Source organism: Zingiber officinale, chromosome 7A (genome assembly GCF_018446385.1).
Source record: "Zingiber officinale cultivar Zhangliang chromosome 7A, Zo_v1.1, whole genome shotgun sequence".
Classification (NCBI taxonomy): Eukaryota; Viridiplantae; Streptophyta; class Magnoliopsida; order Zingiberales; family Zingiberaceae; genus Zingiber; species Zingiber officinale.
The window spans coordinates 39,218,816-39,290,904 of record NC_055998.1 but is presented as its reverse complement, the minus strand read 5'-3'; the positions used below and the strand labels follow the sequence as shown (position 1 = coordinate 39,290,904).

The window sequence follows — 72,089 nt, the reverse complement described above, 5'->3', positions numbered from 1 at the left end:
GATTGATTGTTTGGATTTCTTATGGACTTTGTAAAGATAAACTCTCACTCGATCATCCGAGGGACCCACGTGACAGGTGCAAGCCCGTGTAAGGACGTTTGAGAGATAATCTTGAAGAGGAAATGGGAATATTCAAGAGAGTAGGATGGATCTTGTGATTAGTTTCTTGTATCTTGATAGATTAATAAGTTGTGGGCTTCTATGTTGATATCCGAGAAAGGCATAGTAATAGGTGCGCTTCTGTGTAAGGACAATGTAGGTTCATGTCTAATTAATCCTATTTAGATACATTTCTCAGTCCTTAGCCGGTTGTCTATTGCAAGAGAGAACCGGCAACTTTCTACATGTTTGGCAATTGAGGGATAAGAATTGGTGAGCCATTTACATTCAAGAAATCTTACAAAGAAACCGAAACTCCTAGAATCTCCCTTTATCATAACCCAAAACACTAAACTCTTGTTTGTTGATCTTTAAGATTAGATTTGTTTACCTTTACTTTGCTTTTGAAACGATTGGATAGTTGTTTAGCTAATTCGCATTGAGACATTTCTAGTGCTTATTCCAGTCCCTGTGGATACGATAATCTTTTATATTACTTGCGACATTTCCGTACACTTGCGGAGCGTAACAAGTTTTTAGCGCCGTTGCCGGGGACTGCGCTATAACATTAGGAATTATCAATTGAGTTAGACTAAACATAACTTTTCTTTCTTTCTTTTGATTTGCATAGTTATAACTAATTGTTAGAATTATGTTTTCAAAAATTTTTCCTTTCTTGAATAACATTCTTGACAATTCTTTTTGTTGCAATTCTAATTCTAACTTTGCATTCTTGATTTCTAGTACTCTAATCTAACTTTTCTCTGTTTTCTCTTTTGATCTTGTTTCTTTCTTCTTTTCTTTTGTAAACATATCTTGCAAATTTTTAGCAGATGAATTATTCTAGACATTTTTCTTTTTCCTTTTATCTTTTCTTTCTTGTTTTCATTATGCACTTTCTTTCTTGCAATTTAAATTCTGCATTCGTTTTCTTGCTTTTCATATTGCATTTTATTTCTTGTTTTTGATCCTTGATAATTTTCTTTTTCTTCTTGAATATCCATGAGCACTAACATGTCAAGCAGGCCCATGAGAAATTTTTCTACACCCTTTTCCGCAAGATTTTTATCTCCCATTGTGCAACCTCAAATTGAAGCAGAAAGTTTCCAACTAGACCCAGAGATAATTTTCATGATACAAGGTCACAAATTTGGAGGAGAAGTATCAGAAAGTCCTTATCTGCATCTTGAAACATTTTTAGAGATTTGTGATTTGGTGAAATGTGAAGGAGTATCTGCAGATGCAGTTCGATTGATGACATTTCCTTTCAGTATCAAGGATAAAGCAAGGACTTGGCTATATTCTCTCTGTCCTCAAAGCATCACAAGTTGGGAACAATTGGAGAAGCAATTTCTGAATCACTTTTTCCCTCCAAGTAGAACGGTGTATATGAGGAATTGCATAACAAATTTTGCTCAGGCATATGGAGAATCATTATTTGAAGCATGGGATAGATTCAAGAGTCTTCAAAGACAGTGCCCTCATCATGGTTTTGAAAAATGGTTGATTTTACACATATTCTATGGGAGAATTTCTCTCTCAGACAAGACTTTATTGGATTCATCAGCTGGAGGTTCTTTTATGGACAAAAGTGTAGATGAAGCTTATTCATTAATTGATCAAGTGACATTAAACCTCCATGAATGGTCGAACAAAAGTTGGATGGAATTTCCCTCAGATATTCAAAAAGTGAAAGCCATAAATGTAAGAGAGCCTGTCAAACAAAATGAAATTCAACCACCTAAAAATGTTGAAATTCACAAGTCACAGAGTGAGGAGTTCAAACATTTGGGGGCAAAGCTTGATAGAATTGTTTCAAAATGGTTTAAAGAAGATCCCCCTCCTACACAGTCAAGATCCAATGAAAAGTGTGATGATGTGGGGTTGAGAAGTGGCAAAAATCATGAAGAACTTCTGAAGAATGACATGTTTAGAATTGAGGAGAAGAATAATAGAAGATCACAAGAACTCAATTCCATTTATCTAGGAAGTTCCCAAAGGCCAGAAGTACCTTTCCCTCAACGATTAATCACACCAACATTAGATAAGCAAGTTGGACCTCCTCCAAAAGCTCAAAGGGAATTTGGGAAAAAGGGAGTTCAGTCTTTCCCGGGACCTTCACTAAGGGTTCCTTTTCCACAAAGGTTAGTGGGGGTAAATGAAAATAAAGACTTCGGCAAATCCTGTGACACTAATATGGTTGAGTGTAGATTTTTAAATATATATAAAGATGAAGATTTTTCAGATGAGGATTTTATTGATAATGTAGTGGTAAATAAGTTTTCAGATCTACCTCAAAATTTTATAAGGTGTTATAATGACATTGAATTTTCAGATGATGAATGTGATGTGGTAGATCAACTTAAAACTGCAAGTGAAGTTATTGATCCTCTTGTTATTGATTCTCCTATTGAGGACATAGATGTTGGTTTATTTTTTGATGTATGTGTTGATGATGATGATATGGAAGAATGTGTAGGGAGCTGTGTTGTGGAAGCAGCATCTCAAGGATCACTACCTTTGTCAAGACAACCCTTAGAGGATCTAAGAATTGATCATGTTGTGGAACAATGTGTAGGGACTTATACAGAGCTAGTAGAGTCTCAAGAATCACCATCATTGATATCATCAACACCTAAGCTAGAGCCAGAACCATCATTTGATTCAGAGGAAGTAACATTTACATGTTTAGAAATTTTAGGTATTTCTCAGCAAAGTAAGGTTAGTATTTCTTGTGATCTTTTGGAAAACTTTATGGAGGTACCTATAATTGACTTTGTTGGATGTGATTCAGTTTTTATTACTTATTCATCTTATCTTGATATGGTTCTAGCTCTATACTATATAATATGCTTGTGGGAGATTTGTTTTTCTTTTGGATGTGCAAATTTCACATGGGCCAATAATTGGAAGCTCAATCTGAACCGTCTTCGACCACCTGAAAAAATTTCCAAGAAGACGAAGATGGAGAGAGTTATACTTTACTTTGTAGCTCCTTTGATGAAAGCTCCCTCCATAATAAGAGCCCTTGGTAGGAGGGTTCTAAAATATCTTACCCCTCCGAGAGCAAGATTTAGATGAATCTAATGAGGTGGTCGAGCTAATGACCTTAAACAAGCGTTTCTTGGGAGGCAACCCAAGTTCAATCTTGTTTTCATTTTACTTTTAGTTTCTTTTTATTTTGTTGATAATAAATCATACCCTCTACTTAATTCTTCTTGTCTATCTTATTTTTTGTAGATTTTAAAGTTGTGGAGGATTGTGAACATTGGATAGAGGAGTATCTAAAAAAAAAACATGAATGTCAACCATTTGGAGCTCATCACTTGGTAACTTCTCTTAAAATCTCCTCCACATTGTTTTTAGTTTTCATTGGGACAATGAAAAATTTAAGTCTGGGGGGATGCATTAGATGCATTTGATTTGCTTTGTTTGTTTTTGTTTTTGCTTATGTCTTGCATTTTGGGTTTTGATTTTTTGTGGCATACATCTTGAGAACATCAAAACTTCACTTATATGCTTTCTTGGATTCAAGTGAAATGTTAGCACGATTATTGTCTTGATTCATGATGTTCGAATGATGCTAGTAGTAAACTTTATGTAGTTCTTTTTTCTATCTTGGGAAGCATTAATAAGCTAAGAATCTTATGGTGATGAGTTTTAGTTTTGGTTCAACCTTAAGGATTTTATCTTCACTACACTTGTGCTTGATGCTTGAATAGTTGATGTCATTGAAATAGTCATGATTCATCTTGTTTGCTTAGTACTTGGTTTCCATGGTGATTTCTCAACTTTCATTTTGGTTACTGGATGAGGCTCAAATCATTAAAGCTCATTTGGAAAAATCAAAATATCCCAACATGTGTGCTAAAAGTACATTTGTGAATAAGTTTTGCACAATGCAAACACTTAAAAAAAAAAAAAAAAGAGGGATATAAAAAACAGTTGTCATGAGTGGAATCTAGCAAGTCACCCCTTTGAGACCAAGTTAGGTTATTGGGGAAATGACTGCTTAGCTTCCCTTGAGATTGAGCACACCTTTGAGACCTTGGGTTAGTTGAGAAATATGAACCAAGTGAATGGTGAGTAAGTGCCTATCACTGATTACTTGTCTTTCACTGGAAACATTAGGAATTCAAATTTGATGACGACTTGACTAGGACATGGATTGAAACTTGAAGGGTGTTGAGTTACTTTTACACTGTGCACAAGATTCTTATGCTTGAACCATACTTTACTTGTTTCCATGATCACGCTTGTTAATAAAACTTTTTGATAGAATTAGGAAAGTGCACTAGGTTTTATGAATATGTTGTAGAATATATGAATTTAGACTGCAGCATTTTGCTTGAGGACAAGCAAAGGTTTAAGTCTGGGGGTGTGATGTGCGTAGATTATATACTCTTTTATGCATACTTTGACGCACATCTACTTGTATTTCATTGGCATAATCTATGTTTATTGCACCCTATTTCATTAGAATATCATACTTTCATTATATTCTGTTCGGAGATCTACTCTTTGCTTATTTTGATTGACAGGACGTGATTTGGAGTAAAAACAGAGTTTAAATGAAGTCTAGAGCTTCCAGAGTGACATGGGCATGCAAAACTATGTTTTCTTCATGTTCTAGCCGTGTAGAACTCACATGGGCGTGTTAAGGCCGTGTAGGGGTCATGTTGGGGCCGTGTGAACCTCACACGGCCGTGTGAAGGCCGTGTGAGGTTTTCTGCACTGCAGACTGAAACTAAAACGGCCATAACTTTGTGCTCGGTTGGAGATTTGGGCTGTTCTTTATACCGGGTTGTAGATAACTTCAAGATCTGCAACTTAGATGAAGAATTCAACCATAGAAAACCCCATCTTAATGGTGTAAAAGACGCTGAAATGAAGCATTGCAATTTAGAGCTATGACAAGGGTCAGGCAAGGGGGTGTGCAAGGGCCATGCAAGGGGGTGTGACCTGTACACGGCCGTGTGAGGTTTCCAGAGGCCAAGCAGGACATGGCCGTGTAGATCTACACGGCCATGTGAGGTTTCCAGAGGCCAAGCAGGTGGTGGCCGTGTGGATCTACACGGCCGTGTGAGGTTTCCAGAGGCCAAGCAGGTGGTGGCCGTGTGCACCACACGGCCGTGCAGCATCGGCAGAGAAGGAACTGGACATGGCCGTGTGGATCTCACACGGCCGTGTCGAGGGGCCGTGTGGCGCCCGATTCCCTCCTCTATTTAAACCTTCCTTCATGAATTGAAAGGGGAGCTCTCCCCCTTTGGGAGAAGGCAAGATTTGGTGGCTTCCTCCCATTCTTGGGACGATTTCTGGGCGATTCTAAGGGAGATCTCGACGATTTCGACTCCGGAGCGAGGATTGGATCCGAAGACGAGGCTTCTTCGTAGATAAGTTTTCTCTTTCCCCCTCTTCTTGATTTCTTGGACTGGGGATTTAAGAAATGCTTGTAATCTCTATTTCTTCGGGTTTCCTTCCTTGATTCATGGAGTAGATCTTGTATTCTAGGATTAAGGGAGTATTTGTATGGTGGATTGATGTAATCTCTTATGGATTTGCCATTTTCTTGTTTCAATGACATTATCTTGCTTGTATCAATTAGATCTTGAATGATTAATGGTGATTTGTGCTTAATTCTCATTCTTGATTGATTGTTTGGATTTCTTGTGGACTTTGTAAAGATAAACTCTCACTCGATCATCCGAGGGACCCACGTGACAGGTGCAAGCCCGTGTAAGGACGTTTGAGAGATAATCTTGAAGAGGAAATGTGAATATTCAAGAGAGTAGGATGGATCTTGTGATTAGTTTCTTGTATCTTGATAGATTAATAAGTTGTGGGCTTCTATGTTGATATCCGAGGAAGGCATAGTAATAGGTGCGCTTCTGTGTAAGGACAATGTAGGTTCATGTCTAATTAATCCTATTTAGATACATTTCTCAGTCCTTAGCCGGTTGTCTATTGCAAGAGAGAACCGGCAACTTTCTACATGTTTGGCAATTGAGGGATAAGAATTGGTGAGCCATTTACATTCAAGAAATCTTACAAAGAAATCGAAACTCCTAGAATCTCCCTTTATCATAACCCAAAACACTAAACTCTTGTTTGTTGATCTTTAAGATTAGATTTGTTTACCTTTACTTTGCTTTTGAAACGATTGGATAGTTGTTTAGCTAATTCGCATTGAGACATTTCTAGTGCTTATTCCAGTCCCTGTGGATACGATAATCTTTTATATTACTTGCGACATTTCCGTACACTTGCGGAGCGTAATAGATCCTCCTCCCTTCAATAAGGAGATGAAGTTCCCTTTAAATAGAGGTGAAGCTCGGGGTGGTCGTGCCTCTGTGTAACGACCCGCCTCCTACTGACTAGGCTATGAGGCCGAACCGTCACATTATGCTGTGCTAAACTATAAGGTGCGGAAAACTGTACTGATTTAAAATCTTACTCTGCTAATGACTATTACAGTCTGTAAGATTAGGTTCAAAGACCTTTTCATTTAGGCACATATACTAAAGAAGGAAATTTGACTTTCTATTTGGTCAGAAACTGACACCTGGCCACTTCTAGCGGAATTCAGACATCCCAATCGATCGGCTGATCGATTGGAGTTGTCTGATCGATTCAACGTGCTACTGTGCACGGGGTCAATTCTGAATCGATCGGCTGATCGATCCAGGATGACCGATCGATCCAATGATCGATTCAGAAGCTCTCTGTTCGCGGGAGCAAATTTCCCTATCGATCGGCTGATCGATCCATGGCCGATCGATCTGCTGATCGATTCATCAGCTTTCTGTTCGCGACAGATCGCTTCCCAATCGATCGACTTATCGACTGAGGATTTCTCAATCGATCAGCTGATCAATCCCATAGTGTTCTGTACGCGGGGACTTCCTCCAATCGATCGGCTGATTGATCGAGGACTGCTCAATTGATCAACTGATCGATTGGGTTGCTGATTTCTGCAGAAATCTCACCCGAACTCGTACAGGACCTTTCAGAAATAAGCTAAGAGCATAGTATCACTACGAGACATATCATTACACATGGTTAACCATCTAAGATCATGAAAACCAACAATCTCAACATAACTTAGTGCATACCTTCATAAATCAAGACACTTAACATCTTAAATGTAGAAAAGTAACAACATAAATCAAATGCTAAGTTTTAAGGTGGGTTAGTTCCCAAAAATCTTCATTCCAAGTTCCTCTTTCACACACATCTTTGATGCATTGCCCTCCAACCTCCGCTAATCCATCTTTCCTTTGCCTTTATCTGCAGTATAAGAAAAAATGCATCTGTAAGCTTGGGAGCTTAGTAAGAAACCATCTACCTCACAAAACATGCATTTACAGAAATCATGCTTTTAAAAAGATGCTATGCTGATATGCAAGCTGAGAATCATACTAGAAATGCTAAAACATGGTGAGTGAGCATATAAATCACGGCAATCAAGAACTGAACATAAAGCCATCCACTATATCAATAGGAAATTGCACTGAAGCTAAGCTGAATTCACTTATCTATTTTGTGAAATTTGAAAACTATTTTCGTAAGTAGATAAAAATAATAAACATGCTATTGATGGGCCCGACAACTGTACTTGCTATGCACGCATCCCTAACTAGGCCCAAGGTAACAAGTCCCGAATCTAGTAGGGTTACTAGGTTATCTAAACCTAAGGACGACTATGGGAGCCCAACCCAAGGACAACTGAGGTCTAGTACAGTTCCACTGATCAAAGTAAAATACTATTTATAACTGATTTATCTTGTCTTGCTTTTACTAGGTTATCTAAACCTAGAACTAGGTTATCTGAATCTAGAGGTGACTGTGGGAGCCCACCCATTGGACCGTAGTCCCATATCACTGAAGCATGGATATATATATGCTAATTAAAATGCATCTAAGGCATTTAACTGAGCTGTTAAAACGCTTACTACAGCGTTTAACTATTCTAGGCATTTTATCGAGCACTTGGTGTGCTCTAATTCTGCATATGACTAGACTAAGGACGTAAAAGCGAACTAAGGCATAAAAACCATCCAATTAGCTACTTATACTGCAGGTGAGGGGTTACTTACATCCTGCGCTAGATTTTCTTACAATCCGATCACTAGGTTTCCGGAGAAGATGATCGTTTCGACGATCTTCTTGCGTCTATGCTATCTTCTCGCGGAGGGGAGCGTCCTTGTGCCGGAGTCATCGCCGGAATATGCTCCTATGATCCTAGGGATGGATCCCTAGGTTTCTTGGTCTTGGGCGCCGGGAGAGTGAGCAGGAGAGGGGGCGGCGTGTGAGGGTTTTAGGAAGAGGAGAAGTTGTCGTTAAAAATAATAACTCCTCTCTTAATTTTCTATTTATATTAAGTTGTTAAGACCACCCAACCAACTTTAAATATAATTGTTCTCCTTTCCTTTCAGCACACCCCTGCTGGGGCCCCTTGGTTACCGGAGTCATCTATAAGGCGTAGAGTCTAATAGGTCTTGGGTTCAAACTCCCGCTAGGCTATTTTATGATTTCATTTATTTTTGCTACCTCGGCTATTCTAAAAATTCCTTAAAAATATTCTAAAATTACAGAAAAATAATAGAATATTTCTAAAATCAATTTGAGAATTTTTGGACGTTACAATTCCCCAAACCTTATAAAAAGTTCATCCTCGAACTTAGAATAACTCTGGGTACTTCTGCCTCATACTAGCTTCTATCTCCCAAGTTAGTCTCTTCTGTTGTGTGATTTCACCAAATGACTTTTACTAATGGTACCTCCTTTTTCCGCAATTTCTTAACCGCTCGGTCTATTATCTGAATAGGCCGACTGTCATAGCTGAGGTCTTCGCGGACTTGTACTGACTGGGGCTCAATCACCTAAGTGGCATCTGGGATATGCTTCTTCAGCATAGAGACATGAAATACGTTATGGATAGCTGACATTTCCTGAGGTAGATCTAGCTCATATGCTACCTTGCCAACTCTTCTAGTGATAAGGTATGGTCCCACATATCGGGGACTTAATTTGCCCTTCTTCCCAAAATGCATTACTCCCTTCATGGGAGCCAATCGGAGAAATACTGTATCCCCAACTGAAAACTCTAAGGGTCGATGCCGTGTATCTGCATAGCTTTTCTGGCGGCTCTGAGCTGTCTCTATCCTTTGGCGGATCTGCTGTATAGCTGCTGTGGTATCTGCTACTAGATCTGTCTGAGGTCCTAGTTCTTTCTATTCACCACTCTCATACTAGCAGATTGGAGATCTACACCTCCGCCCGTAGAGAGCCTCGTAAGGTGCCATACCGATAGTGGCCTGATAACTATTGTTGTATGCAAATTCTGCTAAACACAGATATTTGTACCAACTTCCCTTGAAGTCTAGGGCACATGCTCGAAGCCTATCTTCGAGTACCTGGTTTACTCGTTCTGTTTGACCATCTGTCTGAGGATGGAAGGTTGTGCCAAACTTTAACCGAGTGCCCAACGCTGACTGTACACACTCCCAGAAGTGTGATGTGATATAATAGTCCATGGGACTCCATGCAGTCTGACAATTTCCTTGAGATATAACTGTGCTAGCTGCTCCATGGAGTAGGATATCCTGATAGCTAAGAAGTGGGTTGATTTATTCAATCTGTCGACTATTACCCAGATGGCATCAAAACCATTTGTGGTCCTGGGTAGTCCCACTATGAAGTCCATGGAAATATCCTCCCATTTCCATTCTGGAATCTGAATAGGCTGCAGAACTCCTCCTGGTCTCTGGTGTTCTGCCTTGACCCTCAGACAGGTCAGACAGGTACTGACATATCTAGTGATGTCCCTCTTCATCCCAGGCCACCAAAAACGTCTCTTCAGGTCTTGATACATCTTGGTGGAACCAGGGTGCATCGCATAGGGAGTCCTGTGAGCCTCATCTAAGATTTTCCTCCGTAGTTCCTCCTGATCCGGAACGCATAGTCTGTCACCAAAATATAGTACCCCACTATCAGATACTCTAAACTCTCCACCTTCTGAATCTGCTAACCCTTGCTTGATCTTCTGAATTTCAGGATCCTGCTCCTGAGCTGTCTGGATGTCACCAAGCAGGGTAGATGCTAAGGTCATAGTAGAGAGTTGTCCAACTATAAGTTCGAGTCTGAAATCTGCAATCTCCTTTTGTAGGGGCGGTGACATGGCTGATAGGGATAATAAGGTAGCACTGGACTTCCTGCTAAGTGCGTCTGCCACCTTATTGGCTTTTCCTGGATGGTAGAGGATGTCTATATCGTAGTCTTTGACCAGCTCGAGCCATCTGTGTTGTCGCATATTCAGATCCTTCTGAGTGAAGAAGTACTTCAGACTCTGATGATCTGTATACACTCTGCACTGAGCTCCATACAAGTAATGTCTCCAAATTTTGAGGGCGAAGACAACTACTGCAAGCTCAAGGTCATGAGTAGGGTAGTTCCTCTCATAGTCCTTGAGTTGTCTGGAGGCGTAGGCGATCACCTTGCCATTTTGCATCAGTACTGCTCCTAGTCCCAATTTAGAGGCATCGTTATAAATATCAAAGCTGTCTGTGTTTTCTGGCAGAGTTAAAATGGGTGCACTGGTCAATCTTCTTTTGAGCTCCATGAAACCATTCTCACAGTCCTCTGTCCACTGAAATTTTCTGTTCTTCCTGGTAAGAGCTGTCAGTGGGGAGGCTATCCTGGAGAAATCCTCTACAAATTTCCTGTAATAGCCTGCTAGTCCCAAAAAGCTTCTGATTTCACTAGCATTCTTAGGTCTTTTCTAGTTACTCACAGCCTCTATTTTACTGGGGTCTACCATAATACCATCCTTGGAGATGATGTGACCCAGAAAGGATACCTGATCGAGCCAAAATTCACATTTCGTGAACTTGGCGTACAGCTGGTTCTACTGAAGGGTCTGTAGTACTATCTTCAGGTGCTCTACGTGTTCCTCCTGAGTTTTGGAATAAATAAGAATATCATCGATAAACACGATAACAAACTTATCTAAGTATTCTCTGAATACTCTGTTCATGAGGTCCATGAAGGTAGTTGGAACATTTGTCACGCCAAAGGGCATGACTACGAACTCATAATGTCTGTATCTAGTCCTGAAAGTCGTCTTGGGTATATCACCTTCTTTAACTTTCACCTGGTGATATCACGATCTGAGATCTATTTTTGAGAACACTGCTGCACCCTTTAGCTGATCGAACAGGTCATCTGTCCTGGGAAGAGGATACCTGTTCTTAATCGTGACTTGGTTTAGTGCCTGGTAGTCTATACACAGGCGCATGCTCCCGTCCTTCTTCTTCACGAACAATACAGGCGCTCCCCATGGTGAGTGACTAGAGCGTATGAAACCCTTGTCGAGCAGCTCCTGTAGTTGCTCCTGAAGTTCCTTCAGTTCTTCTAGAGTCATGCGGTAGGGTGCTTTGGAGATGGGGTTTGTGCCGGGAATGAGTTCTATCTCAAATTCAATCTCCCTGTCTGGTGCTAGGCCTGGTAACTCCTCAAGGAAGACTGCTAGGTAGTCACGTACGACTCGGACCTCCTCTAGCTTTTGATCCTTGTCCTGACTGGTATTGCCTACACGCGCTAAGAACCCTGTGCATCCTAAATCCAATAGTTTATGTGTTTTCAAAGCTGAGAGAAACTTCTTGGCCTTTCTCTTTGGTTCTCCGATGTACCCAAACTGCACTCCTGCTTTAGGTTGGAATACAATTTTCTATTTTCGGCACTCTATGGAGGCGCCGTACTTCATCAGGAAGTCCATTCCCAAGATGACGTTGTAGTCGGCCATATCTAATACTATCAGATCACTAAAAAGCTCTCTGTCTGCAATAATGACTGGCACTGCTCTGAGCCAGTGCATGGATGCCATAATTTCTCTTGAAGGTAGCGTCGTAAAAAACTAACCACTGAATGCCTCTGGGGGTATTGCCAACTTTTCGGCAAATGCCCTGGATATATAAGAATGGGTTGCCCCAGTATCGAATAAGACAGTTGTACTTTGCTGTAAAATACTAATCTAACCTGTAATAACTGTCGAGGCATTCGCTACTTCCTCTCTGGTGAGTGAGTAGATCCTCACGTTCGTCGTGGCTAATGGGGCTTCTAGTCTTCCTTGACTGATGTGTGGTCCATCATTGCAGCCTACATCTGATGTAATTGGGCTGGTTTGTCTCCGTACTGTATCAGTTGTGGTGGAGGGAGACTGGTCTTGTTCGGGCATTGCTTAGCCATATGGCCCTCTTGGCCACATTCAAAGCATCCTCGTGTGCCCTTGCGACAAACTCCTGGGTGGAATTTTCCACAAGTAGAACACTTGGGATAGCTAGGCTGTTTACTAGCTGGTCCTCCTTTTGGGTAACTCCCTGGTTTGCGTTTGTTACTGGAGTTCCTTTTCCAGTTAGAGCTGTGGCCCTGGTGCTTCTGAGTACCTGAGCCTCCTTGACCTTTGGACTCTGAGAGGACTTGCTTCTGCTGCTTGATACTGTTCTGGTAATGCTCGGTGGTCAGAGTACTACTTACCAGTTCTTCAGTGCTTTGCGGCCTATGAATGCTGCTGGCCACGTTCATTGCCATTTCCGGCCTTAGCATCTTAAGCATTAACCGGACTCGTTCTTTTTCAGTGCTGACTAGTTCAGGGCATAGACGAGCCAGCCTGTTGAATTTCTTCATGGCTTCCTCCACTGAAAGGTTACCCTGGCGAAATTCAGTGAACTCGTCGTAGTGACGGTTTGTGACCCGCATGTGAAAGAACTCTTCAAAGAATTCTCTCTCCAAGTTAGCCCATGTCATCTGGTTCACTGGGTGCTTCGCTTTAATTCTCTCCCACCACATACGTGCGTCTTCTGTCAGGCAGAATGAGGCGCATTTTACCTTTTCAAACTCTGGCTAGTCCAGAAGCTCCATTGTACTCTCCAGTGTTTTGAACCAGGCTTGAGCATCCCATGGTTCACTAGTGTCTGAGAAATTCTCTGGCTTAATTTTCTGCCACTGGATTAGATAGGCTTCCCTCCTTGCCCCTGCTGCTGGGGCTACTGGTGCTGCAGGTTGAACGGGTGGAACCTCTATCACTACTGGGGTTGCTAGGTTAGGTTCTGGAGTAACAGTGGGAGTGTTCTACTGGTTAGCCCTTAAGGTGGTTATCTCCTGTTGCTGTTCAGCTAGTTGTTTCTGTAACTGAGCCACTACTGCTGCAAGGTCTGGAGGAGGCACTGAACTACCTGCCTCATGCACGGGCTCAGTAGTTGGTGTCTTTTTAGTTGGCCGCCCTCGTACCATTTTCTAAAGAAATAGAGGACATACATAACTAATACAATCATGTTTATATAATTACTACTATCAAGTTAGATGCTATCATATATAAACATGCTACTGTTATCCATAAACATGAAAGCAAGAACATAATACAGTGAGAGGTATTCTTACTTGGAAGCTGCAGATTCAATGCTGATGTGTGTGTGAAGGAAGTATGAATCCTGCTCTGGTACCACTCTGTAACGACCCGCCTCCTACTGACTAGGCTACGAGGCCGAACCGTCACATTATGTTGTGCTAAACTATAAGGTGCGGAAAACTGTACTGATTTAAAATCTTACTCTGCTAATGACTATTACATTCTGTAAGATTAGGTTCAAAGACCTTTTCATTTAGGCACATATGCTAAAGAAGGGAATTTGACTTTCTATTTGGTCAGAAACTGACACCTGGCCACTTCTAGCTGAATTCAGACATCCCAATCGATCGACTGATCGATTGGAGTTGTCTGATCGATCCACTGATCGATTCAACATGCTAATGCGCACGGGGTCAATTCTAAATCGATCGGCTGATCGATCCAGGATGACCGATCGATCCAATGATCGATTCAGAAGCTCTCTGTTTGCGGGAGCAAATTTCCCGATCGATCGGCTGATCGATCCATGGCCGATCGATCAGCTGATCGATTCATCAGCTTTCTGTTCGCGACAGATCGCTTCCCAATCGATCGGCTGATCGACTGAGGATTTCTCAATCGATCAGCTGATCGATCCCATAGTGTTCTGTACGCGGGGACTTCCTCCAATCGATCGGCAGATCGATCGAGGACTGCTCAATCGATCAACTGATCGATTGGGTTGCTGATTTCAACAGAAATCTCACCTGAACTCGTATAGGACCTTTCAGAAATAAGCTAAGAGCATAGTATCACTACGAGGCATATCATTACACATGGTTAGCCATCTAAGATCATGAAAACCAACAATCTCAACATAACTTAGTGCATACTTTCATAAATCAAGACACTTAACATCCTAGATGTAGAAAAGTAACAACATAAATCAAATGCTAAGTTTTAAGGTGGGTTAGTTCCCAAAAATCTTAATTCCAAGTTCCTCTTTCACACACATCTTTGATGCATTGCCCTCCAGCCTCCGTTAATCCATCTTTCCTTTGCCTTTATCTGCAGTATAAGGAAAAATGCATCTATAAGCTTGGGAGCTTAGTAAGAAACCATCTACCTCACAAAACATGCATTTACAGAAATCATGCTTTTAAAAAGATGGTATGCTGATATGCAAGCTGAGAATCATATTAGAAATGCTAAAACATGGTGAGTGAGCATATAAATCACGGCAATCAAGAACTGAACATAAAGCCATCCACTATATCAATAGGAAACTGCACTGAAGCTAAGCTGAATTCACTTATCTGTTTTGTGAAATTTGAAAACTATTTTCGTAAGTAGATAAAAATAATAAACATGCTGCTGATGGGCCCGACAACTGTACTTGCTATGCGCGCATCCCTAACTAGGCCCGAGGTAGCAAGTCCCAAATCTAGTAGGGTTACTAGGTTATCTAAACCTAGGGACGACTATGGGAGCCCAATCCAAGGACAACTTAGGTCCAGTATAGTGCCACTGATCAAAGTAAAATACTATTTATAACTAATTTATCTTGTCTTGCTTTTACTAGGTTATCTAAACCTAGAACTAGGTTATCTGAATCTAGAGGCGACTGTGAGAGCCCACCCATTGGATCATAGTCCCATATCATTGAAGCAAGGCTATATATATGCTAATTAAAATACATCTAAGGCATTTAACTGAGCTGTTAAAACGCTTACTGTAGCGTTTAACTATTCTAGGCAATTTATCGAGCACTTGGTGTGCTCTAATTCTGTATATGACTAGACTAAGGACGTAAAAGCGAACTAAGGCATAAAAACCATCCAATTAGCTACTTATACTACAGGTGAGGGGTTACTTACATCTTGCGCTAGATTTTCTTACAATCCGATCGCTAGGTTTCCGAAGAAGATGATCATTTCGACGATCTTCTTGCGTCTATGCTTTCTTCTCGCGGAGGGGAGCGTCCTTGTGTCGGGGTCGTCGTCGAAATATGCTCCTACGATCCTAGGGATGGAACCCTTGGTTTCTTGGTCTTGGGCCCCGGGAGAGTGAGCAGGAGAGGGGGCGGCGTGTGAGGGTTTTAGGAAGAGGAGAAGTTGTCGTTAAAAATAATAACTCCTCTCTTAATTTTCTATTTATATTAAGTTGTTAATACCACCCAACCAATTTTAAATATAATTGTTCTCCTTTCCTTTCAGCACACCCCTGCTGGGGCCCCTTGGTTACCGGAGTCATCTATAAGACGTAGAGTCTAATAGGTCTTGGGTTCAAACCCCCGCTAGGCTATTTTACGATTTCATTTATTTTTGCTACCTCGGCTATTCTAAAAATTCCATAAAAATATTCTAAAATTCCAGAAAAATAATAGAATATTTCTAAAATCAATTTGAGAATTTTCGGGCGTTACACTCTGGGCACGGCCTAACCAATGCTAGGGCTTCTTGCTGTGCCATTTAGCATGGCTAGATCTAATTTTGCTCTAGTTTTGGTGGGTTGGTCGTGCCTTTTATCATGACCTTTCTATGTTCTAGATTCTTGGACGTGCCTGGAGGCACGGCCAAAGCCAGCTTGGCTCTATCCACACGATTAGGTCATGCCATTTGGTATGGACAAAATAGAGTAACTTTGCTTTTCTTCTCATGGACCGTGCCATTTAGCACGACCAGATCTTCAAAACTACACTTTCAAGTGTATGATCATGTCTGGAGGCATGATCAAGTCCAACTTGGCTCTAGAAGATGACACAAGCAGCTTTTGGCCATGCTCTGAGACACGACTGGGTCCATTTCAGCTCTGATTCTTTCCTTGACCATGCTTCAAGGCATAGCCAAGTCTAATTTGCCTCTAAATTGACTTAGGCACTCTAATCCTTGCTTCAATTGATCTTCATTTACGTCTTTAGCATCCTTTTATGCTCTAAACTACTCTTGAAAGTGAAAATAAACACCGAGCATATTTCTAGAAGTAAAACAATAATTATGCTAAAATATGATAGAAAATGGTGCAAAATATATAGATCATCAACATGAAATATACGTAGATGTGTGTCAAATAGTATGAAATAGCATATATAATCTACGCGCATCATTACACTAGTTATACATGGATATTTTTCTTGAAACATAAGGATCAAATTTTAGATACCTTGATTTCTTTTTGTAAAAGGGTAGAAAATGAAAAGAATCACAAGATTAAACAAAATAAGAAGTGATCATGGAGGTGAATTTGAAAATGATATGTTCACAAGTTTTTGCATGGAAAAAGGTTAAAAACATGAATTTTTCACCCTTAGGAATCCTCATCAAAATGGAACTTTTGAAAGGAAAAATAAGATTTTGCAAGAGGCCACTAGGATCATGTTAAATGAATATTCACTTCATAGCTACCTATGGGCCGAAGCAATTAATATGGCTTGCTATGTACAAAATCGAACATTAATGCATAGGTTTCTAGGAAAAATACCTCATGAGTTTTAGTTTGGTAAACCACCTACAATTAAATATCTTAGAGTGTTTAGATGTAAGGTTTACATTCTAAACACCAAAGATCAATTAGGAAAATTCTTTGCTAAGGCGGATGATGACATTCTTGTAGGTTACTCAAGTCATAGCAAAGCATATCAAATTTACAATAAAAGATCTAAATTAGTTTAAGAATCATTAAATGTTGTGTTTGAAGAAAATCCTCCATCAAATCCTACTAGAACAAATGATAAAGAATTATAATTTGATTTAGAAAAATTAATATTAAATGAAAAAAAATGATCAAGGGGGAGAAAACCAATAGAGTGATGGTGAGAAAATTGAAACTTTACTACTTGAACCCGAAATTACAACAAATCAAGAATCAAGACTTACTAAAATTCATGTAAATCATCCCTTAGATCAAGTAGTAGGAGATATCACACAAGGAGTGAGAACTAGATCTTATTCTTAGAAATGAAGGAAGACAAGTAGCCCTAATCTCTCAAATTGAACAAAAAACCATTGATGATGCCTTGCTTGATCTGGATTCGATTTTGGCAATGAAAGATGAATTATCTTAATTTGAGAGAAGTCAAGTTTGGGATTTAGTTCCTGGACCTAAAGAAAAATCAATTATTGATACAAAATGGGTCTTTAGGAACAAACTTGATGATAAGGGAGTAGTTGTAAGTAGCTCAGCTAGATTGGTTGCTAGAGGCTTCAATCGAGTAGAATGGTTGGATTATAATGAAACTTGCGCACCCATAGCTAGATTGGAGTCTATTAGGATGATGTTAGCATTTGTCGCTTATAAGGGATTTAAATTGTATCAAATGGATGTAAAATTAGTATTTTTAAATGATTTTATAAATGAAGAGGTATATGTTGAGCAACCACCGGGGTTTGAAAATTTAGAATCTCCATATCATGTGTGTAAGCTTATAAAAACCTTATATGGGCTAAAACAGGCTCCACGTGCTTGGTATAAATAGTTGTAAACATTTTTAGTATCAAAAGAATTTCATAGAGGAAAGATTGATCCTATCTTATTCTTGAAAAATAGTGGTAATAATATCTTTGTGGCCCAAGTCTATGCAGATGAGATTATTTGTGGTTCCACAAATAAAGATTTCTTAAATGAGTTTATCAATCACATGGAGAATGAGTTTAAAATGAGTTTGGTCGATGAGTTAACATTTTTCCTAGGTTTACAAATTAAACAAACAAAAGAGAATTTTACATTCATTAATCTAAATATGCCAAAGAATTATTTAAGAAATTTGGAATAGAAAATGCCAAAGATATATCTACTCCCATGTCCACTAACACAAAATTAGATAACGATCTTGAAGGAAAAGATGTTGACTCTAAGATGTATCGTAGTGATATAGGGAGTCTTCTTTATCTCACGGTGAGTAGACCCGACATACTATTTATCGTGGGTATGTGTACAAGGTATCAATCGTGTGCTAAGGAGTCACATTTGAGTGTCGTTAAGCGAATTCTTTGATATTTCATGAGAACTCAAAATGTAGGCATTTGGTATCCTCGAACGAAAACTTTTGATCTAGTAGGATATACCGATTCTGATTATGCTAGATGTAAATTGGATCACAAAAGTACTAGTGGTGGATGTCAATTTCTAGGGTCTTCTCTAGTAAGTTGGTCAAGTAGGAAACAACATTGTGTAGCTCTCTCCACAACCAAAGAGGAATATATTTCTATGGAAAAGTGTGTATCATAATTATTGTAGATGACCTATACTCTAGAAGACTATAAACTCACTTATAAAAAAGTCCAAGTTCTTTGTGCTAATGTGAGTATGATAAATTTGACAAAAAAATCCTGTTCATTATTCAAGAACAAAACACATAGAGGTCAAACATCATTTTATTGGTGATCATGTGACTCGAGGTGATATCATTCTAAAGTATATTAAGTCGTTAGCTTCAACCCATGAATGTGTGGCATCTCCAGATCATGCTCTAATCATAACTCCTCAAATCGAGTGTCCATGGTCTCCTCAAACTGAAGAAGCTAAGCCCGGATCTCATCCTCGGACTTAAACATGTCAGATCCAACCTCTACCTCAGCATTAGCTCCGATAGCCTTGACCACCTGCCGCTTCGACCGCTGCCCGTCCCAATGAAGATGATTACCCTTGGGCACAATATGAGACAAGGGGAAGGAGTGCACAAAGATCCTCGAATACTTTCGTGACATCAAAAGCTGACGACCATGTGTCAGCTTGAGTCACATGATGAAGAATTACTATTTGAGTTAGAGAAATTAACATTAAATAGAAGTAATGATCAAGCAAGAGAAAACCAAGAGAGTGATATTGAGAGAATTGAAACTTTAACACTTGAACCCAAAATTACAATAAATCAAGAATCAAGACCTACTAGGATTCATGTAAATCGTCCCTTAGATCAAGTAGTAGGAGATATCATACAAGCTTCAGAACTTTATATTAATTAAGAAATAAATAATTCACCCCCTCAAGCTCAACTGGTCCTAACAAGTTTTAAAATTACTTAATCACATATCCAATTTCATTTTTACCCCTCTAAATCAATTACTATATTACAACAATCAATTCAGGCATTGTTCTTTAGTCTAGAATGTCCTGAATCAATTGTTACACTATATATAGAAATCGATTAAAAAATCTGATTCGTGTTTAAAAAATTATTACTTTCAATATAACATATGAAAATAATGTTTGAGGACATAGATATAATCAGGATAACAAGAACTTGATTTTATATCATTTTAAGATTGTTGGGAGATTGTTGGTGTAATTGTTCCCCCGGCCAAGATTGACCAGTTTGACTAAGCTCGAGTGGATTTGAGATTGAGTTTCAATATTTGGACAATATATTATGGTCAACATGTTTTGACAACATATTGTTGGATAATATGTGAAAAAGGTCAAGTAGGAGGATCGGTACTAGACTGGTAAAGTCCTAACTAGGGGTTAGGCAATGGCAAAGTCCTAACTAGGGGTTAGGCAATGGTAAAGTCCTAACTCGAGGGTTAGGCAAAGGGAAAGTCCAAGTGGGTCAAGGAGGACTATACGTTGACAAAGAATGTCCAATTAGGTCAAGGAGGACTGCACGTTGAAAAAGGAAAGTCCTAACTATGGTTAGGCAAAGGAAAGTCGAAGTGGATCAAGGAGTACCTCACGTTGGAAAGGAAAGTCCTAACTATGGTTAGGCAAGCAAAGTCCAAGTGGATAAAGGAGGATCGCAGGTTGGCAAAGGAAAATCCAAACTGTGATTAGGCAAGAGGAAAATCCAAGTGGGTCAAGGAGGATCGCACTTGGTGATTGGAAGTCCAACAGAAAGTTGGAAAAGTCTAAGTAGGTCAAAAGGTTAACCAAATATTTGGTGGAGAAGTCCAAACAAGTCACAGTTGACTAGAGGTTGGGCAAGGGAACCCTAGACTCAATTGAGTAAGTTAGGGTTGAAGCAATCGATTGGATAATTGATTGGCACAAGTGTCAATTGTTGGTGCAAGGAGCATCAGACGATCGAACCTATATTTTGATAATGTCAAAGGGGTTCAAAGTTAAGTTGCCTTATTGTCTAACAAGTGAAACTAAATGTATAGGAAAGTCCTAAGTGATCTTGGGCAAGGAAAGTTTGAGCTAAGATTAGGTAGGTGGAAAGTCCTAACTAAGATTAGGCAATGAAATCCTGGTCCAGGGGACTGGGCAAAGTCTTAGCAGGTCGAGGACTTTGGTCAAAATCCTAGAGTCAAGGACTCTAGGTGAAAATCCTAGGGGTCGCAGACACCGGGTAGAAAACTGGACGCGTCATGGATTGGACGTTCAACATGAAGTCCTGAAGTCTTAGATGCTGTGTAAAAGTCTAGATAGTGTGGAGGACCAGTCTGGCTAAAGATAATTTCTCCTGAGAGAAGTAGGTGATGATGTGTTCCCTATTGAGGGAACATTAGACATTGATTTGACCTAGGATTTTTGAAAAATCTGAAAGACAGAATTGGGTAGTCCAGAGACTGTTAAACATTTTATTAATCATATTTTATTATGTTAACTCTATTTTATAAGGTATCTATACTAACCTATTTTGTAGGAGCTGAAACACAAAAGTTTATCTCGAATAAACAATGCTCAAGGAGCCTCCCATGGTGTTGGAGGTGCCTCAAGCACCTTGGCAGAAGGCTCACGCGGAGAGGCCCTGAGGCACCTTCCATTGGCCTGAAGGTACCTTGGAGACTGGATGGAAAGCGCCTTCCATGAGCTTGAAGGTTCCTTCGGATGGATGAACTTTATAGAATGCGGAGGTTATTGAGTTCACAGATTTGGGGATAGAAATCCGAGCTGGAGGTGCCTTGAATGGTGTTGAAAGTGCCTTTAGAAATCCATAAATGGCAGGTTTAAGCAGAGGGTTGAACACAACTTGAATTCACGTCTACTCTCTTATGTGCTGCTCCAAAGATGATCTGACAAAGCCGTAACGTTGCTCCGACAACCAGAAGCTTGCAATTTCAACACCGTCATTGTTGGTATATTGTAATTAAATTATTGCACTTGTATTTTTGCTATTTGTTAAGATTTTCTAAAATTATATTGATTACCCAATGAAAGTGATGAACAATCATGGGCCTTGGAGTATGAATCGTCAAAAGCTCTGAACCAAGTAAAACTTTGATTTGTTAGCATTATTTCTTCTCATTCCTTTTTTTATTCCGCTGCATATTTTACTCCGATTGATTTTAAACAAACGTGAAAGTCACGAGTGCTATTCAGCCCCCCCTCTAGCGTAAAAGATCCTACAATTGGTATCAGAGTGGGGCCACAATGAATTGGTACAACTATTTTTTTCATTTTCAAATTTTTACCATAAGTCAAAAAGAATTGGTCTAATAACCTCTCTTGATAAATTTGTTGATTTTTTGAATATTTTCTCGAAATTGGTGCAACACTAGTTGAGCCGCTTTTTTCATCTTTTCTCTTGTATACCGCACTACTAATCCAAGACTAAGTCTTCATACTGTTGGTGCAATTTACACTAATGATCTAACTCAGGTTTTGATGAATGATAAATGGATTAAAGTTAGAGGGTTTATTATCTAATTGCTTAACTAAGTGTGTAGGAGTTGACAGGTCTAGAGGACCTGACACCAAGCTTAAATTCAAGTAGGTCCGTGGGGCCTGATAGTTAGTATTAAGTTCAGATAGGTCCGCAGGACTAGATATCTGGCGGGAAGTCTGGTTGGATCCACGGGACCTGACAATCGGCTGAAGTCTATTTGGATCTGCGGGACCTGACAACTGGCGTGAAGACCTGGTGGATCAAAAATAAAGTTAAGCAACTGCAATTGGTAAGTGGAGGTAAGCAACTGGAGGAGAGATCCAGTAAAGATGTGTTCCTGGTTGAGGGAACTATAGACATTAGTTTAGCTTAGGTCTATTTAGGAAACATAAACTGAGACATTGACTAGATCCTGACCTTGAGAAGACAACATCTAATTACTACTATTATTCTGCTGTATTGTACTAATTTTATTTTACAAGATAAACTTATTTTTTGTTGCCTAGAATAACCCTTTTTTGCAGAGAAGAAGTGCTAAAAAAAGGGTGTTTGAGTGCCCGGAGCTAGTCCGGGCTCCTGAACTAGCTCACCCATATGGTCCAAGCACTTGGGCGGTCCAAGCACTTGGGCAGTATGGGCACCCAGAATTGGTCCAAGTGTCTAGACCAGAAATATTATCCAGGAGCTGAGTTGGAGCCATTGACTAGTTGAGCCCACGTCAATGGTCCAGACGCCTGGAGGGAGTGCAGGCGCCCGGAGGTGGATAAAGCTTCACAGATCAAGTTTCGATGAGAGGTTATCACGTCAGCATGGTCCAGCCATCCAGAGAGCTTCCAAGCATTCAGAATGGGCCAATATAAGAGCTTTCAACCAGAAGTTTCAGAACAAGACTTGCTACAACTTTCTTACTCACGCTCTATGCAGAAAAGGTCTCTAGGATACCTAAAAGTTGCATTGACAACTTATGTTCAAGTTTTCTAAGTTGTATTATCAGCATAATTTAATTCCTACAGTTGTACTTAAATTTTGTAATTGCTTCATGATTATAGTGATTGTTCAACAAAAGCACTCAACGAGTGTAGGCCTTGGAGTAGGAGTCGTCACAGGCTCTGAACTAAATAAAATCATCTATGTGTTAGCATTGTTTTTTGTTTTCTTTATTCTGCTGCGTGTTGGTGCAGTGAGCACCAGATAATCAAACCGGAGTTTTGATTATGGAAAATGTTTCAAAGTTAAGTTGTAGTGTTATCTAACAAGGTTGATGGAGCTTGCAGGAAAGTCCTAAGTGATACTTAGGCAAAAGTCCTAGCTGCAGTTAGGCAAGGTGAAAACCCTAGGGGGTGGTAACCCTAAGTCCTAGGGGGTGGTAACAATAGTTGGAGGAAAATCCTAAGGGGGGGGGGGGTAACCTTAGGTCCTAGGGGGTGGTAACCCTAAGTGGAGAAAAACCCTAGGGGGTGGTAACCCTAGGTCCTAGGGGGTGGTAACCCTAGGCGGAAAGTCTAGTCGGTCTGGAGGACCGGACTGGCACCAGGTAATCTCTCCTTAGGGGAGTAGGTGAGGACGCGCTCCCCGTAGAGGGAACAGTAGGCGTCGAGTCGACCTAGGGGTTTCGGTTAGAAATCCGAAGTCAGACCTGGACAGTCCGATGACTGTCAATCACTTAATTTACTATATTTTATATGTGCTAACTTTGTCTTACAGGGTATGTGTGTGTTTGGTGAAATAACATGCTTTGCAGGGACAAATGAGCAAAGCAAGTCTCGGATGAACAGTGTCTGAGGCGCCTCCATGGAGCTTGGAGGCGCCTCGGGTGCAGAATGTGAGCTGGTCGCGAAGCAGTGCTGGAGGCACCTCGGATGGAGCTGGAGGCGCCTTGGACCAAGGCTTAGAGGCGCCTGGGAGTGGCTTGAAGGCGCCTTCAAGCTGATAAGGTGCGACGAGTTCAGCAGTGATCCACGCGGATGACTCGGAGGCCTGGAGACGCCTTGGATAGTCTTGGAGGCGCCTCTAACAGGCTTTAAAAGGAGGCTTCGAGTAGCAGGTTGTAATAATCAAGTCAAAAGCTATATTCCTTCGTGTGCTGCTCAAGAAACGACTCGGCGAAACTATGACAAGTCCCCGACGACCCGAAGCTACGAAGATTTCTACTTTAGTCTTGTCGGTATAATTTTTCTAAGTACTTTTTATTGTAATTTCATATTGTACTGAATATTCGCGATTATAGTTGTTGCCCACCGAAAGTGGTCAACGATCGCAGGCCTTCGAGTAGGAGTCGAGATAGGCTCCGAACGAAGTAACCTCCCGTGTTCTTGTGTGTTTGCTTTAGCTTTATTTCCGCTGCTTTATAACTCGATAGTTTTACAAATTCGAAAAGCGTGAAAGCCACGAGCGCTATTCACCCCCTCTAGCGCTTCTCGATCCAACACTGCGTAACTCGTTTTAACTCTCAATCACATGCAGAATTGGATAACACTGAGATACTTAGGAGTTCTAGACTCATCTAACCAAGCTTCACGAGGAGCCGATAGAACTAGAGGATCAAGTTAAAAGTCAATCTAGACTCGAGTCTAACTCAATGGAGAAGCCTACTGAATTAGGGGTTGCGCTTTAGGTAAGTCCAATTTATCAAAATACCCCTTATCAGTAGTGATTTACATAATATGCATGATAAATTAGATATTATTTCTTGTAGTAAATTAGATAATGTTTTGCATGACAAATTAGATTTAAAAATTTTAAATGAAACAAAAAATTTAATTAATAATTCAGAAAATAAAACTATTAATTCTGAAAATTTAATTTTTTCAGAAAACTATGAAAATTTAGATCTAATTAATTCAAAAAATTCAAATTTAAATAAAGTAATTAATAATAATGTAATCAATTCAAACCTTAAGATAAATTTGAAACCTAAAAATGACAAAGTCAATATAGATCTAGATTAATATATTTTTTAATAAAGTATCTTGTAATTAAGATCTAGAAATTTCTACCCAAAATAATAATTTAAATATTAAATATAAGATTTTAAACAAAGATAATTCAATCAATTCAAAATTAAAATTTAATAAAAATTTAAATCTTAAGGATAAATCTATAGATAGAACTAATTTGATAAAACCAAAACTAAATTACACTAATTCAAAATCAACAAATAATAAAAAGTCAAATATTAATGATAAATCTCTAAAGAAAAATAATTTAACTAATTAAAAATAAAAAATTAATAAAAACTTAAATATTAGATATAATCGGTTAAATACAGATAATTCAAACAATTTAATAAATTTAAATTTAAAATAAAATTTAAATCATAAGGATAATTTAATTAATTTAAAATTTAAAATTTAAATTGAATGTAAATTACAAATAATTAAACCATGACTAAAACTTAATTAATCATAATTAAAACATAATCCTAAGCTCAATAATTCAGGAGGAGACACCAAATTGGTTTGCACCTCCAAAATAATAGTTTACTCGACAAGGTAATTAAGAACTAGTTTAATTAGGGATAAAAGTTTAATTTGACAAACAATACTAGAGAAGTTTTAGATGATAGTAGGTTAGGAAAACTCTGTCTATCCATATTTAGGAAGATATGACTTCAACTTGGTGCATTTGGTTTAGTAGAACTAACTAAAGCTATCACTTATCAATTCTAGCTGGTTAGACCAAAGTTTTATACTAAATTCAGTGGACGGGACTATTTAGCAAATTTTGAAGGCGTGGTTACTCTAATGATGTCCAAGTGTCTTACCACAACTTAGAAGTTTATCCAAAAAATGCATATTTGTTGAACCCAAAGCTAAACATGAATCTAACACAAGTTGAATTAAACCCTGAAATTAAACTTAACTCATTTCACAAAATCATATGATTCTTTTGTCTGAAAATATAGACTGGGTGAGATGAATAAAGAATTAAATTTAAAATTAAATTCATTTCATTTAAATTTAAAACAAAATTAATTAATCTATTATATTCTTTTAAAAACTATTTAAATATCTTTTAAAAATTATTTTAAAAATCTTTTAAAAAATATTTCAAAAATCCTTTTAAAAATCTTATAAAAACTATTTTAAAAATCTTTTAAAAACTATTTTAAAAATATTTTAAAATCCTTTAAAAAACTATTTTAAAAATCCTTTTAAAAATCCTTTTAAAAATTCTTTTAGCAATCTTTTAAAAAACATTATAAAAATTATTTTAAAAACCTTTTCAAATTATTTTAAAAGTTATTTTAAAAATCCTTTTAAAAATCTTTTAAAAATTATTTTAATTTTTTTTAAAATTCTTTTAAAAATTATATTAAAAAATTGTTATAAAAACTCTTTTAAAAATATATTTAAAATTCTTAATATCTTTTTAAATTTATTTTTAAAATTTTTAAAAATTATTTTAAATCTTTTTAAAATTATTTTGAAAATTATTTTTAAAAAGTTTTTAATATATTTTTAAAATTATTTTAATTTTTTTTAAAAAAATAAAATTCTTTTAAAAATAAAAAAACTATTTTAAAATGTTCTAAGAAATTCATTCAAAATTCTTTTAACATATTATTTAAATACTTAACCAAAACATAAAAATTTTAATTAAAACTTATAATAAAACATAAATTAAATCTAACTTAAAATTAAAGAAAATCTAAAACACTAAATAAAATTACATTAATAATATAAAATTAAACATAAAGTTTTTGTAAGTAAATAAAATTAATTAACTTTAATTAATAATTTAACTTATGTTAAATCTAATTAAAAATTAATACTGGTGTAAATTAAAATTAAAACTAACACTCTTATTAATTAATTAATTAATTTGATTAATCAAATAAGTGAATTAAGAGTTAATCAATTGACTATTGCTGAGTTAGTAATAAATCATTTCATTAAACTTAATTTTAACCTAATTAATTACATCCAAGGTTAATTTTTGATTAATGATTAATTGAAATAATCTTATTTTATTTAATCAAACTTAAATGAGCAATTATAATATGTATGTAGATTTTAATTCTAACGCTCTTATTAATTAATTATTTTGATTAATCAAATAAGTGAATTAAGAGTTAATCAATTGACTATTGCTGAGTTAGTAATAAATCATTTCATTAAACTTAATTTTAACCAAATTAATTACATCCAAGGTTAATTTTTGATTAATGATTAATTTAAATAATCTTATTTTAATTAATCAAACTTAAATGAGCAATTATAATATGTATGTATAAATACTTATACAAATAATATATTTGCTGAACATAAGTGTTACTAACACTAAATCTCTTAAACACTTTAATAGAACTTCGTATTGCTAACAAAAAATAATCAGAATGTGTTAAGTTAAGGGGAGGAAGGGCCTTGAAAATATGATGTAAAATTTAACATACCCAAATTCTAGGAAAGGGTTCAACTACTGTAAAAGTTAAGGGGGAGTGTTAATTTAAAGGGAGTGTTAACTTAAGGTGGAGAAAGGGTTCAACTACTTTGAAAAATATTTTTACTTTGTTCTAAAATATATTTTGAAAATATTTTCAAACTTAATTTACTGAATATCTTTGAAACATTAATTTGAAAACCCCTTTTCAAAATTATTTCTTTAAAATTTCTTTGAAAATATTTCTTAGAAAACTATTTCTTCAAAATTACTTTGAAATTTTTTGAGTAAATTAATTCTTTAAAATTACTTTGAAAATTTTATTTAGAAAATTTTCTTAGGAATATTTTTGCATATATTTACTTAGAATTTTTTTTTTCAAAAGTTTATTTAGAAAATTTTTAAAAAAGTTTACTCATAAAATTTTGAAAAAGTTTACTTAGAAATTTTTGAAAAAGTTTACTCGGATGATTTTTAAAAAAGTTTACTCAATAATTTTACTTAAATTTTTGAAAAAGTTTACTTACGAATATTTGAAAGAGTTTACTCATATAATTTTTGAAAAAAAATACTTAGAAATTTTTGAAAGAGTTTACTCAAATGATTTTTGAAAAAGTTTAGTCAGAAATTTTTACTTAAAGTTTGAAAAATCTTCACTTAGAAATTTTTGAACAAATTTTCTCAGAAAATGTTAAAAAAAACCTACTTAGAAATTTTTAAACAAATTATTCAAATGCAAAGTTTAAATAAATTTATAAACCTCTCCCTGAGTCTAACATATACAAAGTATTTACCTTCAGTTCTCTTTCTACATTATTGTGTGGCATTACTTATCTTTTGGTTATTTTTTTTACCTTTTTTTTTATGAATGCCAAAGGGGGCATGGGTTAATGTAGAACAAAGAAATAAATTTGATCAACCAAATCTTTAAGATATGATAATTAAATAATAAGGGTTATTGGAGAAATAACTTTATAGAATTTTTTAAGAATTTTTAGAAATTTTTCAGGATTTAAACAAAATTTGTATAACACGTTTAAGGGAATGAATTGATTGGGTTAGGAGAAAGCCTATTTAGTCATACCATTTAAGAAGGAGTTGATTAAGGAATTAACTTAGTATTTAATTAACTAAACCTAAGTATATAATACAAAAAAAGGCCCTAAGTTTAATCTACTCCTCATTCCCTCTCCCGATCCACACTTCTCCGTCTACCATCTCTGCCCTGACGCACCCTGATGCCACAAATCCTTTCGTACTGGTGTTCTCTTTAAGCAAGAGTCCTCCCAATCCTCCTTGCTGCCTAGCTCCTCACACACGTCGTCATCACCCCAGTGCCACTGCTCGATCTCGATTTCCCAGTCGTCGACTCTCTCCTCCTCCCCCTCCATCACGAGTGTAACACCCCACCCTCCTCACTACTGGACTGTGAGGGCGGAGCGCTACTGGACTACTAACTTTACTTAATTAGAGTTGTTCACATGTAAAGATCAATACATAAACTCTAAAAAAACTCAAAACATACAATTAACTAGCAGCGGAAGACTAAATGACTCATCTAATACATTCTTAATAAATGACAATCTTAATAAATTTTTATGCTAGGTCCCAAGGCTTCTATAGTCCAGGCATAACACATCCATCCGCACCTCCTTGTCGCCTTCCTTTACTATAGCTTTTCTTTTCCTTTATCTGCAGTAAGAGGAAATGCAACTATAAGCAAAATTGCTTAGTAAGCGCTATCTAACTCACAAAACTCAAATATGCCTGTGAATATACTGAAATCTAAAAGCTGAATGCTCAAAAGGAAAACTACTCATGCTCATATACAAGCAAAAGAAACATACTGAAATGCTAAATGTGTAAAACAAATCTATATAATCATGCTAGCATAATCTTGCTGAATTTTAAACACTTTCTGAATCTTATTTTACTTGTTTAAAAACTTATACTTTAATACTTCAAAATAATAATCAACTTTCTTCTTGGGCCCAGGCGTAGTACCATCTTATGCGCGTTCCCTAATAGGTTGGGGTAGCGAGCCACCAATCCTAAAATAGCAGACCTCGGTCTATCAGGGCCAAGACCTCGGAATTGAACACCTGGATTTGTTTAACGACAACCTCGGAAGTCGGGTACTAGCCTCTTAAATAAAGTAAAATACTTGTTATCTTTTATTACTTCTAATATATAATGCCTCGGCATTTTCTTTAAGCACCTTGTGTGCCAAAATCCCTAAAGTCTTGACTTTGGGATCTACTTAAGGCCTTGGCCTTTCTCTTTCTTTTCTTTATCTTTCTTATACTTGTTAATACCTCTAATAAAAGAATGTTTCTTTAAAAACTGAAATGTTTAAACAAATTCTAACTTTAAAATGCATAAACAAAAGTCTGCTTACTATGCTAATCAAAATTCTGCATACTATACTAATCAAGATTCTGCATTCTATGTTACACTATTTCTGCATACTATGAAAACATAAATTCTGCACTATAATACTTAACCAAACTGTACTATAATATTTTTCTTTAAAAACTGCACTATAAATTCCACCAAAAATCTGCACTACAAGTTCCACCAAAAATCTGCACTATAAACTTTAAAGAAATCTGCTCCATAAGCTCTTAAGAAATCTGCACTACAAGCTCTAAAGAAATCTGCTCTAAAGGAATCTGCATTTTAAGCTCTAAGAAATCTGCACTACAAGCTTAATTAAAATCTGCACTATAAGCTTACATAAAAAATCTGCACTATAAGCTTAATTAAAACTTGCACTATAGGCTTAATTAAAAATCTGCACTACAAGCTTAATTAAAATCTGCACTATAATCCTACATAAAAATCTGCACTATAAGCTTAATTAAAATCTGCACTATAGGCTTAATTAAAAATCTGCACTATAAGCTTAATTAAAATCTGCATTATAGGCTTAATTAAAAATCTGCACTATAAGCGCTTCTCATGCTTCGAATTCAAGAAGAACAAAGGTTCGAAACTACTCCTACTGTAGGTGAGAAGCACTTACCTTGCTTTTTGGACTCATAACCGGACAAAAAGGGCTTCTAGGACCTTGGCCGACCGCCGAAGATGATGCCCTAACTCCCTTTCGTTTTCTGCCCAAGCTCCGCCATCGTACGCAGAAGAGAAGGAGAGAATGGTTTAAGTCATGGGAAAACAGAGCATCAATTTATCCCTTTTTATAACTTAATATTTCTGTTAACTCCTTAAATAAATTCGCTATCTTTTCTAAACAGAAAAATCTGTTTGCACACTTGGTCAGCCGGGTTTTGACCGAGTCAAAGGTCATGGGTTCAATTCTCGGCTTGGACATTTTTTTGTCGAAACTTCCTTCGTTTAGTAAAAATATCAAACGACCTCCAAAAATTACATAAAAATACTCTAAAAATTTCTAAAAATCCCTAGAATATTTCTATAGCATTTTTAAATATTTTTAGATTACTTTTAAGACTCTAATTGAGGAAATTTGGGGCGTTACAATTCTCCCTACCTTATAAAAAGTTCATCCTCGAACTTAGAATAATTCTGGATATCTCTGTCTCATATTGTCCTCACGCTCTTAAGTAACTTCCTCGTGCTTCTGGTTCTAAATGACTTTCACTAATGGTACTCTTTGTTCCTTAGTCTCTTAACCTCTCGGTTCTCTATTATTCATATTGCATCGTACCCATTAGTGGTCCTTGGAAGGCTTGATATCTTCTCTATCCTTTCTAAACATACTTATGTATATGAATAAAGAAAACAGCAAAAACTCTTATCTAACTTAAGCACTTATAAGTAATCACTCTATGCTGCAAATAATAAAGAAAGCATAAAAGGAAACTTAAATACTTTCTTACTTGGAGACGACAAGGTTGGTGCTGATGTGTGATGCTGGAGAATAGGAACTGCTCTGATACCATCTTGTAACACCCCACCCTCCTCACTATTGGACTGTGAGGGCGGAGCGCTACTGGACTACTAACTTTACTTAATTAGAGTTGTTCACATGTAAAGATCAATACATAAACCCTAAAAAAACTCAAAACATATAATTAACTGGCAGCGGAAGACTAAATGACTCATCTAATACATTCTTAATAAATGACAATCTTAATAAATTCTTATGGTAGGTCCCAAGGCTTCTATAGTCTAGGCATAACACATCCATCCGCACCTCCTTGTCGCCTTCCTTTACTATAGCTTTTCCTTTCCTTTATCTGCAGTAAAAGGAAATGCAACTATAAGCAAAATTGCTTAGTAAGCGCTATCTAACTCACAAAACTCAAATATGCCTGTGAATATACTGAAATCTAAATGCTGAATACTCAAAAGGAAAACTACTCATGCTCATATACAAGCAAAAGAAACATACTGAAATGCTAAACGTGTAAAACAAATCTATATAATCATGCTAGCATAATCTTGCTGAATTTTAAACACTTTCTGAATCTTATATTACTTGTTTAAAAACTTATACTTTAATACTTCAAAATAATAATCAACTTTCTTCTTGGGCCCAGGCGTAGTACCATCTTATGCGCGTTCCCTAATAGGTTGGGGTAGCGAGCCACCAATCCTAAAAGAGCAGACCTCGGTCTATCAGGGCCAAGACCTCGGAATTGAACACCTAGATTTGTTTAACGACAACCTCGGAAGTCGGGTACTAGCCTCTTAAATAAAGTAAAATACTTGTTATCTTTTATTACTTCTAATATATAATGCCTCGGCATTTTCTTTAAGCACCTTGTGTGCCAAAATTCCTAAAGTCTTGACTTTGGGATCTACTTAAGGCCTTGGCCTTTCTCTTTCTTTTCTTTATCTTTCTTATACTTGTTAATACCTCTTATAAAAGAATGCTTCTTTAAAAACTGAAATGTTTAAACAAATTCTAACTTTGAAATGCATAAACAAAAGTCTGCTTACTATGCTAATCAAAATTCTGCATACTATACTAATCAAGATTCTGCATTCTATGCTACACTATTTCTGTATACTATGCAAACATAAATTCTGCACTATAATACTTAACCAAACTACACTATAATCTTTTTCTTTAAAAACTGCACTATAAATTCCACCAAAAATCTGCACTACAAGTTCCACCAAAAATCTGCACTATAAATTCCACCAAAAATCTGCACTACAAGTTCCACCAAAAATTTGCACTATAAACTTTAAAGAAATCTGCATCATAAGCTCTTAAGAAATCTGCACTACAAGCTCTAAAGAAATCTGCTCTAAAGAAATCTGCATTTTAAGCTCTAAGAAATCTGCACTACAAGCTTAATTAAAATCTGTACTATAAGCTTACATAAAAAATCTGCACTATAAGCTTAGTTAAAATCTGCACTATAGGTTTAATTAAAAATCTGCACTACAAGCTTAATTAAAATCTGCACTATAAGCCTACATAAAATTCTGCACTATAAGCTTAATTAAAATCTGCACTATAGGCTTAATTAAAAATCTGCACTATAAGCTTAATTAAAATATGCATTATAGGCTTAATTAAAAATCTGCACTATAAGCGCTTCTCATGCTTCAAATTCAAGAAGAACAAAGGTTCGAAACTACTCCTACTACAGGTGAGAAGCACTTACCTTTCTTCTTAGACTCACAACCGAACAAAAAGGGCTTCTAGGACCTTGGCCGACCGCCGGAGATGATGCCCTAACTCCCTTTCGTTTTCTGCCCAAGCTCCGCCCTCGTACGCAGAAGAGAAGGAGAGAATGGTTTAAGTCACGGGAAAACAGAGCATCAACTTATCCCTTTTTATAACTTAATATTTCTGTTAACTCCTTAAATAAATTCGCTATCTTTTCTAAACAGAAAAATCTATTTGCACACTTGGTCAGCCGGGTTTTGACTGAGTCAAAGGTCATGGGTTCAATTCTCGGCTTGGACATTTTTTTGTCGAAACTTCTTTCGTTTAGTAAAAATACCAAATGACCTCCAAAAATTACATAAAAATACTCTAAAAATTTCTAAAAATCCCTAGAATATTTCTATAGCATTTTTAAATATTTTTAAATTACTTTTAGGACTCTAATTGAGGAAATTTGGAGCGTTACAATGAGTACAGATCTACGCCTATCACCCAATGTCGTTGCCTCCTCCTTATGAGGTTAGATCGGTGATGTTGTAGTCGCAGTCACCATCTGTTCTTTCTGATTCATCGCACCAGCCACCTATCTCTCATAGTCGCTGATCATTGGAGCCTTTGGAGTTGATAGTCATCTCCCTTTCTTCCATGCACGACAAGGCTTCGACGGAGATGATACCTTGCTGCAATCCTTTGGAAAGGTTGTCCGACCATGTTTACCATCATTAGATCATCAGATGACCCCAACGACATCATCATCGGGAGTGCCCTGCTATCGACTGCTACATTTAAGGTAATCTATTAGCCTAGCATATGGTTTAAGTGTTGGATCTGATTTGGGATATTTGATTGGGAAGATAGCATCCCCACCTAGCTTCGGCTACCAAGTTTCAGCAACCAACTTCTCCAGCCGTTGATCAATAGCTATGCATCTAGATTTAGGTGAGTTTGGGTTGATTTATGCATGAATTTAAATATAAAGTGGGATATGGAGATTTGATACTTGGCTGGTCTTTGTAACTTCAGCCAATCGCAGGTGATTCAAAGTTTCGGCCATCTTCTGATAGTGAAACCCCTCCGGTCGTGAGCCACTATTAGTCACCACAGATTTAGTGAGTATGTGGACTGATTAAGTTAATTCAATTAGGGTTTCCTAACCCTAATTGGGAATGAATTTGGTTATTCGAATTATAGTAGATTGGATTGATTTATATTCTATGTTGCAGAGTTTTGATTTAATTTAAAGCAGACTATTGGACTTAAAGATATTTAGAGTGACTTACAATAAAGGTGGGTACTTCTTCCTTGACTTGTATAGTTCTTTGAACTTAGCACATGGATTATCTGATGGATTAGGTTGTTTTATCTTGACTCCACTCGTATTTTATCTACACTTGATACTTATATGCTTGATCTTTGAGATGATCTGTTTATTATCTGTACAGACTCATCTTTAGTTATTCCTACTCTATAGTCTACACACATGTATGGTATGTACTGTAGGTGTTATCATGTTGATTATATATATATTAGTGTGCACACATGTATAGGTGTCGCTACATATTGTAGATGTTGTTTGGCAGACACATATTGGATCTTTTCATCCATATAGGTATATATATGATTGATGGATCATGTTTCTGGATATATGTACATATGTTTGGTGTGCACACATATCTGATATGTTTTATTGGAGGATTATGTTGATTATGTAACGACCCGACCCTTTGACCTCTTGGGCTGCCCTTGTGGCGGCCCAACTGGCGGCCCTTATGTCGTCGGCCCATTTGGCGACCTCTCATGTTGTCGACCGACGACCCTTTGGCCGTGCCGTTACTCACTAGGACTTTCCACCCCTGGGCAGTGGATTTTTTTTGCCTCCCCCAGGATTTGAACTCTAAACCTCCAGGCTTAAGTACTAGAGTTTATGAATCCTGGTAACCAAGTGAGTAACGGCACGGCCAAAGGGTCGTCAAATGGGCCGACCAAAGGGTGGAAAGTCCTAGTGAGTAATGACACGGCCAAAGGGTCATCGGTCGACGACATGAGAGGTCGCCAAATGGGCCGACGACATAAGGGCCGCCAGTTGGGCCACCACAAGGGCAGCCCAAGAGGTCAAAGGGCCGGGTCGTTATAGATTATACTTGGGTTGTATGTACGTACATGTATGATGAGTATTATTAGAGGTATCTTGTTGATTAAACCTGTGTTATGGAGTGTGTACACGTGTCTGGTGTATTAATAGAGGTATCTTGTTGATTATATCTACTTTATATATGCCTCATGTCTATTATGTTTTATTGAAAGTATTATGTTGATTATACACGTGGTGTATGTGCATATATGTCAGATGAGTATTATTGGAGGCGTATTGTTGATTATACCTACATTGTTATGTGTACATGTGTCTAATGTACTATTGGAGGTATCATGTACCTGTATTGTGTGTGCGTCAGGTGTGTACTATTGGAGGTATCATATTGATTATACCCGTGTGGTGTGTGTACACGTGTCTGGTGTGTACTATTGGACGATCATGTCAATCATACCTATGTTGTGTGTGTTCACGTGCCTATTATGTGTGCATGTGTGTTGGGTGTATTATTATTAGTATTATGATGATTCTACCTATGTTGAGTGTCTACATTATGTTGTTGACTATATATCCTATCAATTAAGTCTCCTACGAGTGGGTAACTGAGTATGATGTTGAGAGAGTTGACAATGACCTGTCAACTAAGTCTCCTACTGGTGAGTGACCCACTACGATGTTGAGAGAGTTGACAGTAATTGTGATATGTATGCCCCTATCAATTAAGTCTCCTATGAGTGGGTGACTAACTATTAATGGGCATAGATTATATATACTTTTATGCATGTTTGGACACACATCTATTTATATTTCATTAACATAATTTATGTTTATTGCACCCTATTTTATTATAATGTCATAGTTCCATTATATTATGTTCGGAGATCTACTCTTTGCATTTTTTGATTGACACGATGCATATTGGAGCGAAAATGGAGCAAAAACGCACACGAGAACAACTTTGGAAGAAATCAAGCCAAGGCCGTGTGACCCACACGACCATGCTCCCCCACCAGAGGCAAATCAAGCCACGACCATGTAAGTCACATGGCCATGTCAATATCCTGTGGCCAGGCAGCACATGGCCTTGCCATTTGGCACAGCCGTGCCAACTTTCCAGATGCGAAGAAACCCACGGCCGTGTGTCTTTGGAAGAGAAGAAGAAGGCCATGGCCATGTGACCCACACGGATGTGTGACCCACATGGCCGTGTGACCAAAGCCAAGGCCATGAAGAAGCTGGCTGTGTGGATCCACACGGTGTGCCACGCCAAAATAGAGTTGTGCTGAATTCTGAGTAGATTGCAGACCGATCGTAATATGGGCATAACTTTGTCCTCGGTTGGAGTTTTGAGCTGTTCTTTATACTGAAGCGTAGCTAACTTCAAGAACTACAACTTTTCTTCAGATACAATAGAGAGATAGCATTGTCTACCATTAATAAATGGCACGGTCGTGCCTCCTAACTACGGGTTCATCTGGACCTCTGCCTAGACTGTAGACCAAACCTATTGTAGATAATTCCAAGAGATACAACTTTTGTTCAGGGTGAATCACAAGAAAACCTATTTAATGGGTGAAAAACCAGGTTTATCGGACCCCTATAATCCTGGTTTTTCTAGGCAGTTTGGAGGAGGTATAAAAGGGTCAAGAACCTCATTCTTTGAGACATCTTTGGTTTGGGACTTTGTCCCTCTCCTTGGGGAAGGGTTCTCCCCTTAGGGGGAAACCTTAGAGCTTCATTCACATCCATCCCTTCACGATCCGTCCATCTTCAGAGCAAGGAGGCATCTCCAAGACATCAGAAACATCGGCAAGCATCTCTTCTTCCCCTTCTTCTCACATCTAGGGTTGTAAGTATGCTTTACTTTATGTTTTAGGGCTGTTCTTCCTTTGAAATGAAGTATATCTCCTTTCTAGGATTAAGGAGTATTTGTGATGTGATGGAGATGTAAAACTATGTGGATTTGTCATGCTTCTATTCAATGACTTGTTAATGCCTTGTTTATGTTTGATGAAATGTGTGTGTGAAGCTTATATATATCTTTTGCATGTTTTATCAAATGGTTGTGTAGAATTATTAATCCTATAGGGGGAATACCCTAGATCGTATGATCGAGGGGCGCTCGTGATAGACTATCCTGCTAACGGACATCTAGGTATCACCTTAAAGGATAAGAAAATCTCCACAAGGAAGTAGGGGATCGAACATAATCACTATTTCTATTTCTATGTTATTATGTGTTAGTGTGTTTCTATGTTGTATGACTAAGGGGCGTTAGTGATAGGCTGCCCTGCTAACAGACTTCATAGGAATCACTTCCATTTAGTAGGAGATCATGCCGGCTTATCCATTGCAGGGGAGAGTCGGTAATGCATCTAACTTCCTACAAGAGCATGAACATAGAGGATAGGAACTAAGCAATATATGTAACATCGCCTAGCATCATAAGGAAACCAAAATCCTAGAATCGTACCTCAAACCATGTCTAACATCATCTTAGCTCAACCCCTCTCAAGATCCACCATCTCTTCTCTCTTCTCTTTCTCTTACTCTCTTTTCCAACCAATCTTACGTTTGTCTAGATAATTCACTGTGCAAAGTTAACTAGTGCTTAATCAATAGTCCCTGTGGATTCGATATCTTTTTATTACTGATGACAAAATCATACACTTGCGGTTGCATAACAACTATGATGTTGAGAGAGTTGACAGTGATCTGTCAACTAATTCTCCTACTAGTGAGTGACCCACTACGATGTTGAGAGAGTTGGCAGTGGAGTTGATATGCTTGCTTGGTTATTATACCCTTGGCTACCCATAGTGATCTATGGTAGAGTGATCTCATACAACCTGTAGTTAGACAGCTACTTCCTATCTGCCCATAGTGATCTGTGGTAGAGTGATCTCGCACAGATAAGGACCCTGACATTTTGGACTACCCACAGTGATCTGTGGTAGATTGATCTCGTACAGTCCCTAGCTAGATAGCTAGATGTCATGGTCACTTATATTTCTTGTGGTGGAGTATTGCTCCCACATATGATGGTTTTCTTGTAGTTTTATCCTTTGGTTATTATACCTTGGGCTGTCCATATTGATCTGTGGTAGAGTGAACTCGCATAACCCGTAGCTAGATAGCTACTTCCTGTCTGCCCATAGTGATTACTACAAGAAAAAAGCTAATAGACACCGCTTTTAAAGTGTTGTCTTTGTGCCTGAAAAAGCGTTGTTAAAGGCACTGTTGCTAAAAGTTTGCTCAATGATAACGCTTTTAAAGCGTTGTCATTTGTACCAAAGACAACGCATTTTGCAACGCTTTAAAAGCGTTGTCTTTTTATGCAAAGGCAACATTTTGCAACGCTTTTAAAAGCATTGTTTTTGGTAGAAAAGACAACGCTTTTGCAACGCTTTAAAAGCATAGTCATATTTTGCAAAGACAACACTATTACAACGCTTTAAAAGCATTGTTGTTTTTTTACAAAGACAACACTTTTTGCAACGCTTTAAAAGCGTTGTCGTTTTAAAGAAAAAAATAAAAAAAATTATTTAAAAATCATTATTTTTATATTTACGAAACTATTATTTTTCTTTTACCATGTCTAGATTCAAATTTTACATATAATCAACTCAGTTAATGATTTCTAACTCATCACAATAATAGAAATCTGACGTTGAAGTAATATTAGTATTTAATTACATGAGAAGCTAGTAAATATCAAAATTAACACTAATTCTGTTTCCAAGTATATAGTGATATTCACATATAAAACAAAAGAGCACAAAAAATCTATTTTGAACAGCTACAATCTGTTTAGCCAACAATCTGTTTACTTCTAAGAAGTAGCTACTGAATACTGAATATTGAATACTGAAGAAGTAGCCAACAATTTGTTTACTCAAAACAGTACAGTAGTTACTGAATCCAGACGCTTAGTGTACTGATCAATTATTGAATCCAGATGCTCCTTAGTGTACTGATCTCGACTGTCCTATATCCACCTACAAAAGTAGCAATAATATGTTTCAAGTCCATACATGAGCATTACTGATGGCTCTCAAAAGAAACAAAACAATCATCATGACTTTCTACCTACCAAACACACGCAATATCTTAATGAAGATTTTTTGTAGCTATTTTGTGCAGTTAGTGTTTCCTATTTAATTATTCAAGTATAATATGGTTTCATGGAAATTCTATTCCATCAAAAGAATCCCCTCTAAGTGGTTCTGATTCTAATGAAAATCCCTCTCTTCCTAATGTTTCTGTTAGTCTAAATGCCCATAGAACCATCGAAGAAAATATGCAAAGCAACATTAGGAAACAATAGACACGTAAAGTACATAGAAAGAGTGCTAAAATAAACATGTAGATTGTTAAAAAGATAAAACAAAAATGCTACTATTCAGAATAAACTAATAAATGATATAATAAGAGAAACTATGTTCAGTAGAATAGCAATGCTAATAGATAACAAACACATTTTGTGATTAGACAAGTTGAAATATCAGAGTTGAAGGGGTGAGGGATAGCACGAGATAAAAGAAACTCCAGTTAACATAGTAAAAAATGAATTACGATATTCAAATTCGACGAATGGTATAACCTTGTGAGTAATGGTTGAATAAGATCCATGACGCCAAGTTCAAATAGTTGTAATAAACACATCTTGTTACTATTTCTCTGTGGACAATGGAAGCAAAACTACAGAACAGGAGAATAATTATAGCAAACACTGGGTTGCTTGAATCTTTCCATTATTCCGAAGTTTGCAAGAAACAAAAGAACTAGTGGTTTTGTGGATTCTGAATCATAACTCAAAATATAATCGGATAGTTCAAAAAAATTAATTGTTATTTTCAACAAGATGGTCTTTTTTTTCATAAAAATGGGGGGAAAATTACCATGTGGTGCTGCACAATAAATCGGATGGTCTCCCTAATTCCAGATGATACAAGGTTCGAAGTGAATCCTAGAAAATTTTTGCAACCCACCTATTCCTTGTATGCTGTATTCCGCTCTTCTTCACCACAATCTTCCGTGGGCGCTTCATGGGAGAGCCTCCAATCTATCTTCCTTAGCGCCCCCAATACAGGGGTTGAAATAATCAGTAAAAATTAACGATGCCAAAAAAATTGCCTTTTTAAAAATAATATGGTGGGCTTTGGGGCTAACACAAACTCCGCAAATTGAAAAGATAGGTAGATCCACGAGCTCACCATCTCATTGACAACCTTGATGGCGTCTCCGAGGTTGGAAGTTGTGGTTTGTAGTACTCAGTATAACATCCATTTCTCAGTTTTTGTCTTATGTTGCATCTGTGTTTTTTATTTCATATTTACATGAAGTATATATCTTGTAATACAAGCAAATATCCTGAAGTTCAATAATACAGATCTATAGTAAGCTTCTACGCCTACAACCAATGAAGTTCTATAAGAACTTCTTATGAGACATCAGTTGAGGTTTGTGCTGTTTACATTCCTTTCTAATTTATTTGTATGGAGTCATTAGAAAAGCCAAAATGAAGGGTAGAAACTCAATATAGCCTGAAATTCATATTTCTGGTACTTATGGAAACAAACATATATAGAGCAGACTTTTTATTTCCCAAATTGTGTGCACAAATGATTTCATTTGTAACAATCAAACCATCAATTAGTCCACTTAAAATATTCTCCATAATTTAATAGAATGAAGTGTTTACATTTTTAATACTTCCACGATAGAGAATAGACATATATATCGTAGCTAAGAACATATGCATTATATCCCTTCATGTATACCATATTATTATTGTTGACGTGACAATATGATTCATCTAAACTCTCCAAGTTATTGAAATAATAGAAGAATTGAGCAAGTGAACTATCATATGGCTACAACCGATATAAAAAATTAAGCAAACAATTGCGAAAATTAGAAGTTCAGGGAGCACATCTCAGTATTTCTCCATTCTAAAATGCGTTCGGTTTATATAATTCAGTTAATGACCAAGAAGACTCTTTATCACAGATTAAACTGAGAATAACAAACAAGGGTAGATTGCATCTCATAGCTGAAAATGGATTCTAAAGAAGCAAAAAGTTGCTTCTTGCTAAAGATTATGAACTTAATTACATAAACCTTAGCTAAAACAAGGTAATGAACTTACATAAACTTGAACGCACCTACTCATAAATATGATCTTGTATACATTCTGCCAACTCCGATCGCACCTCATCAATTTCTTTTCGAGAATACTCTGCTTGTGTGAACTGTGAACATTAATGAGAAAAAAAAATCAACATTGACTTTGCATATTTTAAATAGTTTATTTCAAATAATTTGAGACATAAGCAAGTAAACATTACTATAGATCGTAGTGAATCTCTTTCGATAATTTCACCTTCTTCAACAATTTGTCTCAAAAATCGCATCACATAGTAACCACATTGTTTGTCTAATGCCCTGCCTTCTACTAACTAAGCTGTAAGGCCGGGGGTTACATTATACTAACTATTCTTGTGCGGAACACTGAACTGATTAAAGTCTCATCGCTAATTGCTATAAAATCTGGAATTCACTGCTCGGAATACACTTCTAAAATTTTGCATATGCTAAAGAGGGGAACCTAAACTTTCTATTTGATCCAAAAACCTGAATTTAGATGCTTCTGGCTGAAATCAGACATTCCAATCGATCGGCTGATCGATTGGAGTTATTTGATCAATCCACTGATCGATTCAACGTGTTACTGTGCACGAAAGTCCCGTCTGGATCGATCGACTGACCGATCCAGTCTGGCCAATCGATCCAGATATTGATTCAGAAGCTCTCTATTCATGAGATTTAAATTCCCGATCGATCGGCTGATCGATCCATGGCCGATCGATCGGCTGATCGATCCATGGCCGATCGATCAGCTGATCGACTCATCAGCTCTTTGTACATGGTAGATCATGTTTCGATCTATCGGCTGATAGATCGAGGGCTCCCCAATCGATCAGCTGATCGACTCAATGGCATTCTGTATGCGGGGACTTCTTCCAATCGATCGGCTGATCGATTGAGGACTACTCAATCGATTGGCTGATCTATTGGGGTTCTGATTTCTGCAGAATTCAGACCCGACCTCGTACAGAACCTTCAGAAATTCAACTACCGACACAACACTAGTACTAAGCATGTCATTACTCATGGTTAGCTATCTAATATCCAGACAACGAGTAATCTAAGCATAACCTTCATGATTCAAGACACTTAACATCTTAAATTGCAGAAAAGTAACAACATAAAGAAATGCTAAGTTTTAAGGTTTGCTAGTTCCCAAAAATCTTTATTCCAAGTTCCTTCTCACACACATCTGGTTGCATTGTCCTCCGCCTCCGCTATTCCTTCTTCCCTTTACCTTTATCTGCAGCATAAGGAAAAAAAGAAACTATAAGCTTGGGAGCTTAGTAAGAAACCATCCACCTCACAAAACATGCATTCGAAGAAATCATGCTTTTTAAAAGATGCTAATTGAAATACATGCTGATGATCATACTGAAAGTGCTAGGAGCATGATATATGGATATTTAAATCATAGTAATCAAATACTGAACATAAACTAATAACTGTATCATCAAGGAAACTAAACCGATACATGAGCTAAGCTAAAACTTGTGTTAGATTAATGCTATCGCTGAACTGTATTCATATATCTGATTTCTAAGAGTTTGAAAACTATTTCCATAATAGATAAAAATACTAAACATGCTGCTGATGGGCCCGACAACTGTACTTGCTGTGCGCACATTCCTAACTAGGCCCGAGGTAGTAAGTCCCGAATCTAGTAGGGTTACTAGGTTATTTAAACCTAGAGACGACTATGGGAGCTCAACCCAAGGAAAACTGAAGTTCAGTACAGTGCACCTAATAAAGTAAAATACTGATTCATAGCTAATATATCTTATCTTGCTCTTACTAGGTTATCTGAACCTAGAGCTAGGTTATCTGAACCTAGAGGCGACTATGGGAGCCCACCCATTAGACTGTAGTCTCATAAAACTGAAGCTAGGCTATGTATGTGATTTAAAATACATCTATGGCATTTAACTGAACTATTAAAAATGCCAACCGTAGCATATAATTATACTAATCATTTTATCGAGCACTTGGTGTGCTCTATCCCTACATGTGGCTGCACTATGCACATAAATGCAAATTAAGCACATAAAAACATACGATGAGCTACTTATACTGTAGGTGAGGGGTTACTTACATCCTGCGCTAAGTTTTCTTACGATCAAAATCGCTAGATTTCCGGAGAAGAAGGTCTCCTCGGTGATCCTCTTACGTTTACACGTTCTTCTTGCATAGGGGAGTGTCCTCGTGCCGGAGTTGTCGCCGTAAGCTGCTCCTACGACCCTAGGGATGAAACCCTAGGTCTCTTGAGCTTGGCGTGCCGTGAGGGTGCGGGAAAGGAGAGAGGGCGGCGTGTGAGGGTGAGGGAAAAGAGAGTTGTCGATCCAAAAATAATAACTCTTCACTTAATTTCCCTATTTATATTAAGTGATTAATACACCCAACTAAACCTTAAATATAATTGCTCTCCCTTTCTTTTAGCACACCCCTACTGGGGCCTCCTGGTTACTACGTGACCCTATATGTCATAGAGTCCATAAGTCGCGGGTTCAATCCCCGCTTTGGCTATTTTACGTTTTTGTTTAATTTTTGCTACTTCTTCTACTCCAAAAATTCTATAAAAATATTCTAAAATTCTAAAAAAATAATAGAATATTTCTAAAATTAATTTGAGAATTTTCGGGTGTTACAATCGCCCATACCTTATAAAAAGTTCATCCTCAAACTTAGAATAACTCTGGGTACTTCTGTCTCATACTAGCTTCTGTCTCCCAAGTTGCCTCTTCTGTTGTGTGATTTTGCCAAATAACTTTTACTAATGGTACCTCCTTATTCCATAATTTCTTAACTGCTCAGTCTATTATCTGAATAGGCCGACTGTCATAGCTGAGGTGTTCGCGGACTTGTACCGACTGGGGCTCAATCACTTGGGTGGCATCTAGGATATGCTTCTTCAGCATAGAGACATGAAATACGTTATGAATAGCTGACATCTTCTGGGGTAGCTCTAGCTCATATGCTACCTTGCCAACTCTTCTAATGATAAGGTATGGTCCCACATATTTGGGACTTAATTTGCCCTTCTTCCCAAAACGCATTACTCCCTTCATGGGAGCCACTCGGAGAAACACTGTATCCCCAACTGAAAACTCTAAAGGTCGACGCCGTGTATCAGCATAGCTTTTCTGGCGGCTCTGAGCTGTCTCTATCCTCTGGCGGATTTTTTGTATAACTGCCATGGTATCTGCTACTAGGCCTGTCTGAAGTTCTAATTCTTTCTGTTCACCACTTTCATACCAGCAGATTGGAGATATACACCTCCGCCCGTAGAGAGCCTCGTAGGGTGCCATGTTGATAGTGGCCTGATAGCTATTGTTGTATGCAAATTTTGCTAAACATAGATATTTGCACCAACTTCCCTTGAAGTCTAGGGCACATGCTTAGAGCATATCTTCGAGTACCTGATTTACTCGCTCTTTCTGACCATCTATCTGAGGATGGAAGGCTTTGTTAAACTTTAACCTGGTGCCCAATGCTGACTGTACACATTCCCAGAAGTATGATGTGAATCTACTGTCTTTGTATGATATAATGGTCCGTGGGACTTCATGCAGTCTGACAATCTCCTTGAGATACAACTGAGATAGCTGCTCCACAGAGTAGGATATCCTGATAGCTAAGAAGTGGGTTGATTTGGTCAATCTGTCGACTATTACCCAGATAGCATCAAAACCATTCGTGGTTCTGGATAGTACCACTATAAAATCCATGGAAATATCCTCTCACTTCCATTCTGGAATTTGAATAGGCTACAGAACTCCTCCTGGTCTCTGGTGTTCTGCCTTGACCCTCTGGCAGGTCAGACAGGTACTGACATATCTAGCGATGTCTCTTTTCATCCCAGGCTACCAGAAATGCCTCTTTAGGTCTTGATACATTTTGGTGGAACCAGGATGCATCGCATAAGGAGTCCTGTGAGCCTCGTCTAGGATCTTCCTCCGTAGTTCCTCCTGATCCGGAACGCATAGTCTGTCACCAAAATATAATACCCCACTATCGGATGCTCTGAACTCTCCACTTTTTGATTCTGCTAACCCTTGCTTGATTTTCTGAATTTCAGGGTCCTGCTCCTGAGCTGTCTGGATGTCACCAAGCAGGGTAGATGCTAATATCATAGTAGAGAGTTGCCCAACTATTAGTTCGAGACTGAAATCTGTAATCTCCTTTTGTAGGGGCGGTGACATGGCTGATAGGGATAATAAGGTGGCACTGGACTTCCTGCTAAACGCGTCTGCCACCCTATTGCCCTTTCCTGGATGGTAGAGGATGTCTACGTCATAGTCTTTGACCAGCTCAAGCCATCTACGCTGTCGCATATTCAGATCCTTCTGAGTGAAGAAGTACTTTAGACTCTAGTGATCTGTATACACTCTGCACTGAGCTCCATACAAGTAATGTCTCCAAATTTTGAGGGCGAAGACGACTGCTGCGAGCTCAAGGTCATGAGTAGGGTAGTTCCTCTCATAGTCCTTGAGTTGTCTGGAGGCATAGGCAATCACCTTACCATTTTGCATCAGTACTGCTCCTAGTCCATATTTAGAGGCATCGCTGTAAATATCAAAGCTGTCTGTGTTTTCTGGCAGAGTCAGAATGGGTGCACTGGTTAATCTTCTTTTGAGCTCCATGAAATTGTTCTCACAGTCCTCTGTCCACTGAAATTTTCTGTTCTTCCTGGTGAGAGCTGTCAGTGGGGAGGTTATCCTGGAGAAATCCTCTACAAATTTTCTGTAATAGCCTGCTAGTCCCAGAAAGCTTCTGAATTCACTGGCGTTCTTAGGTCTTTTCCAGTTACTCACAGCCTCTGTCTTACTGGGGTCTACCATGATACCATCCTTGGAGATGGTGTGACCCAAAAGGCTACCTGATCGAGCCAAAATTCACATTTCATGAACTTGGCGTACAACTGGTTCCGCTAAAGGGTCTGTAGTACTATCTTCAGGTGCTCTGCGTGTTCTTCCTGAGTTCCGGAATAGATAAGAATGTCGTTGATGAACACGATAACAAACTTATCTAAGTATTCTCTGAATACTCTATTCATGAGGTCCATGAAAGTAGCTAGAGCATTCGTCACGCCAAAGGGCATGACTACGAACTCATAATGTCCGTATCGGGTCCTGAAAGCCATCTTGGGTATATCACCTTCTTTAACCTTCACTTGGTGATATCCCGATCTGAGGTTTATTTTAGACAACACTGCCGCTCCCTTCAGTTGATCAAACAGGTCATCTATCATGGGAAGAGGATACCTCTTAATCGTGACTTGGTTTAGTGCCCGGTAGTCTATACACAGGCGCATGCTCCCGTCCTTCTTCTTCACGAACAATACAGGTGCTCCCCATAGTGAGTGACTAGAGCGTATGAAGCCCTTGTCGAGCAGCTCCTGTAGTTGCTCCCGAAGTTCCTTCAGTTCTGCTGGAGCCATGCGGTAGGGTGCTTTGGAGATGGGATTTGTACCGGGAATAAGATCTATCTCAAATTCAATCTCCCTGTCTGGTGCTAGGCCTGGTAACTCCTCAGGGAAGATTGTTGGGTAGTCACATACAACTCGGACCTCCTCTAGCTTTCGGTTCTTGTCCTGGCTGGTACTGACTACATGTGCTAGGAATCTCGTACATCCCGAATCCAGTAGTTTCTGTGCTTTCAGAGCTGAGAGAAACTTCTTCGCTTTCCTCTTTGTTTCTCCGATGTATCCAAACTGCACTCCTGCTTCGAGTTGGAATACAACTCTCTATTTACGGCACTCTATGGAGGCGCAGTACTTGCTCAGAAAGTCCATTCCCAAGATGACATCGTAGTCGGCCATATCTAACACTATCAGATCACCAAAAAACTCTCTATCTGTTATAATGACTGGCACTGCTCAGAGCCAGTGCGTGGATGCCATGATTTCTCCCGAAGGTAGTGTCGTCAAAAACTGACCACTGAGTACCTCTGGAGATATGGCTAGCTTATCGGCGAATGTCCTGGATATATATGAATGGGCTGCCCCAGTATCGAATAAGACAGTTGCACTTTGCTGTAAAATACTAATATGACCTGTAACAACTGTCAAGGCATTCGCTACGTCTTCTCTGGTGAGTGAGTAGATCCTCGCGTTCGTTGTGGCTGAGGGGGCTTCTAGTCTGCCTTGACTGATGTGTGGACCATCTATAGTAGCCTGCATCTGATGTAACTGCGCTGGGTTACCTCCGTACTGAATCGACTGTAGTGGAGGGAAACTAGTCTTGTTTGAACATTGTTTAGCCATATGCCCTTCTTGGCCACATTCGAAGCATCCTCGTGTGCCCTTGCGACAAACTCCTAGATGGAATTTCCCGCAAGTAGAGCACTAGGGATAGCTAGGCTGTTTACTAGCTGATCCTCCTTTTGGGTAACTCCCTGGCTTGCGTTTGTTACTGGAGTTCCCTTTCCAGTTAGAACTATGGCCCTGGTGTCTCTGAGTACCTGAGCCTCCTTGGCCCTTAGGCTCTGAGATGGCTTGCTTCTGCTGCTTGATGTTGTTCTGGTAATGCTCGGTGGTCAGAGCACTGCTTACTAATTCCTCTGTGGTTTGCGGCCTATGAATGCCGCTGGACACATTAATTGCTATTTCTGGCCTTAACATCTTGAGAATCAACCGGACTCGTTCTCTTTCAGTGCTGACTAGTTCAGGGCATAGACAAGCAAGTCTGTTGAATTTCCTCACGCCCTCCTCACCTGAAAGGTTGCCCTGACGAAATTCAGTGAACTCGTCGTAGTGGCGATTTGTGACCCGCATGTGAAAGAACTCCTCAAAGAATTCTCTCTCGAAGTCGGCCCATATCATCTGGTTCACTAGGCACTTCGCCTTAATCTTCTCCCACCACATACGTGTGTCTCCTACCAGGCAGAAGGAGGCGCATTTCACCTTTTCGTGTTCTGGCTAGTCCAGAAGCTCCATCGTACTCTCCAGTGTTTTGAACCAGGCTTGGGTATCCCATGGTTCACTAGTGCCTGAGAAGTTCTCTGGCTTGATTTTCTACCACTGGATCAGATAGGCTTCTCTCCTTGCTCCTGCTACTGGGGCTACTGGTGCTGTAGGTTGGACTGGTGGAACCTCTATCACTATTGGGTTTGCTAAGTTAGGTTCTGGAGTGACAGTGGGAGTGTTCTGCTGATTAGCCCTTAGGGTGGCAATCTCCTATTGCTGTTCAGCTAGTTGCTTTCGTAACTAAGCCACCACTTCTGTAAGGTCTGGGGGAGGCACTGAGCTGCCTGTCTCATGCTGGGGCTCAGTAGCTGGTGTCTTTCTAGCTGGGCGTCCTCATACCATTTTCTAGAGAAATAGAGGGCATACATAACTAATACAATCATAGGTACATAACTACTATTATCATGTTAGATGCTATCATATATAAACAAGCTCTAGTCATCTATAAACATGAAAGCAAAACATATATAAAGTGAGAGGTATTCTTACTTGGAAGCTGTAGGTTCAATGCTGATGTGTGTGCGGAGGAAGTATGGAACTTGCTCTGACACCACTCTGTAACGCCCGGCCTTCTACTAACTAAGCTGTAAGGCCGGGGGTTACATTATGCTAACTATTCTTGTGCGGAACACTGAACTAATGTAAAGCCCGAAAAATTCCCGAATTTATTTTAGAATTATTCTATGATTTTTGTGGAATTTTTAGATATTTTTCCGGAATTTTACGAGTATCGAAAGTAGCAAAAAGAATTGGAAACGAAAACGGCCTAAGCGGGAGTCGAACCCGAGACCTATGGTTTAAGGGATAATGTTAGTAACCAGTGAACCCAGCAGGGCCGTGCTGAGAGAAAGGAGAAACATTTATATTTATATTAGAGTTGGACCGGAATTACCACATGATATAAATAGGAGGTTTAAGTGGGTTGGTTTATTTCTAATTGTTTCGTGACCTTCTCCAAACCCTCACCGAGACCCTCTCCCTCTCCCGTTTCTTTCTCTCGGCGCAGCAAAACAAAGAAAGGGAAACCTAGGGTTCCTTCCCTAGGATCGTGTGTTCACTTTCCAGCGACAACACCCGTACGAAGTCGGTTCTTCTCCGCGAGAGGAACGCGAGGACGTAGCAGTTTTCCGGAAAAACCTAGCGGATAAGTCGTAAGAAAACCTTGCGATTGAGGTAAGAAACCCCTCACCTGCAGTATAATTGCTCTCGCTTGTTAGTTTTGGCATTAGTTCAGTAATTTCACAGTTTTCGGTTTTAGGGTGTGCTTTTAGTGCACACCAAGCGTTCGGTAGAATGCTCAGTTCCGAAGGATGCACCAATAGGCGTCCTAACAGCATGTAAAATGAATTAGAAACATTTTTACTCAGTTTATTATCAGATATTACAGCTAATGGATCAGATATCCATTGGGTGGGCTCCCACAGTAGCCTCTAGGTTCAGATAACCTAGCTCTAGGTTCAGATAACCTAGAACAGCAAAGTAAGATAAAACAGTATTCAGTATTTTACTTTTATTCAGTTGGCACTGTACTTGGATCAGATATCCATGGGCTGGACTCCCACAGTCGTCCCTAGGTTCAGATAACCTAGTAACCCTGCTGGATTCGGAACTTGCAATCCCGGGTCTCGTAGGGATGCGCGCACAGTAAGTACAGTTGCCAGGGCCCAACAGCATGTTTAGTATTTTCATCTATTATATGTATAGTTTTCAAATTTGAAACCAGTGATGAGAACACTAATTTAGCATTCAGTTCAGTTCAGGTTCAGTTTACATGATTTGAGTTCGTATACAAATTTAGATATATGCATGACTAGTTCAATTTCAGGTTCAGTTTATATGTTATGCCATGCTTTGTATGATACCATGCCATGCCATGCTTGCATGCTCAGTTTAGGTTTCAAACAGCATGTTTTAAAAATATAATTGCATCGTTGCATGTTTTTGTGAGGTAGATGGTTCCTTACTAAGCTTATTGGCTTACAGATACTATTTTTCTTATACTGCAGATACCGGTAAAAGAAAAGTGGACTAGCGGAGGCTGGAGGACGATGCTACGATGATGTGTGTGTGCAAGGGGTCTGGAATAAAGATCCTTTGGATCTATACGCTTTTATTTCAGTTTTAGCACTTAACATGTTTAGTTTCATACTTAGTCTTGTTACTAATTGTTCTAGCTTAGTAACTATGTCTTGTTTAGTTTATCATGTTTAGAACATTAGTACTTACATGCTAGAATGTATCTCCATTGTTTTAGAACTGTTGTGTGATGTTTTGGCACGCCAAAGTGCTGAAATCAGAACTCTCGAGTGAAATCAGACACTGATCGGTCCCCAGACCGATCAGGGTCTGAGCTGTACCACTGGATCGGTCAGCCAACCGATCCAGCGAGATACAGAGTGCTACTGTATCCTCCTGGATCGGTCAGCCGACCGATCCAGCTCGATACAGTAGCCTCGGAGAAGATTTCCAGGTGCCTGGATCAGTCAGCCGATCGATCCAGCATCGAAAGGTAGGCATCTCAGCGCCTCCAGGTGCCTGGATCGGTCTGCAGACCGATCCAGACACACCTGGATCAGTCTGCCGACCGATCCAGCCATTGCTGGATCGGTCCGCAGACCGATCCAGCAGGGCACAGAATCGTAGCAAGTTGATCGATCCGTGGATCGATCAGCAGCTAGCTGGGAAGTTAGTTCTGAGTCCCTAGCTCAGATGGGAGGTCAAGTATCCTCCTTATTACATGTACACCAACCGGAAAGGGTCTTGAATCCTTCTTTATAACAGCATGGTGTATCAGTTGTCAGATTAACCGAGTCAGTTAGTGAAATCTTATTTTACCCAGTTTTCCGCACAGTAGCTTCAGTAGTTAATGTAGCAATCCGGCTCACAGATTAGTACCCAGGAGTTGGGTCGTTACAGAGTGGTATCAGAGCAGTGTTCCATACTTCCTAGACACACATCAGCATTGTGCCTACAGCTTCCAAGTAAGAACATCTCTCACTCAATTTTGTTTTCAGCTTTCATATCAGTTATAAGTGCTTTCATGTTTGCTCTCATGTTGGTAGTTAATTAATTCATGTTTACAGTGATAGTAATTAACATGTTACCAGTAGTTAACTATAACATGATAGCCTAGTTATATATATGTGTTCTCTGCTATTTAGAAAATGGTACGAGGACGTCCCAATTAAGAAAGCAAAGCTGAGCCCCAAAGATGAGGCGAGCAATTGGTGCCTCCCTCGGACCTTACAAAGACTAGTGGCTCACCACAGCAGCTAGTCGAACAGAGCGGAGATAGCCTCCTTAAAGGCTAACCACAGACTACTCCCCCCACTCCAAGATCAACCTCACGACTCCAGAATCACAGAGGTTGTACCACCACCGCAAGATTCATCCCAGAGTCTCAAGAGTGGGGCTAAGAGAGAAGCTTACCTTATCCAGTGGCAGAGAATAAAGCCCGAGAACTTCTCAGGCACCAGCGAACCATGGGATGCTCAGGCATGGTTTAAAACACTGGAAAGCACGATGGAGCTTCTAGACTGGCCAGAGCACGAAAAGGTGAAGTGTGCCTCCTTCTGTTTAACAGGAGACGCACGCATGTGGTGGGAGCGGATTAAATCGAAGTGGCCAGTAAACCAGATGACATGGGCCAACTTCGAGAAAGAATTCTTCGAGGAATTCTTTCACATGCAAGTCACGAACCGACACTATGACGAGTTTACAGAATTTCGTCAGGGCAACCTATCAGTTCAGGAAGCCGTGAAGAAATTCAACAGGTTGGCCCGTCTGTGTCCAGAACTAGTCAGCACAGAGAAGGAACGAGTACGCTTGATGCTGAAGATGCTCAGACCAGAAATCGCAATGAATGTGGCTGGTGGCGTTCATAGGCCACAAACCACAGAGGAACTAGTGAGTAGTGCTCTGATCACCGAGCACTATCAGCACAATATCACCCAGCAGAAGCAGGTTTCCACAGAGCCCAAGGGACAAGCTAGCTCAGGTACTCAGCAGAAACAACAGGGACATAGCTCCAACTGGAAGGGGAAACGCAAGGCAAGCAGTGACCCAAAAGGAGGACTAGCTGGAAAACATTCCAGACATCCCAAGTGTGCTACTTGTGGGAAACATCATCCAGGAGTTTGCCGCAAGGGTACGCGAGGTTGTTTTGAATGTGGACAGGAAGGGCACATGGCTAAGCAGTGCCCGAACAAGAACAGTCTTCCTCAGCCTCAGCCGATACAGTATGGAGCTCAGCCAGCGCAATTACACCAGATGTATGCTGCTTTAGATGGTCCACAGATCAGTCAGGGCAGATTAGAAGCCCCCACAGCTATCCCAAATGCCAGGATTTTCTCACTGACTAGAGAGGACGTAGCAAATGCCTCGACAGTTGTCACAGGTCAGATTAGTATTTTACAGCATAATGCAACTGTCTTATTCGATACTGGGGCAACCCACTCTTATGTATCCAGGGCATTTGCCGAGAAATTAGCAACACCTCCAGAGTTACTCCACAGTCAGTTTCTGACAACACTACCCTCAGGAGACATTATGGCATCTACGCACTGGCTCAGAGCAGTGCCAGTCATTATAGCAGACAGGGAACTTTTTGGTGATCTGATAGTGCTAGAAATGACTGACTATGATGTCATCTTTGGAATGGATTTTCTGATCAGATACGGCGCTTCTATAGAGTGCCGTAAACAGAAGGTCATATTCCAACCTGAAGCAGGAGTACAGTTTGAGTTCATAGGAAAACCAAAGAGAAAAGCCAGGAAGTTTCTCTCAGCATTGAAAGCACAGCAGCTATTGGATTCAGGATGCATGGGATTTTTAGCAAATGTAGTCAACACCAGCCAGGACAAGAACCAACAGCTATCAGAGGTTCGAGTCGTTTGTGACTACCCAGCAGTCTTTCCTGAAGAGCTACCAGGCTTAGCACCAGACAGGGAGATTGAATTTGAGATAGAGCTCATTCCCGGCACAAATCCAATTTCCAAGGCACCGTACCGCATGGCTCCAGCAGAACTGAAGGAACTTCAGGAGCAGTTACAGGAGCTTCTTGACAAGGGTTTCATACGCCCTAGTCACTCACCATGGGGAGCACCTGTGTTGTTCGTGAAGAAGAAGGATGGAAGCATGCGCCTATGCATCGACTACCGTGCCTTGAACCAGGTCACAATTAAAAACAGGTACCCTCTCCCCAGGATAGATGACCTGTTTGACCAGCTAAAGGGAGCCACAGTGTTCTCTAAAATTGACCTCAGATCAGGATATCACCAGGTTAGAGTCAAGGAAGGTGATATACCTAAAACAGCTTTCAGGACCAGATACGGACATTATGAGTTCGTAGTCATGCCTTTCGGCGTGACAAATGCTCCAGCTACTTTCATGGACCTCATGAACAGAGTATTCAGAGAATACTTAGACAAGTTTGTCATCGTGTTCATCGATGACATTCTTATCTATTCGGGCACTCAGGAGGACCATGCAGAGCATCTGAAGACAGTTTTGCAGATCCTTCAGCAGAACCAGCTATACGCCAAATTCACGAAATGTGAATTTTGGCTAGACCAGGTAGCCTTTCTAGGTCACATCATCTCCAAGGATGGTGTTATGGTAGATCCCAGCAAGATAGAAGCAGTAAGTAACTGGAAGAGACCCAAGAACGCCAGTGAAATCAGAAGCTTTCTGGGATTAGCAGGCTACTACAGGAAATTCGTAGAGGACTTCTCCAGGATAGCCTCCCCACTGACAGCTCTCACCAGGAAGAACAAGAAATTTCAGTGGACAGAGGACTGCGAGAACAGCTTCAGCGAACTAAAACGGAGATTGACCAGTGCTCCTATTTTAGCTATACCAGAAAACACAGACAGCTTCGACATCTACAGTGACGCCTCTAAATTGGGATTAGGAGCAGTACTGATGCAGCAGGGCAAGGTGATCGCCTATGCCTCCAGACAACTCAAGGATTATGAGAGGAACTATCCTACTCACGACCTTGAGCTTGCAGCAGTGGTGTTCGCTCTCAAGATTTGGAGACATTATTTATATGGAGCTCAGTGCAGAGTGTATACAGATCATCAAAGTCTGAAGTATTTCTTTACTCAGAAGGATCTGAATATGCGACAGCGCAGATGGTTAGAGCTGGTCAAGGATTATGACATAGATATCCTCTACCATCCAGGGAAAGCTAATAAGGTAGCAGACGCACTCAGCAGGAAGTCCAGTGCCACCTTATTATCTTTAGCAGCTATGTCACCACCCCTAAGGAAGGAGATTACAAATTTTAGTCTCGAGCTTATAGTCGGACAGCTTTCCACTATGTCCTTAGCATCTACCTTGCTTGATGATATCCAGACAGCTCAGGAGCAGGATCCTGAAATCCAGAAAATCAAGCAAGGGTTAGCAGAATCAGAAAGTGGAGAGTTCAGAGTGTCCGCCAGTGGGGTAGTGTACTGTGGTGACAGACTTTGTGTTCCAGATCAGGAGGAACTACGAAAACAGATTCTAGACGAGGCTCACAGGACTCCCTATGCGATGCATCCTGGTTCCACCAAAATGTATCAGGATCTAAAGAAACGATTTTGGTGGCCCGGGATGAAGCGAGATATCGCCAGATACGTCAGCATCTGTCTAACCTGTCAGAGGGTTAAGGCAGAACATCAGCGACCAGGAGGAGTTCTGCAGCCGATCCAGATTCCAGAATGGAAGTGGGAGGATATCTCTATGGACTTCATAGTGGGATTACCCAGAACCACGAATGGTTTTGATGCCATTTGGGTAATAGTCGACAGGTTGACTAAATCAACCCACTTCTTAGCTATCAGAATATCCTATTCCATGGAGCAGCTAGCTCAGTTGTATCTCAAGGAGATTGTCAGCATGGAGTCCCACGAACCATTATATCGATGCAGACAGAGATTTACATCACACTTCCGGAAGTGTGTACAACTATGGGCACCCAGCTTAAAATTCAAGATGCCTTTCCATCCTCATGACATGGTCGACGAGCGAGTAAACCGTACTCGAAGATATGCTCCGGGCTTGTGCCCTAGATTTCAAAGGAAGTTGGTGCAAATATCCGAGTCTAGCGAATTTGCATACAACAACAGCTATCGTGCCACTATCGGCATGGCACCTTATGAGGCACTCTATGGGCGGAGGTGCAGATCACCAATCTGCTGGTATGAGAGTGGTGAACAGAAGGAACTAGAGCTTCAGACAGATCTAGTAGCAGATACCACAGCAGCCATACAGCAGATTCGCCAGAGGATAGAGACAGCACAGAGCCGTCAGAAAAGCTATGCCGATACACGACGCAGACCCCTAGAGTTTTCAGTTGGGGATACAGTTTTCCTCAGAGTAGCTCCCATGAGGGGAGTCATGCGTTTTGGGAAGAAGGGCAAGCTAGCTCCCAGATATGTGGGACCATACCTTATCACGAAGAGAGTGGGCAAGGTAGCATATGAGCTAGAGTTACCTCAGGAGATGTCAGCTGTCCACAATGTATTTCATGTCTCCATGCTGAAGAAGCATATTCCAGACGCCACCCAGGTGATTGAGCCCCAGTTGGTACAGGTCCGTGATGATCTCAGCTATGACAGTCGGCCTATTCAGATAATAGACCGAGCAGTAAAGAAGTTACGGAACAAGGAGGTACCATTAGTCAAAGTCAGTTGGCAAAATCACACAGCAGCAGAGGCGACATGGGAGACAGAGGCCAGCATGAGACAGAAGTACCCAGAATTGTTTTAAGTTCGGGGACGAACTTTTTATAAGGTATGGGGGATTGTAAAGCCCGAAAAATTCCCGAATTTATTTTAGAATTATTCTATGATTTTTGTGGAATTTTTAGATATTTTTCCGGAATTTTACGAGTATCGGAAGTAGCAAAAAGAATTGGAAACGAAAACGGCCTAAGCGGGAGTCGAACCCGAGACCTATGGTTTAAGGGATAATGTTAGTAACGAGTGAACCCAGCAGGGCCGTGTTGAGAGAAAGGAGAAACATTTATATTTATATTAGAGTTGGACCGGAATTACCACATGATATAAATAGGAGGTTTAAGTGGGTTGGTTTATTTCTAATTGGTTCGTGACCATCTCCAAACCCTCACTGAGACCCTCTCCCTCTCCCGTTTCTTTCTCTCGGCGCAGCAAAACAAAGCAAGGGAAACCTAGGGTTCCTTCCCTAGGATCGTGTGTTCACTTTCCAGCGACAACACCCGTACGAAGTCGGTTCTTCTCCGCGAGAGGAACGTGAGGACGTAAGCGGTTCGTCGAACGGAGCAGTTTTCCGGAAAAACCTAGCGGATAAGTCGTAAGAAAACCTTGCGATTGAGGTAAGAAACCTCTAACCTGCAGTATAATTGCTCTCGCTTGTTAGTTTTGGCATTAGTTCAGTAATTTCACAGTTTTCGGTTTTAGGGTGTGCTTTTAGTGCACACCAAGCGTTCGGTAGAATGCTCAGTTCCGAAGGATGCACCAATAGGCGTCCTAACAGCATGTAAAATGAATTAGAAACATTTTTACTCAGTTTATTATCAGATATTACAGCTAATGGATCAGATATCCATTGGGTGGGCTCCCACAGTAGCCTCTAGGTTCAGATAACCTAGCTCTAGGTTCAAATAACCTAGAACAGCAAAGTAAGATAAAACAGTATTCAGTATTTTACTTTTATTCAGTTGGCACTGTACTTGGATCAGATATCCATGGGCTGGACTCCCACAGTCGTCCCTAGGTTCAGATAACCTAGTAACCCTGCTGGATTCGGAACTTGCAATCCCGGGTCTCGTAGGGATGCGCGCACAGTAAGTACAGTTGCCAGGGCCCAACAGCATGTTTAGTATTTTCATCTATTATATGTATAATTTTCAAATTTGAAACCAGTGATGAGAACACTAATTTAGCATTCAGTTCAGTTCAGGTTCAGTTTACATGATTTGAGTTCGTATACAAATTTAGATATATGCATGACTAGTTCAATTTCAGGTTCAGTTTATATGTTATGCCATGCTTTGTATGATACCATGCCATGCCATGCTTGCATGCTCAGTTTAGGTTTCAAACAGCATGTTTTAAAAACATAATTGCATCGTTGCATGTTTTTGTGAGGTAGATGGTTCCTTACTAAGCTTATTGGCTTACAGATACTATTTTTCTTATACTGCAGATACCGGTAAAAGAAAAGTGGACTAGCGGAGGCTGGAGGACGATGCTACGATGATGTGTGTGTGCAAGGGGTCTGGAATAAAGATCCTTGGGATCTATACGCTTTTATTTCAGTTTTAGCACTTAACATGTTTAGTTTCATACTTAGTCTTGTTACTAATTGTTCTAGCTTAGTAACTATGTCTTGTTTAGTTTATCATGTTTAGAACATTAGTACTTACATGCTAGAATGTATCTCCATTGTTTTAGAACTGTTGTGTGATGTTTTGGCACGCCAAAGTGTCAAATCGAACTCGAGTGAAATCGACATCGATCGGTCCCCGCACCGATCGTGGTCTCGAAGTCAGATCGGTCGGCCACCAACCGATCCGGCGAGATCTGAGTGCTATCAGATCTCTCGGATCGGCCACCGACCGATCCACCGATACAAGAGCCTCGAGAAGATTTCGGTGCCCGGATCACCACCGATCGATCCAAAGATCGAAGGTAGGCATCCCAGCGCCTCCAAGTGCCTGGATCGGTCTGCAGACCGATCCAGACACACCTGGATCGGTCTTGCCGACCGATCCAGCCTTTGCTGGTTCGGTCCGCAGACCGATCCAGCAGGGCACAGAATCGTAGCAAGTTTGATCGATCCGTGGATCGATCAGCAGCTAGTTGGGAAGTTAATTCTGAGTTCCTAGCTCAGATGGGAGGTCAAGTATCCTCCTTAGTACATGTACACCAACCGGAAAGGGTCTTGAATCCTTCCTTATAACAGCATGGGTGTATCAGTTGTCAGACTAACCGAGTCGGTTAGTGAAATTTTATTTTACCCAGTTTTCCGTACAGTAGCTTCAGTAGTTAATGTAGCGATCCGGCTCACAGATTAGTACCCAGGAGTTGGGTCGTTACAGAGTGGTATCAGAGCAGTGTTCCATACTTCCTACACACACATCAGCATTGTTCCTGCAGCTTCCAAGTAAGAACATCTCTCACTCAGTTTTGTTTTCAGCTTTCATATCAGTTATATGTACTTTCATGTTTGCTCGCATGTTGGTAGTTAATTAATTCATGTTTACAGTGATAGTATTTAACATGTTACCAGTAGTTAACTATAACATGATAGCCTAGTTATATATATGTGTTCTCTGCTATTTAGAAAATGGTACGAGGACGTCCAACTAAGAAAGCGGCTGAGCCGATGAGGCGGTGCAATCTGCCTCCCTCGGACCTTACAAAGACTAGTGGCTCACCACAGCTGAATGCAGCAGGAGATAGCCTCCTTAAAGGCTAACCACAGACTACTCCCCCACTCCAAGATCGAACCTCACGACTCAAAGAATCACAGAGGTTGTACCACTCACCGCAAGATGCCCAGTAGCAGGGGCTAAGAGAGAAGCTTACCTTATCCAGTGGCAGAGAATAAAGCCCGAGAACTTCTCAGGCACCAGCGAACCATGGGATGCTCAGGCATGGTTTAAAACACTGGAAAGCACGATGGAGCTTCTAGACTGGCCAGAGCACGAAAAGGTGAAGTGTGCCTCCTTCTGTTTAACAGGAGACGCACGCATGTGGTGGGAGCGGATTAAATCGAAGTGGCCAGTAAACCAGATGACATGGGCCAACTTCGAGAAAGAATTCTTCGAGGAATTCTTTCACATGCAAGTCACGAACCGACACTATGACGAGTTTACAGAATTTCGTCAGGGCAACCTATCAGTTCAGGAAGCCGTGAAGAAATTCAACAGGTTGGCCCGTCTGTGTCCAGAACTAGTCAGCTCAGAGAAGGAACGAGTACGCTTGATGCTGAAGATGCTCAGACCAGAAATCGCAATGAATGTGGCTGGTGGCGTTCATAGGCCACAAACCACAGAGGAACTAGTGAGTAGTGCTCTGATCACCGAGCACTATCAGCACAATATCACCCAGCAGAAGCAGGTTTCCACAGAGCCCAAGGGACAAGCTAGCTCAGGTACTCAGCAGAAACAGCAGGGACATAGCTCCAATTGGAAGGGGAAACGCAAGGCAAGCAGTGACCCAAAAGGAGGACCAGCTGGAAAACATTCCAGACATCCCAAGTGTGCTACTTGTGGGAAACATCATCCAGGAGTTTGCCGCAAGGGTACGCAAGGTTGTTTTGAATGTGGACAGGAAGGACACATGGCTAAGCAGTGCCCGAACAAGAACAGTCTTCCTCAGCCTCAGCCGATACAGTATGGAGCTCAGCCAGTGCAATTACACCAGATGTATGCTGCTTTAGATGGTCCACAGATCAGTCAGGGCAGATTAGAAGCCCCCACAGCTATCCCAAATGCCAGGATTTTCTCACTGACTAGAGAGGACGTAGCAAATGCCTCGACAGTTGTCACAGGTCAGATTAGTATTTTACAGCATAATGCAACTGTCTTATTCGATACTGGGGCAACCCACTCTTATGTATCCAGGGCATTTGCCGAGAAATTAGCAACACCTCCAGAGTTACTCCACAGTCAGTTTCTGACAACACTACCCTCAGGAGACATTATGGCATCTACGCACTGGCTCAGAGCAGTGTCAGTCATTATAGCAGACAGGGAACTTTTTGGTGATCTGATAGTGCTAGAAATGACTGACTATGATGTCATCTTTGGAATGGATTTTCTGATCAGATACGGCGCTTCTATAGAGTGCCGTAAACAGAAGGTCATATTCCAACCTGAAGCAGGAGTACAGTTTGAGTTCATAGGAAAACCAAAGAGAAAAGCCAGAAAGTTTCTCTCAGCATTGAAAGCACAGCAGCTATTGGATTCAGGATGCATGGGATTTTTAGCAAATGTAGTCAGCACCAGCCAGGACAAGAACCAACAGCTATCAGAGGTTCGAGTCGTTTGTGACTACCCAGCAGTCTTCCCTGAAGAGCTACCAGGCTTAGCACCAGACAGGGAGATTGAATTTGAGATAGAGCTCATTCCCGGCACAAATCCAATTTCCAAGGCACCGTACCGCATGGCTCCAGCTGAACTGAAGGAACTTCAGGAGCAATTACAGGAGCTTCTAGACAAGGGTTTCATACGCCCTAGTCACTCACCATGGGGAGCACCTGTGTTGTTCGTGAAGAAGAAGGATGGAAGCATGCGCCTATGCATAGACTACCGTGCCTTGAACCAGGTCACAATTAAAAACAGGTACCCTCTCCCCAGGATAGATGACCTGTTTGACCAACTAAAGGGAGCCACAGTGTTCTCTAAAATTGACCTCAGATCAGGATATCACCAGGTTAGAGTCAAGAAAGGTGATATACCTAAAACAGCTTTCAGGACCAGATACGGACATTATGAGTTCGTAGTCATGTCTTTCGGCGTGACAAATGCTCCAGCTACTTTCATGGACCTCATGAACAGAGTATTCAGAGAATACTTAGACAAGTTTGTCATCGTGTTCATCGATGACATTCTTATCTATTCAGGCACTCAGGAGGACCATGCAGAGCATCTGAAGACAGTTTTGCAGATTCTTTAGCAGAACCAGCTATACGCCAAATTCACGAAATGTGAATTTTGGCTAGACCAGGTAGCCTTTCTAGGTCACATCATCTCCAAGGATGGTGTTATGGTAGATCCCAGCAAGATAGAAGCAGTAAGTAACTGGAAGAGACCCAGGAACGCCAGTGAAATCAGAAGCTTTCTGGGATTAGCAGGCTACTACAGGAAATTCGTAGAGGACTTCTCCAGGATAGCCTCCCCACTAACAGCTCTCACCAGGAAGAACAAGAAATTTCAGTGGACAGAGGACTGCGAGAACAGCTTCAGTGAACTAAAACGGAGATTGACCAGTGCTCCTATTTTAGCTATACCAGAAAACACAGACAGCTTCGACATCTACAGTGACGCCTCTAAATTGGGATTAGGAGCAGTACTGATGCAGCAGGGCAAGGTGATCGCCTATGCCTCCAGACAACTCAAGGATTATGAGAGGAACTATCCTACTCACGACCTTGAGCTTGCAGCAGTGGTGTTCGCTCTCAAGATTTGGAGACATTATTTGTACGGAGCTCAGTGCAGAGTGTATACAGATCATCAAAGTCTGAAGTATTTCTTTACTCAGAAGGATCTGAATATGCGACAGTGCAGATGGTTAGAGCTGGTCAAGGATTATGACATAGATATCCTCTACCATCCAGGGAAAGCTAATAAGGTAGCAGACGCACTCAGCAGGAAGTCCAACGCTACCTTATTATCTTTAGCAGCTATGTCACCACCCCTAAGGAAGGAGATTACAAATTTTAGTCTCGAGCTTATAGTCGGGCAGCTTTCCACTATGTCCTTAGCATCTACCTTGCTTGATGATATCCAGACAGCTCAGGAGCAGGATCCTGAAATCCATAAAATCAAGCAAGGGTTAGCAGAATCAGAAAGTGGAGAGTTCAGAGTGTCCGCCAGTGGGGTAGTGTATTGTGGTGACAGATTCAGATCGGGAGGAACTACGAAAGCAGATTCTAGACGAGGCTCACAGGACTCCTATGCGATGCATCCCGGTTCCACCAAAATGTATCGGATCTAAAGAAACGATTTTGGTGGCACAGGATGAAGCGAGATATCGCCGAACGTCGATCTGCTAACTGTCGAGGGTTAAGGCGAACATCAGCGACTGTGAGGAGTTCTGCAGATCCAGTTCCGAATGGAAGTGGGAGGATATCTCTATGGACTTCATAGTGGGATTACCGTAACCACGAATGGTTTTGATGCTATCTGGGTAATAGTCGACAGGTTGACTAAATCAGCCCACTTCTTAGCTATCAGAATATTCTATTCCATAGAGCAGTTAGCTCAGTTGTATCTCAAGGAGATTGTCAGGCTGCATGGAGTCCCACGAACCATTATATCAGACAGAGACAGCAGATTTACATCACACTTCTGGAAGTGTGTACAGTCAGCTATGGGCACCCAGTTAAAATTCAGCACAGCTTTCCATCCTCAGACAGATGGTCAGACGGAGCGAGTAAACCAGGTACTCGAAGATATGCTCCGGGCTTGTGCCCTAGATTTCAAGGGAAGTTGGTGCAAATATCTGAGTCTAGCAGAATTTGCATACAACAATAGTTATCAGGCCACTATCGGCATGGCACCTTATGAGGCACTCTATGGGCGGAGGTGCAGATGACCAATCTGCTGGTATGAGAGTGGTGAACAGAAGGAACTAGAGCTTCAGATAGATCTAGTAGCAGATACCACAGCAGCCATACAGCAGATTCGCCAGAGGATAGAGACAGCACAGAGCCGTCAGAAGAGCTATGCCGATACACGACGCAGAGCCCTAGAGTTTTCAGTTGGGGATACAGTTTTCCTCAGAGTAGCTCCCATGAAGGGAGTCATGCGTTTTGGGAAGAAGGGCAAGCTAGCTCCCAGATATGTGGGACTATACCTTATCACGAAGAGAGTGGGCAAGGTAGCATATGAGCTAGAGTTACCTCAGGAGATGTCAGCTGTCCACAATGTATTTCATGTCTCCATGCTGAAGAAGCATATTCCAGACGCCACCCAGGTGATTGAGCCCCAGTTGGTATAGGTCCGTGATGATCTCAGCTATGACAGTCGGCCTATTCAGATAATAGACCGAGCAATAAAGAAGTTACGGAACAAGGAGGTACCATTAGTCAAAGTCAGTTGGCAAAATCACACAGCAGCAGAGGCGACATGGGAGACAGAGGCCAGCATGAGACAGAAGTACCCAGAATTGTTTTAAGTTCGGGGACGAACTTTTTATAAGGTATGGGGGATTGTAAAGCCCGAAAAATTCCCGAATTTATTTTAGAATTATTCTATGATTTTTGTGGAATTTTTAGATATTTTTCCGGAATTTTACGAGTATCGGAAGTAGCAAAAAGAATTGGAAACGAAAACGGCCTAAGCGGGAGTCGAACCCGAGACCTATGGTTTAAGGGATAATGTTAGTAACCAGTGAACCCAGCAGGGCCGTGCTGAGAGAAAGGAGAAACATTTATATTTATATTAGAGTTGGACCGGAATTACCACATGATATAAATAGGAGGTTTAAGTGGGTTGGTTTATTTCTAATTGGTTCGTGACCTTCTCCAAACCCTCACCGAGACCCTCTCCCTCTCCCGTTTCTTTCTCTCGGCGCAGCAAAACAAAGCAAGGGAAACCTAGGGTTCCTTCCCTAGGATCGTGTGTTCACTTTCCAGCGACAACACCCGTACGAAGTCGGTTCTTCTCCGCGAGAGGGACGTAAGCGGTTCGTCGAACGGAGCAGTTTTCCGGAAAAACCTAGCGGATAAGTCGTAAGAAAACCTTGCGATTGAGGTAAGAAACCCCTAACCTGCAGTATAATTGCTCTCGCTTGTTAGTTTTGGCATTAGTTCAGTAATTTCACAGTTTTCGGTTTTAGGGTGTGCTTTTAGTGCACACCAAGCGTTCGGTAGAATGCTCAGTTCCGAAGGATGCACCAATAGGCGTCCTAACAGCATGTAAAATGAATTAGAAACATTTTTACTCAGTTTATTATCAGATATTACAGCTAATGGATCAGATATCCATTGGGTGGGCTCCCACAGTAGCCTCTAGGTTCAGATAACCTAGCTCTAGGTTCAAATAACCTAGAACAGCAAAGTAAGATAAAACAGTATTCAGTATTTTACTTTTATTCAGTTGGCACTGTACTTGGATCAGATATCCATGGGCTGGACTCCCACAGTCGTCCCTAGGTTCAGATAACCTAGTAACCCTGCTGGATTCGGAACTTGCAATCCCGGGTCTCGTAGGGATGCGCGCACAGTAAGTACAGTTGCCAGGGCCCAACAGCATGTTTAGTATTTTCATCTATTATATATATAATTTTCAAATTTGAAACCAGTGATGAGAACACTAATTTAGCATTCAGTTCAGTTCAGGTTCAGTTTACATGATTTGAGTTCGTATACAAATTTAGATATATGCATGACTAGTTCAATTTCAGGTTCAGTTTATATGTTATGCCATGCTTTGTATGATACCATGCCATGCCATGCTTGCATGCTCAGTTTAGGTTTCAAACAGCATGTTTTAAAAACATAATTGCATCATTGCATGTTTTTGTGAGGTAGATGGTTCCTTACTAAGCTTATTGGCTTACAGATACTATTTTTCTTATACTGCAGATACCGGTAAAAGAAAAGTGGACTAGCGGAGGCTGGAGGACGATGCTACGATGATGTGTGTGTGCAAGGGGTCTGGAATAAAGATCCTTGGGATCTATACGCTTTTATTTCAGTTTTAGCACTTAACATGTTTAGTTTCATACTTAGTCTTGTTACTAATTGTTCTAGCTTAGTAACTATGTCTTGTTTAGTTTATCATGTTTAGAACATTAGTACTTACATGCTAGAATGTATCTCCATTGTTTTAGAACTGTTGTGTGATGTTTTGGCACACCAAAGTGCTGAAATCAGAACTCTCGAGTGAAATCAGACACTGATCGGTCCCCAGACCGATCAGGGTCTGAGCTGTACCACTGGATCGGTCAGCCGACCGATCAGGGTCTGAGCTGTTCCACTGGATCGGTCAACCGACCGATCCAGTGAGATACAGAATGCTACTGTATCCTCCTGGATCGGTCAGCCGACCGATCCAGCATCGAAAGGTAGGCATCTCAGCGCCTCCAGGTGCCTGGATCGGTCTGCAGACCGATCCAGACACACCTGGATCGGTCTTGCCGACCGATCCAGCCTTTGCTGGTTCGGTCCGCAGACCGATCCAGCAGGGCACTGAATCGTAGCAAGTTTGATCGATCCATGGATCGATCAGCAGCTAGTTGGGAAGTTAATTCTGAGTTCCTAGCTCAGATGGGAGGTCAAGTATCCTCCTTAGTACATGTACACCAACCGGAAAGGGTCTTGAATCCTTCCTTATAACAGCATGGGTGTATCAGTTGTCAGACTAACCGAGTCGGTTAGTGAAATTTTATTTTACCCAGTTTTCCGTACAGTAGCTTCAGTAGTTAATGTAGCGATCCGGCTCACAGATTAGTACCCAGGAGTTGGGTCGTTACAACTAATTAAATTCTCATCGCTAATTGCTATAAAATCTGGAATTCACTGCTCGGAAAACACTTCTAAAATTTTGCACATGCTAAAGAGGGGAACCTAAACTTTCTATTTGATCTAAAAACCTGAAATTAGATGCTTCTGGCTGAAATCAGACATTCCAATCGATCGGCTGATCGATTGGAGTTATTTGATCGATCCATTGATCGATTCAACGTGCTCCTGTGCACGGAAGTCCCGTCTGGATCGATCGGCTGACCGATCCAGTCTGGCCAATTGATCCAGAGATCGATTCAGAAGCTCTTTATTCATGGGATTTAAATTCACGATCGATCGGCTGATCGATCCATGGCCGATCGATCAGCTGATCGATCCATGGCCGATCGATCAGCTGATCGATCCATGGCCGATCGATCAGCTGATCGACTCATCAACTCTTTGTACACGGTAGATCGCGTTTCGATCGATCGACTGATCGATCGAGGGCTCCCCAATCGATCAGCTGATCGACTCAATGGCATTCTGTACGCGGGGACTTCTTCCAATCGATTGGCTGATCGATTGAGGACTGCTCAATCGATCAGCTGATCGATTGGGGTTCTGATTTTTGCAGAATTCAGACCCGACCTTGTACAGAACCTTAAAAAATTCAACTACCGACACAACACTAGTACTAAGCATGTCATTACTCATGGTTAGCTATCTAATATCCAGACAACGAGTAATCTAAGCATAACCTTCATGATTCAAGACACTTAACATCTTAAATTGTAGAAAAGTAACAACATAAAGAAATGCTAAGTTTTAAGGTTTGCTAGTTCCCAAAAATCTTTATTCCAAGTTCCTTCTCACACACATCTAGTTCCATTGCCCTCCAACCTCCGCTATTCCATCTTCCCTTTACCTTTATCTACAGCATAAGGAAAAAAAGAAACTATAAGCTTGGGAGCTTAGTAAGAAACCATCTACCTCACAAAATATGCATTCAAAGAAATCATGCTTTTTAAAAGATGCTAATTGAAATACATGCTGATGATCATACTGAAAGTTCTAGGAGCATGGTATATGGACATGTAAATCATAGCAATCAAATACTGAACATAAACTAATTACTGCATCATCAAGGAAACTAAACCGATACATGAGCAAAGCTAAAACTTGTGTTAGATTAATGTTGTCGCTGAACTGTATTCATATATCTGATTTATAAGGGTTTGAAAACTATTTCCATAATAGATAAAAATACTAAACATGCTGCTGATGGGCTCGACAACTGTACTTGCTGTGCACGCATCCCTAACTAGGCCTGATGTTATCAAAACCTAGGGACGACTTTGGGAGCCCAACCCAAGGACAACTGAAATCCAGTACAGTACCACTGATAAAGTAAAATACTGATTCATAGCTAATATATCTTATCTTGCTCTTACTAGGTTATCTGAACCTAGAGCTAGGTTATCTGAACCTAGAGGTGACTATGAGAGCCCACCCATTGGACCGTAGTCCCATAAAACTGAAGCTAGGCTATGTATGTGATTTAAAATACATCTATGACATTTAACTGAACTATTAAAAATGTCTATCGTAGTATATAATTATACTAGTCATTTTATCGAGCACCTGGTGTGCTCTATCCCTACATGTGGCTGCACTATGCACATAATTGCGAATTAAGGACATAAAAACATACGATGAGCTACTTATACTGCAGGTGAGGGGTTACTTACATCCTGCGCGAAGTTTTCTTACGATCAAAATCGCTAGATTTCCGGAGAAGAAGGTCTCCTCGGCGATCCTCTTACGTTTACACATTCTTCTCGCGGAGGGGAGCATCCTCGTGCTGGAGTTGTCGCCGGAAGGTGCTCCTACGACCCTAGGGATGGAACCCTTGGTCTCTTGAGCTTGGCGTGCCGTGAGGGTGCGGGAGAGGAGAGAGGGCGGCGTGTGAGGGTGTGGGAAAAGAGAGTTGTCGATCCAAAAATAATAACTCTTCACTTAATTTCCCTATTTATATTAAGTGATTAATACACCCCAACTAAACCTTAAATATAATTGCTCTCCTTTTCTTTCAGCACACCTCTGCTGGGGCCTCTTGGTTACTACGCCACCCTATATATCATAGAGTCCATAGGTCACGGGTTCAATCCCCGCTTAGGCTATTTTACATTTTTGTTTAATTTTTGCTACTTCTGCTACTCCAAAAATTCTATAAAAATATTCTAAAATTCCAGAAAAATAATAGAATATTTCTAAAATTAATTTGAGAATTTTCGGGCGTTACAGTTTGGCATCTTGTTGTCGAGGAGCCTATGGAAATAGAGACATATTATTAATGATAAACATACACATTAAAATATATGTTATATGTAATTACACATACCTTTACTATTACCCACATAGCCTTTTTTCTACCTTTCCTTCCCTTGTTTGAATTAAACAATCTTAAGGCCCTTCATACGTTAATGATTTTTTTATATATGAGTTTTGTATTAACATAAATGTTTAATAAAAAAGAAATATGAACTCACATTTCCACTATATATTTCCAATCCTCATCATGAATGCGGTGCCTTAGAGAATCCAACAAATAAATAACTTCATTGTAAGGGTCCATAACAGTGAGAATCTAATGGAAACTATGCAACAAACACATAATTAGTGCATATAATTCAATAAATTATCAAAAGACAAAAATTGAAAGTGACGTTTTAATTCTTACTTACCTGATATTACATGGCACCAATACAAGTTGATCTACAGATGCACCACTTAGCATGCCTGCCAAATGACTTGCCCTTTGGTTTAGCCTTTCAAGCTTACCTTTTTTGTCATGTGCACTGGTTGCCATATATGGGATTTTATGTGGATTCACAAATCTGAATTTCTCTTTCTTGTTATCTTTCAACAGATTTTTATAAAGATGCCTGCCATTGCAAACATAATAAAACGAAGAGGTAGATTGAAAAATGAAAGTTATTCACAAAATGGATGATTATCATAGATTACAGTAAACCTGTTAAAATTATATTTAAATTGCTAAATCTAAACACTTACCATATGTAACCAACTACACAATTGCCTGAAAGGGGCTCCAAATGATACAAAGGAATTATGTCCTCAAGGTGTAGAACAAGTTCATAATCATCATCAAACACGTCATAATTAAAACTCACTGATATATATCTGCCATCATCTAAAGCACGCTTACTATAACAATATAACATATATAATGCTCTTGGGGCACTTGTTGACAAAGTATGTTTCTTTTTTGGTTGTTCAAGCTTCTTCCTTCGAGGCTTCTAATAATTTCAAATCATGACAGTTAGATAGGATGATTAATAAAATAAGTGACAATTTAATTTGAAATAAAATCTAACAAATACCTCATCTTGGTTCACTATCAAGTGTTTTGGCCAAGCCACATGGGTTCCTACAGCATCACCAATTACTTCAAATTCACTTGGAATTGGATATGACAAAGGTGCTGATTTTTCTACTACTTCATCAATGGAGACTCGCATGCAATTATTGGGAAATGGAACACCATGAAGCATTTTATCAGATTCATTGCCACAAACAATTGTGCCATGTGCAACAATATTTGTGCTAGATTCCAATGTCAATGCAACTGGTTTTCCCTAAAATGTAAAAGTTGCAGGTCACAAATAACAGCAGGTCACAAATAGCAGCAGGTCATAATTAATGCAACTAGCGTTATACCTGGAAAACATCAGCTTGACACAAAATTTGTAGGTCATCATCATCGTTCTTCATGTCATCTTCAATCCTGGGTTGTAACTTTACTGAGCAACTGCCTTTGTCATCAATCGAATTATCCCACATGGTACCCTTTTTATACACCATTACTTCAAGGTTTTATATACGTGCATCTTGCTCTAAAATTTTCTTCCTCGCCTCCATCAGCTCCCTTTTATGCTCAGTGATTACATCAGCATGTTTCCATCTTCTACCAGAATTGAAATATATTGTTGGAGTGATATGACCTCCAATACCCCTCACACGACCATTATATTCTTCAGTGTCAAGTGCTTTGGTAAGTATATCATCTTTGGTTCCTTCAATTATCAGCTTACCCTCCCTCTTTTGTTGAATGTAACCATCATGTCAGGCACATTAAAAAAGCATTATTACTAAAAGAGTTATCAGTTCAATAAAATGGTACTTTTACTTATTGTTATTTTGCTTACAATATGTTGGATTTTTTTTTTATCAAATCCTCTCCTTCAAAACCACCTTCTTTGGTGACTCGTCCTTTCTTCCACATAATAGCTCTATTAATGTCTTCATCATCACATAATTCAGTCGCCTACAACAAGAAAATTCCAATAACAGTTAAATGAATAAAATTAGTCATTAAATGAAACAAACTCGCAGAAATTGGTAATCAAATTGCAGCACTAGAACAATCAGGATTGTGATCAGGATTAGAGCCATGTGAAGCAGCACATCTCGCAGAGGCACAATCATTAAATGAAATGGGAAATCAGGGAAAAGCTTTAAGGCATGGGGTACCAAATGTATCACTAACTGCCAACAACTTGCAGCAACAAGCCAACCCCCCGCATACTCAGTTTCAGACTCAGGTGTTGAGTATGCGGTACCAAAGGTGGTTTGCTCCTGCATAGAACTTGCGTCTCAGAAACCACATTGACAGTGAAATGCCACCAAATAGTAGGGAATATGGGAAAACAGCAAGACACAATCAGTGATCCCACTGGCACAGTGAAAATTTAAATAATTTTATGTGAATAAATTGGAGGGTTCATAAGAAAATATTGTTGGGTTTTTCGGGCCGCGAAAATTGCTTTTTCACGCCGCGGAAACCCCGAAACTCCCTAGACAATGGATCCGTGCGAAGAGTATAGAACAAAAATTTTACATGTACGAATTTACTAACTAGATCTACTCTTAGATCTATATGTTTAGAAAATTACCCTTGATGCATGCCCTTTTCGAATCCCGCTCGTCCAAGGAAGTGCCGGATCTCAAGATTGTCAACGTAGACAATCCTCTAGAAGTATCCACACGAACAAGATGTGTTCTCTAACACACAAGTATGGAGAAGAGAACACCACAAGTGTGCTAGCACTTCTTGATGCTCTCGGATGGGATTGGAAGAAGAAGAAAGGAAAAGAAGAGAACACACTCCTCTAAAAAATTTCTCTATGTGACTTTCACTAACCTTTCTTCTTGGATTAGACTCACTCTCCTTTCTTCTCTCTTGCTTGAAACCCACGACCAAGAGAAGAGAAGGAGTAAAAAGAGAGCTTGAGGAAGAAGATGATGTGAATGTGAGTGAATGAAAAATTCATTCTCATTCAAAACCAAAAAGGTAACCCCCATTCTCATTAAATGTGGCCATTATAGAGAATAGATGTAACCTCCATGAGGTGGCACATGTGATGATGTGGCACATCATCATTAGTTCTCCTAATGCCAAGTCAAAAATGATGTGGCATAAAGTCAAGTCAAACTTGACTCTTCCTCTTCCTCTCAAGTCAAGTCAAACTTGACTTAATCTCTTTCATGGTTGATCTAATCCAACCATTTAATTCAAGCCAATTTAATATAATGGATCTAATTCATTTAATTAAATTGATTCAATGAGTCATAATCTAAATTAGACTCATTGAACACATGAATCAACTTGAGTCCAACTCAATTAGCCCAATTAGGATTACTCTTAATCCAATTTGATTCATCACATGAATCTAATCCTCTTGGTTCATCATATGAACCTAATCTCCATCCACTTGTTCTTTGTGTGTGACCCAATAGGTTCTTGTAACGTTGGCAATGCCCCTAAACTCATTTAGAAGCATAAGTAATGAGTGGTATCTAGCAATACATCATTATTACCCAAGTTACAAGAATGTTGAGATCCAACATCACCTTGTGACTACTAATTGTGACTTCTCACAATATATGACAAGTGTCATTCTATCCTAGACATCTAGATTGATTAATGTGAGGTATAGACCGTGTCATCCTCTAATCAATATAAATCTTGAACTCCAAGTAGACTCACTCAATCAAATGAGCTCAATATCTCATATTGACTCATTTGGGCATGGCCATGCACTTCGTGGTCTCACTCTATCAAAAATATCGATGTCTCTCCCGTCATATAGGAGGTATAGATCCCATCTACATCACTCACATCCCTCTGCATAATTTGTTACATATCCAGTAATCGCCTTTATAGTCCACCCAGTTACGGGTGACGTTTGATGAAACCAAAGTACATAACTCCTTATGTAGGGAACCATGGTGACTTCAGGTCTAAGGACTAATAGTCATACTAATAGCCACATGAGAAAGTATATGACACTCATATAACGATCCATGATACTTTCTCATGGCGGGTCATTCAGTATACATTCTCCAATGCATACCCATGTGTCAACTTGATATCTCCATATCCATGACTTGTGAGATCAAGTCATCGAGTTGACCTACATGCTAGCCTTATTGTATTAACATTGTCCCTGATTGATAATACTCAACTAGGAATGATTAAGAGTAGTGTTCCATATATCATCTCACTATCGATTCAACCAATCGATTGATATAGGTAAGAACCTTCTACTAAAGGACGTTATTATACTTAGTTTATTTGGCACCAATACAAGTAAGTATAATAACCAAAAACCAAATACCTTTATTTATATAGAA

General features: G+C 39.8%; 1 long non-coding RNA gene and 1 other non-coding gene across 3 annotated transcripts; both read right to left on the bottom strand.

Annotated features, from left to right (window-relative positions):
• Nucleotides 1–1,486: 1,486 nt before the first annotated feature.
• LOC122003111 lies at nucleotides 1,487–1,592 on the bottom strand. The gene has a single exon (XR_006117784.1). It is a non-coding gene; the product is annotated as a small nucleolar RNA R71 (small nucleolar RNA).
• Nucleotides 1,593–39,061: 37,469 nt separating this feature from the next.
• Nucleotides 39,062–41,527, bottom strand: LOC122000071. Of its 2 annotated transcripts, none has more exons than XR_006116920.1 (4): nucleotides 41,458–41,527; nucleotides 41,275–41,361; nucleotides 39,711–39,808; nucleotides 39,062–39,105 (listed from the first exon to the last, which is right to left on the bottom strand). It is a non-coding gene; the product is annotated as an uncharacterized LOC122000071 (long non-coding RNA). The 2 variants fall into 2 exon arrangements; XR_006116921.1 differs by having other exon boundaries at nucleotides 39,711–39,787.
• Between the last annotated feature and the right edge of the window lie 30,562 nt (nucleotides 41,528–72,089).